This window comes from Pantherophis guttatus, chromosome 8, assembly GCF_059756535.1.
Source record: "Pantherophis guttatus breed Tessera chromosome 8, ASM5975653v1, whole genome shotgun sequence".
NCBI lineage: Eukaryota > Metazoa > Chordata > Lepidosauria > Squamata > Colubridae > Pantherophis > Pantherophis guttatus.
Window position 1 is genome coordinate 3,836,896 of NC_142070.1, and position 69,642 is coordinate 3,906,537.

Below are 69,642 nucleotides of genomic sequence, written 5' to 3' on the forward strand. Positions count from 1 at the left end.
CCACCCATGGGCGATGCAAGCCAGAAACTGCAATATTGTTTTCCAGACAAGAAAACCCTACAATTATCTCATTATTGGCTCGGAAAAGACACAAGCAATTCTCTCTGTTTTCTTTTCTCGCCCCTTTTCCCCCCCTGTGCTGCTAATGGAAGGTTTAGGAGTTCCCAAACTCACTGGTGCATCATTTAAAAATAAATAAAATTATACAATTCTGGGGACTCATTCAACTTCTTCAAAGTTACTCAAATCAGGCCTTGGGGTGGGGTGGGGATAAATGAGTTATAAATGAGATAAATAAATAAAAAACCTACGAAGAACGGTTGAAGGAGTTGGGTTTGGCTAATTTAGAGAAAAGAAGGACTGGGGAGGGGGCATAATATTAGTATTCCAGTATTTGAGGGGTTACCCCAAAGAAGAGGGGGTCAAATTATTCTCCAAAGCACCAGTGGGCAGGATAAGAAACAATGGATGGAAACTATCAAGGAGAGAAGCAACCTGGAATTTAAGGAGAAATTCCCTAACAGTGAGGACAATTAACCGGTGGAACAGCATGCCACCAGAAGTTGTGGGTGCTTCATCATTGGAGGTTTTTAAGAAGAGACTGGGCAACCAATTGTCTGAAATGGTGTAGGACAGTGAATGGCGAACTTTTTAGAGACCGAGTGCCCAAAACCCACTTATTTATCGCAAAGTGCCAACGCGGCAATTTAACCTGAATAATGAGGTTTTACTACCTAAAAATAATGAGCTCAGCTCCAGTGCGCATGTGTGCGCCGGCCAGCTGATTTTCCGGCCTTCCGGGCCCACCGGAAGTAAGGAAATGGGCTATTTCCGGCCTCTGGAGGGCCTCCGGGAGGGCGTGGGGGGGGAGACAGTTTTCACCCTCTCCAGGCTCCAAGAAAGCCTCTGGAACCTGGGGAGGGCACAAAATGGGCCTTCCAGGACCACCAGAAGTTGGGAAACGGGCCGTTTCTGGCCTCCAGAGGGCCTTGGGATGGCGGGGGAAGCCGTTTTCGCCCTCCCCAGGCTCCAAGAAAGGCTCTGGAGCCTGGGGAGGGTGAAAAACGGGCCTACCAGGCCCACCAGTAACCTTTTTGCCGTCGCGTGACAAAAGTGAGGGGACCGCGGGGGGGTCACACACGCATGCGTGGTGTGACGGGGCAGGGGGGCATTGAACTTTAGGTGTGGGCACGCGCGTGCATGACCCCCCCCACGCTCCCCCCACTTTAATTTTTTTTTTTTTAATTTGATTTATATGCCGCCCTTCTCCGGAGACTCAGGGTGGCTTACAATGCGCTAAGCAATAGCCTTCATACTTTTGTATATTTATACCAAGTCAGCTTATTGCCCCCACAAACTGGGTCCTCATTTCACCTACCTTAGAAAGGATGGAAGGCTGAGTCAAGCTTGAGCCTGGCGAGATTCGAACCTGCAGTAATTGCAGGCAGCTGGTCTTAATAACAGGGTGCTTTAGATCACTGTACTACCAAGGCTCTTTTGGCAGGCGATGGCAAAAACGTTAGCCATCCCTGACCTATATACCATAATTTAGCCCCCCCAAAAAATATGTGAGTTTCCTTTGAACATTTTGAAAGGGGTGGGGTCGTGAACCTAGAATTAGCAAAGCAAATAGCTCCAATTCAGCCGCCAGCATCCCTCCCTGCGGAAAGAGCCGCTGAGATTGGCATCAATAAAAGAAAAGCATTTTTTTTCTTTTTTTTTTCTTTCTTTTTTTAAATAAATCTTTTAATGGGTTTTTGGAAAGCCAATGCCTTTGGAGTGGGGAGGGGCTGGTTAAATATTGACTGTGGGTTTAGTGGAGTTTCGTGGAGTAAATCCTCCCCAGGTTCAGCCAAAGTAAACAAAAAGCATTCCGGAGAAAAGCAGTCATAAAAACTTTATTAAAGGTTTAATTGCGTTGGAATTAGGAAAAATCAGCCTTCCAGATAGCTTTGCTTAGAACAATCCGTCCATCCCGTCAGGGCCAAGTTGAACACCGAGGAGGAAATCAGATCTCGGATTTAGAGGATGCGGTTTATCCAGCCGAATTGGTGAAGATTTTAATCCAGTTCAAGCGAATTTTAAAAAAGCAAGCAAGAGGCTAGTCCTCTGCGAGTCTAGCGTATCATCTTCGAGCGCAGTGTTTTTCAAACTTCGAGCATTGCTTGCTGGAGAATTAAAGTCCACGCATGTTGGCGGGCGGGATTCTGGGAGTTGGAAGTCCACCCCATCTTTCAGTTGGCAAGGTTGAGAAGCACTATTATACGGTACAGGCGTTCCTCGATTTACAACAGTTCATTTAGTGACTGGTCAAAGTTATAACATCGCTGAAGAAAGCGACTCATGACCATTTTTTTTCACACTTAACGACCGTTGCAGCGTCCCTATGGCACGTGATTGAAATTCAGACACTTGGTAACTGGTTCATATTTACGACGGTCGCAGTGTCCTGGGGTCACGTGATCCCCCCTTTTTTTTGGGTGACCTTCTGAACAAGCATCACCGACGGGGAAGCCAGTTTCACTTAACGACGGTGTGATTAACTTAACAATCGCAGCGAATTCCTTAACCGCAGAAAGCAATGAAAGATTGTAAAATGGGGCCCCAACTCATGGAACTACCTGTCTTGCTTAGTAACGGAAATTTGGGGCTGAATTGTGGTCGAAAGTTGAGGATTACCTGCTCTGAAAGGAAAGTTTGGAGCTGACAGTTCACACCTGTTATTTCTGGTGCTGGTTTCTCTGGTGGTAGGAAAAAGTTATGGTGTTGGAAGAAAATTCTGACCCCAGTTCAAAGCCAGATGCTGGAAATAAAATGGAGGCAGGCTGCATTTTGGAAAGGAGGCCTCGGCTTATTTAGTAGCCAGAAACTTCAGTGACAGCAGCATGTTTCTGGGGTGGTCATAAGTTACTTTTTTCAGTGCCGTTGTAAATATACTTGTTGGAAGGAAAATCCATCTGGTTCAGGTCCAAGCCAGGAGAAAGGCACTGGAAATAAAATGGAGGCTGACTGGAAAGGAAGATTCTGTTTAGTGGTGAACGGAACCACCAACAGCATGTGGTTCTGGGGCAGCTGACCAAATAGAGTTGAGAGTGGGTCGGTTTTTTATACCTTCTTTGGGCTTTGTATTTGAGCTTCCTGTTCCTGTGCAAGAACATGTCCTTTAATAGTCTATTGGCTGTTGTCAGAGTCAGATTCCTATGGGGTCATGAGTGGCTCTTACAGCAGGGATGTCAAAGAGCCTTGGTAGTACAGGGGTTTAAGGCACCCTGTTATTAAGCTGGTTATTAAGACCAGCTGCCTGCAATTACTGCAGGTTCGAATCTCGCCAAGGCTCAAGGTTGACTCAGCCTTCCATCCTTTCTAAGGTAGGTAAATTGAGGACCCGGATTGTGGGGGCAATAAGCTGACTTTGTATAAATATACAAAAGGATGAAGGCTATTGCTGAGCACATTGTAAGCCGCCCTGAGTCTTCGGAGAAGGGCAGCATATAAATCAAATTAAAAAAAACTCGAGGCCCATGGGGCCACCCTGGAACCAGCGACAGACTGGCCCATGGTGCCTCTGCCAGCGAAAACGAGCTCCCAGTGAAAACGCGGCCCTCCCGACTCATTTTCACTGGCAGAGTGCTCGGGCCCCCACACGCACCCCCCAAATGAGTGGTGTTGAGCTGGGCCCCCCCACCCTGGCCACGCCCCCCCAGGTCAAACATAACCCTGATGCAGCCCTCAATGAAATCGAGTTTGACACCCCTACTCTATAGGCAAAAGAGGAAATGCAAATCCTAGGTGCTTGTCGGAGCTAATCCCCTCAATCCTTTTGGCTCGCCCAACTGCTTATCTGGAGTTTCCGTCTGACCCAATCTTTCCGAACGGATTACCAAATCTGCATTTCTAAAAGGTGGCCTCCTCAGTTTCTGCTTGGGGCAGGGAGACCCCCCCCCGGGGCTGGTTTCTGCCTCCCTTAAGATTTTTTTTCCCCATTTCTCCTTTAGGGGAAATATTTTATCTTCTGGGTGGGGGGCTTCCTTCATACCGAAAAGCATGCCCTCTTGTGTATGGCTGGATATTTGCCACCCAGATTCAGTATTTTTTTAAAAATATCCTTGTGTTGTGACCTAGGCTCAAGTAGTTATTACCAGACACAATCAGTCCTAAACAAACATGTTTTATTAGAACAGCTGAGAATTACTTCATTCTCAGCTTAGTCCGAATTAATTCCAAAACAAATCCTTCATAAACAGTCCTTCGGCCTTATCACCAACCTTTGTCTTCTTTGGCACCCTGCCAAAGGCTTTTCTTGGCAAAACCCAACAAAGTACAGAAGCAAGAGACACCGACAAGAAACAAATGTAGCAACGTTGCTTTCCTACAAAGATCCCAAGAGCCCTTGCTGCTCTTTTAAGCCTTCTGAGAGGAGCCAATCATCTCTTGGCCTTACTCCCAAGTCGTCCTTTTTGCTTTAGCTGCTCTTGCTTTCTGGCAGCTCTTCGCATGCATGCACTAGGAACAGGCTCCTCCTGTTCCTCTGCCTCTCTGCTGTCAGCCTCTGGAGGCTCCGGAGTCCACACATCACTCCCAGATGGCCCTGGCCCCATCTCTGCCTCCGACGCAGAGCCCTCGTCCGGGCCTTCCCCAGACTCCAGGACTGGTCCATTGTCCTCTCCAGCCTCCTCACTGTCTGACTCTGCTGCCAGCTCCGCAGGCTGCTGGCGGACCACAACAGCTTGAAGGATTTTTGTTGTTAGTTGCGAAGTCATGTCCAACCCATCACGACCCCATGGACAACGTTCCTCCAGGCCTTCCTGTCCTCTACCATCCCCTGGAGTCCATTGAAGCTCCCGCCGATTGCTTCCGTGACTCCATCCAGCCACCTCGTTCTCTGCCGTCCCCTTCTTCTTTTGCCCTCAATCTTTCCCAGCATTCGGCTCTTCTCCAGCGAGTCCTTCCTTCCTTCTCATTAAGTGGCCAAAGTATTTGAGTTTCATCTTCAGGATCTGGCCTTCTAAAGAGCAGTGAGGGTTTGCTGTGACCCAATTCCTGGGCTTTTCACAGCTAAACGAGAGGCAGCACACCGAATGAAGGGGTGTTTTTCTGATCTTTGCATCTCCATTGGCTGCTGAAATGTCTCCCTTCCGGGCAGTTTTCTCACCCTTTAGAAAGTGGGAGAAGTAACACCTCTCCGAATCGCCAGGTGTTACTGCTGTCCAGTTTTTAAAGCGGACGTAAATGTTTGTTGAAGGGCGGTCTCGCTTGGAATGGATTGTGGGTACATTGGGAGCCAAAATCCAAGCAACTTTGCTCAGCCACCTATGCAACACACATTAACTTTTTCCCTTCTGCCTTTGTTTTGCACAAGGCTTGTTGTTCTGTTCTTCTGTTTTGCACGTGATGAGGTTACCTAGTTTGATAAATGAATAATAAAATGTCTGCCAAGAAAACCACCAAGTTCAGAGAGCACCAAGGACCCCACAGTTCTCCTCCTCCTCCTCCTCCCTCTTCCCCCTCCCCCTTTTCCCCCTCCCCCTCCTCTCTGCAAATACCACTCCCTTCTAGCACTGGTGATGTTATCTACTTCGGTAACAAAACGTCTGCAAGAAAACCAACACACTCAGAGACAAGTATAGACTTCACAGACGTCCTTCTCTCCGCCAATCACCCTCCTTCTAACATTGATGATACTATCTAGTTGGGTAATGAAACGCCTGTGAGAAAATCATCAAGCTCAGAGAGCACAGAAGGACCCCACAATTTTCCTCCTCCTCCTCCTCCTCCTCCTCCTCCTCCTCCTCCTCCTCCTCCTCCTCCTCCTCCTCCTCCTCTCCCATTCCCTCCTAGCACTGGTGATGTTATTTAGTTGGGTCATGAAACATCTGCAAGAAAACCACCAAGCTAAGAGAGCACCAAGGACCGCACAGTTCTCCTCCTCCTCATTCTTCCCCTCCTTCTCCTGTTCTTCCTTCTCCTCTCTGCAAGCCCCACTCCCTCCTAGCACTGATGATGTTACCTAGTTGGGTCATAAAACGTCTGCAAAAAAAACCACACCAAGCTCAGAGAACACAAAGGATCTCATGAAGTCCTCCTCTTCTTTTCAACTCCTCTTCTCCACCTCCTATTCCCAAACCCCACTCCCTTCTAGCACTGATGACGTTACCTATTTGGATCATGAAACGTCTGCCAGAAAACCACCAAGCTCAGAGAGCACCAAGGACCCCACAGTCCTCCTCCCCCCCCCCTCCTCCTCCTCTTCCTCCTTTCTGCAAACCCCATCCCCTTGCAGCACTGATGATATTGCCTAGTTGGATAATGAAATGTGCAAGAAAAGAACGAAGCACAGAGAGCACCGAGGACTCCCTGAATTAAAGTTCCTTGATCAAACAATTCCCTAATTAACTAACTCCCTAATCAAGGAACTATCAAGGAGAAAATCAGACACACACACACACACAAACACAACACTGGCATGGCAAACAATTGCATATAACAGGGATCTCACCCCACTCTCTTCTAGCGCTGATTATGTATTTATTTATTTGTTTATTTGTTTGTTCGATTTATATGCCGCCCTTCTCCAGAGACTCAGGGCGGCTTACAATGCATTAAGCAATAGCCTTCATACTTTTCTATATATCTGCTTAGTAGGGCTTTCGCGCCCCCCCCCCCAAGCGGTGTTCTTTTTTATACAAAGTCAGCTTATTGCCCCCACAATCCGGGTCCTCATTTCACCTACCTCGGAAGGATGGAAGGCTGAGTCAACCTTGAGCCTGGTGAGATTCGAACTCGCAGTAATTGCAGGCAGCTGGCAGCTAAGTGCTACTTTAACAGCAGTTTAGTCCGCTGTGCCACCAAGGCTCTTTTTAATGTTATCTAGTTGGGTAATGAAACATCTACAAGGAAAGCACCATGCTCAGAGAGCACCAAAAAAAACCCACAATCCTCCTCCTCCTCCTCCTCCTCCTTTCCCACTCCCTTCTAGCACTGATGATGTTATTTAGTTGGGTCATGAAACATCTGCAAAAAAAACCCTACCAAGCTCAGAGAGCACCAAGAACCCCTCCCTCCCTCCTCCTCCTCCTTTTCCTCCTCCTCCTCCTCCTCTCCCCAAACCCAACTCTTTTCTAGCACGGATGATGCTCCCTAGCTGGATCATGAAATGGTCTGCAAGAAAACAACCAAGTTCTGAAAGCATCAAGCACCCCACAATTCAACCCCTGAGCTACAAATATATATATATTTATATATATATAAATTTGATTTATATGCCGCCCTTCTCCGGAGACTCAGGGCGGCTTACAGTGCGTTAAGCAATAGCCTTCATCCTTTTGTATATTTTATACAAAGTCAGCTTATTGCCCCCACAAACTGGGTCCTCAATTTACCTACCTTAGAAAGGATGGAAGGCTGAGTCAACCTTGAGCCTTGGAGAGATTCGATCTTACTTTAATTGCAGACAGCTGGTGTTAAATTACAGTGCTTCTGTCTGTTGAGCTAAACCAGGCTCCTCTGGTTTTGGAAGAGAAAATATTCTCTTCCAAAATGAGATTCATCCTTATTCCTAGTCTTAAATTTAAGAGCTCCCAGACGATTGTGCTACAGGTTCCATGTTTCTTTAATGCTCACTACTGCATAGGGGGGGAAAAAATAGCATTTTTCCCCCCCACTATGCTCTTTTTTTGGGGGGTGGGGCTGTTTTCTTCTCTTTCTTCCAGAGCCACTGACTTCCCACCTTTTGCCATGGCCAAATTAGAGACCCTCTCCATCCTGAGTGATGCCAGCTACCACAACCAGGAGACCTTCCATGCCTTCCACCCCAGAAGCTCCGAATCCACCTCGCAGAGCAGCGTGGGCAGCGGCGTCGCTCATGAAAAAGACTTTGGGGTGAAGAGCCTGGTGGTCACCAGGCCTCAGAACACCAACCAGCCGCTGGACGGGACGCGGAGTAGCTACTCTCTCTCCACGCGTCACGCCGGGGAGGAGAAGGTCTCCGGTTCCATCTACATCAACGGGGACTTGCGCAAGTGTGAGAAAGGAAAGAGCGATGTTGGTGGGAACGTGGCGGCCAACAACGAGAAGAACATGCCTCCGCCGCTGCCCCAGTACAGAGAAGCCAATAAACCACCAAAGATATTGCCAGTCTCTGGGAAACTGGACCAGGTGGGTGTCCATCTTCAGATGAGAATCGGAAGAGTTGGAAGGGACTTTGGAGGTCTTCTAGTCCAACCTTCAAGATGGTGGTTGGTTCTGTGCCAGTCAACAGAGAACCTAATAGGGGTGGCCCCTTTAGGACTTGTGGACTTCAACTCCCAGAGTTCCTGAGACAGCCATGCTGGCTGAGGAATTCTGGGAGTTGAAGTCCACAGGTCATAAAACGGCCATCATTCCTCATGCTGGCTGAGGAACTCTAAGCCGCCCTGAGTCTCCGGAGAAGGGCGGCATATAAATCACATTTTTAAAAAAGGGCCATCATTCCTCATGCTGGCTGAGGAATTCTGGGAATTGAAGTCCACAAGTCATAAAAGGGCCATCATTCCCCATGCTGGCTGAGGAATTCTGGGGGTTGAAGTCCACAAGTCATAAAAGGGCCATCATTCCTCATGCTGGCTGAGGAATTCTGGGAATTGAAGTCCACAAGTCATAAAAGGGCCATCATTCCCCATGCTGGCTGAGGAATTCTGGGGGTTGAAGTCCACAAGTCATAAAAGGGCCATCATTCCTCATGCTGGCTGAGGAATTCTGGGAATTGAAGTCCACAAGTCATAAAACGGCCATCATTCCCCATGCTGGCTGAGGAATTCTGGGGGTTGAAGTCCACAAGTCATAAAAGGGCCATCATTCCTCATGCTGGCTGAGGAATTCTGGGGGTTGAAGTCCACAAGTCATAAAAGGGCCATCATTCCCCATGCTGGCTGAGGAATTCTGGGGGTTGAAGTCCACAAATCATAAAAGGGCCATCATTCCTCATGCTGGCTGAGGAATTCTGGGGGTTGAAGTCCACAGGTCCTAAAGGGGCCACAATTCCCCACCCCTGACCTAAGATGTTGCTTTATTTATTAAATTTACTTGCTGCCCATCTTGTTTCCAAGTGGCTCTATGGGCGGCTTTAGGAAGAATGGTGCTTGTCTTCCATGCCTTTCCGGTTCAGGCCGTCCTTGATTTACGACCACAATTGAGCCTCACATTTCCGTTGCTCAACGAGGTACCTGTTAAGTGAGTTTTGCCCTGTTTTACGACCTTTCTTGCCACAGTTGTTCAACAAACTTATTGTTAAGTGAGCAACACATTTGTTAAGCGAATCTGGCTTCCCCATTGACTTTGTTTGTCAGAAGGTCGCAAAGGGGATCATGCAACCCCGGGGACATTGCAACCATCATAAATACGAGCCAGTTGCCAAGCGTCTGAATTTTGATCACGTGACCATGAGGATGCCACAGTGGTCGTAAGTGTGAAAAACGGTCATATGTCACTTTTTTTTCCAGTGCTGTTGTAACTTTGAACAGTCCCTAAATGAGAACTGTTTTAAGTCGAGGTCTATCTGGAAATGTAATAAATAAATTTAATAAACGTGATAGATAGATAGATAGATAGATAGATAGATAGATAGATAGATAGATAGATAGATAGATAGATGATGGATAGTTGATAGAGGTAGGGAGGTAGAGATAGATAGATGATAGATACTGGTACGTAGGTAGGTAGGTAGGTAGACAGGTACGTAGGTAGACAGGTAAGTAGGTAGGTAGGTAGGTAAATAGGTAAATAGATAAATAGGTAAATAGGTAGGTAAATAGATAGGTAAATAGATAGATAGATAGATAGATAGATAGATAGATAGATAGATAGATAGATAGATAGATAGATAGATAGATGGATGATGGATAGTTGATAGAGGTAGGGAGGTAGAGATAGATAGATGATAGATACTGGTAGGTAGGTAGGTAGGTAGACAGGTACGTAGGTAGACAGGTAGGTAAATAGGTAGGTAGGTAAATAGGTAAATAGATAGGTAGGTAAATAGGTAAAGAGATAGGTAGGTAGGTAGATAGATAGGTAGGTAGGTAGGTAAATAGATGAATAGGTAGGTAGGTAGGTGAATAGATTGGTAAATAGATAGATAGATAGGTAAATAGATAAATAAATTGAACTGTTTTACTTGATGTCTTCTTCTTCTTTTCCCTTTCAGAATACTGAGCCCTTAGTTAGACCTTCAGCCTTTAAACCAGTTGTTCCTAAAAACTTCCATTCCATGCAAAACCTGTGTCCACCGCAGAACAATGGCGTTGCCACCGAGAACCGCAAGACGTTAAACCACACGCACAGCAATAGTCCTGCGCCGGTCAAAAGCAGCCTGGAGAAGGCCAGCCTTAACAGGACTACCAACCCAGGAGTTGGTCTCTCCGATTCTGGCCGCAACTCTTTAACCAGCTTGCCCACGTACGGCACGGGCTACAGCCAGCACGTGGGACCCATGAGCGCGTCCACCAGTCACATCAACCGCATCGGGACCACCTACGGCGAGAAGAACGTTGTGGGATACAACGGGATATCTACCTCAGACAGCGGCCGGTCTTCCACGAAGAGCACCTCTTCCTTCAGCCGACTCAACCATCTCAACGAAACGATGCCTTTCCACTCGCCTTCCACGGACGACATCATCCAAGACTTGGAGAACCGCCTGTGGGAGAAGGAACAGGAAGTCCTCCAGATGAGGAGGAACCTGGACAAGAGCGAGGCGGCCATCTACCAAGTCTTTGAGGAGAAACAAAAGATTTGGGAACGGGAGATGGACGAGCTGAGGCAGAACTACGCCAACAAGCTCCAGCAGGTCTCCAAGAAAGCCCAGCGAGCTCAACAAACTCTCCAGCTCCAGATCTTTAAGCTCCAGCAGGAGAAGAAGAAGCTCCAGGATGACGTCGCTCAGCTCCTTCAACAGCGAGAAGAGCTGGAGAAGAAATTTGTGGCTTTCAAAAAAGAACAGGCTGACTTTCTTCCCAAGATTGAAGAGACCAAATGGGAGGTGAGAGTCAACCAGGGTCAACACCGTGCAGTGGCCTCCTAAGTGTGGCTGGTTTTGAGAAAGAAGAGTCTTCTTTTACTCCTTCCTCTTCTAACTACGGGTAGTCCTCAACTTACGACCATCCATTCGGCCACCCTGAGGCACCATGTGCTCCGGTGGTGAAATTCAAATTTTTTTATTACCGGTTCTGTGGGCGTGGTGTGGTGTGGCTTGGTGGGCGTGGCAGGGGAAGGATACTGCAAAATCTCCACTCCCAATCCACTCCAGGGGAAGGATACTACAAAATCCCCATTTCCTCCCCACTCCTGGGGAAAGGATACTGCAAAATCCCCATTTCCTCCCCACTCCAGGAGAAGGATACTGCAAAATCCCCATTTCCTCCCCACTCCTGGGGAAAGGATACTGCAAAATCACCATTCCTTCCCCACTCCAGGAGAAGGATACTGCAAAATCCCCATTCCCACCCCACTCCAGGGGAAGGATATTGCAAAATCCCCATTCCCACTCCACTCCAGGGGAAGGATACTGCAAAATCCCCACTCCTGGGGGAAGGATACTGCAAACCCTAACCCTAACCCTTCCTCCCACCTCTTTCCTTTCCCTTCCTTTCTTTTCCTTCCCTTCCCTTCCCTTTCCTTTCCTTCCTCCCACCTCTTTCCTTTCCATTCCTTTCCTTCCTCCCACCTACCTCCTTTCCTTTCCTTTTTCCTTCCTTTCTCCCACCTCCTTCCCTTCCCTTCCCTTCTTCCCTTCCTTTCCTTTCCTTCCCTTCCTTCCTCTTTCCTTTCCTTTCTTTTCCTTTCCTTCTTTCCTTTCCTTTCCTTCTGTTCCTTCCTCTTTCCTTTCCTTTTTTCCTTTCCTTCCCTTCCCTTCCCTTCTTCCCTTCCTTTCCTTCCGTTCCTTCCTCTTTCCTTTCCTTTCCTTTCCTTCTTTCCTTTCCTTCTTTCCTTTCCTTCCGTTCCTTCCTCTTTCCTTTCCTTTTTTCCTTCCCTTCCCTTCCCTTCCTTCCTCTTCCCTTTCTTTTCCTTTCCTTTCCTCCTTTCCTTTCCTTTCCTTTCCTTCTTCCCTTCCCTTCCCTTCCATTCCTTCCTCTTTCTTTTCCTTTCCTTCTTTCCTTTCCTTCTTTCCTTTCCTTCCGTTCCTTCCTCTTTCCTTTACTTTTTTCCTTCCCTTCCCTTCCCTTCATTCCTCTTCCCTTTCTTTTCCTTTCCTTTCCTCCTTTCCTTTCCTTTCCTTTCCTTTCCTTTCCTTTCCTTTCCTTTCCTTTCCTTTCCTTTCCTTTCCTTTCCTTTCCTTTCCTTCTTCCCTTCCCTTCCCTTCCTTTCCTTCCTCTTCCCTTTCTTTTCCTTTTTTCCTTTACTTTCCTTTTTTCCTTTCCTTTCCTTCTTTCCTTTTCTTTCCTTCTTTCCTTCCCTTTCCTTCCCCTTCTTTCCCTTTCTTTCCCCTTTCCTTTTTCCTCTTGAAAAAGCACCTTTGGGACAGTCTATCAGGTGATTGTAGGACTTCAAAAGGGCTCAGTTTTATTCCCTGTGCAGCTCTTGAGACAACATCGGGTCCTGCCCAGCAACTGACTTCGTTTAAGACGTGATCTCATGAGAATCTCTCTCTCTCTCATCCAGGTGTGCCAAAAGGCAGGTGAGATCTCCCTGCTGAAGCAACAGCTGAAGGATTCTCAAGCGGACGTGTCCCAGAAGCTGAACGAGATCGTTGGGCTGCGTACCCAACTCAAAGAAGGCAAGAGCTTCCTCCGAGAGAAAGAAGAGCAGTTCATGACTCTGAAGGACTCCTACAGCACCAAAAGCGTCAGCCTGGACTTCTGTGAGAATGAGCTGCAGCTCAAGATGGCAGAGGTCCAGATGCTGAGGGAGAAGCTCAGCCAGTGTGAGCTGGAAGTCTCCAACTTGAAGCAGACCTTGGCTCACCTGGGAGGACACCCCAATCACGTCGTTTCGGAACTCCCGGAGAAGCTCACGGCGAGGGACCCCTTGGCCTGCGAGAGCGACGAGGCCAAGATGAAACGGCAGAGCGAGGAGAACCTCAACGCCTTGAGGAGAGAAGTGGAGAGGCTCCAGGCGGAGTTGAAAGCGGAGCGCCAGTTACGGGAGCAGCAGATTTTGGACTTCGAGGAGGAACGTTGCACGTGGCAAGACGAGAAAGAGAAAGTCATCAAGTATCAGAAGCAACTGCAGTTGAACTATGTGGAGATGTATCAGAAGAACCAACTCCTGGAGCACAAGGTGAACGAGATGGCCAACAAGGCCAACAGCCTCTCTCACGCCGCGGATGAAAAGAAAACGTGGACTCCATCCAGACTGGAAAGGATAGAGTCCACAGAAATCTAAGGAAAAGAAAACCGAGGCATTTTGGAGGACAATGTTTTTTCCTAATTATGGTGCCTGTAATTCAGCTGGAGATCTTCCCAAGTAGAATATGTGACGTAACCAGCAGCCTAAATCTTTGCACTTGGCCCCTCAGATATACTTCGGTGCTCTACAAATTACTTTTATGGGGTGGGGAGGTTGGGGGGGGGGGAAGCCACTGGTGTACTTTTGTGTTCCAGGGATGGTTTGACATCAGGAGGTCTTGTGTGTTGTCCTGTGGGCTTTTAGTTGCTGCTCTTTCTGTTCTGACTCCAATGTGCTACAATCTCGGCTCCCTTCTCGAATTCTTCACATGGCACGCTTGGCTCTGTGGGGTCCTTGGGGGCTCTCTGAGCTTGGTCGTTTCCTTGCAGATGTTTCATGACCCAGCTAGGTAACATCATCGATGTTTTGTAGGATAAACAGGCAGGAGACCAGCAGAGTGTCTCCAACAGAAGATGAAAACTCCTACATATGGACATAGATTTAACTATAGTTTCAGCTGGGAAAGGGTGATCGTCTTAGATCCATGATGGCGAACCTATGGCACGCGTGTCCGAAGTGGCACGCGGAGCCATGTCGCCTGGCACACACGGCATCACCCGTTCCTCTTCTGGGTTTCTGGCGCACATGCACGCACGATGATCACGCCTTCGTGCGCGTAGCAGGGCCGGAAACTGTTCTGCCCCAGCTGGAAACTGTTCTGCCCCAGCTACGGATCCCAAAGAACACAGCACGCACAAACTCTGAACAAAACTTAGTTTACTCAAATAACGCAGTTTTAGCAAATGCCAGCTCTTAATAAGCATTCTTAACAGCCTGCCAGAATTCCACAGATAAGATAGTTAGAGTCTTACTGGAGTTGGCAGAAAGCTCAGAAGCAAAGTTGCAGAGATATCCCAACTCAATGATTAGCGAACTAAAGTTGTTTCCTGCAGCTTGTTACAAGCTGTGTGCTTTCTTAAATAGGCTAAGGGAGTGGCCAATTAGCCCCAAGCCTTACTCTTGAGGAGACCTCCTCCTGAGGAACCACTCCTGCCTTTTGGCAGCTCTGCGCGCCCGTGCACTGAGAAGAGGCTCCTCCTCTTCATCCTCTTCACTTAAAGGAGCCTCTGGAGGTTCTGAAGGCCCTGACTGAATCCCTGTCTCTGGCACCACATCTTCTCCAGCCTCCTCACTGTCCGACTCAAGCGCCAGCTGCACAGGCTGCTGGCACAGCACCACACCAGCCTCCTCGTCGTCGGGATCAGCAACAATCCGTGCAGGCCGCTGGCGGGCCACAACAGAAACTGGAAAAGCTGATCTTCTGTTTTTCTGCGTGATCATGAGCGCCGGCCACTTTATCGTCGCACACGCATGTGTGCCAGAAACCCAAAAGAATAGCTGGCCGGGGCAACTGGAAGTTTATTTTCAGGTGCACGTATGGCCCTGGCCAGCTCCTCATCTGAATTGCGACCCAGATGAGCATGCAGTGCCGAAAAGGTTCGCCATTACTGTCCTAGACCAAGTGAAGTCCATAAATGCTAGAGAATTCCTGGAAGCTGGGCACTCCGACAAATCAGCCATCAACAGACACATAGGGGTAAACAACACTTACACGCCATTCAAAAGAGACAATCAAAAAGCCCCAAAGGAAACAAAAAACACTTCCTCACCAGCAATCATCACCCAGATAAGGCAGAGATTAAAACTGAGATTAATACTAGACCAGTCCTCAAGAGGCTTGGTGTATGTACCCCAATCAAGGAACTACCAACTCAAGCGAACAATAAACAACAGCCTAACGAAGGAACTACCTGGCATAACCTCCCACCAGCACCAACTTGTATATAAACAGAGAGCAAACCCCACTCCTTTCTAGCACTGATGATGTTACCTAGCTGGGTCATGAAACGTCTGCAAGAAAAGCCCCGAGCTCAGAGAGCACCAAGGACTCCTCAATTCAACCCGGAGCTACAAATATTCTCTTCTATGAGAATAGAAGTTCTGAAGTCAGGGCAGGTGGGATTTTTCTGACCCACCTGCTCTTTTGCTCTATCCCTCGGTGAAACTCTCTTTTAACTTCCATCACTCCAGGAGAAGACGGTGTGTGTCTCGCCCAAAGAATGCCACGTTTCTCTGAGAAAAACGACCATTCCCAAGCTTCATTGAGAGGAACCCCTACCTACCTGTTGAGCAGTTTAAAAGTAGTCTTCAATTATAGGATTCCTTTTTTTAAAAGCCTGTCAGAAATTAAGGGACATCATTTGAAATCCTTTCAGAGTGATCTTAGGTTCGGAAGCAACCCTGATCCACCATCCATGGATGGTTGTGACTGGGTCCTTCTGGCACTGTTATATAACTGTGGGGTACGGTGAGGTCCTTTAGACCAGGGGTCTCCAACCTTGGCAACTTTAAGCCTGGAGGACTTCAACTCCCAGAATTCCCCAGCCAGCTGGCTGGGGAATTCTGGGAGTTGAAGTCCTCCAGGCTTAAAGTTGCCAAGGTTGGAGATTCCTGCTCTAGACTAAAGATTGGAGCTAGTGAATTCAGGGAGTATCTTCGTATCCTCCTGGTTGTAGCTCTTTGTCCAATCCAGCTCTGTCCCACATCATGTTCCTGATTTGCCGATGGAAAGATCTTCATTGCAGGCGAAGGTTGTGGATCCAGAATCGGCGTTTCTGCGTTCCACTTACAAGACGAGTTGGTCTTTTTAAGATTCTCTACAGGTAGTCCTCGTCTTAGAGACCGCAGCCGAGCCCAAAATTTCTATCGCTAAGACAGTTGTCAAGCGAGTTTTAACCCCCTCCAACGACTTTTTCTTGCCACAGTGGTTAAGTGGAACGCTGCCGTTGTTAAGTTAGCAACACGGTGGTTAAGTGAATCTGGCTTTCCCCGTTGACGTTGCTCGTCAGGTCGCAAAAGGGGATCATGTGACCCCCACCCCACACCCCAGGACACCGCAACCGTCATAAGTACAAACCAGATGTCAAACATCCGAACGTAAATCACCATGCCATAAGCATGAAAATCGGTCGTTAAGTCCCTTTTTTTCAGTGCCATTGTAAACTTTGAACGGTCACTGAAATAACTCTTGTAAGTCGAGGACTGCCAGTGCTTCGTTCCTGTTTTCAATTTCTTGGGATCCACCAAGAATGGAACGGAGCTATGGAAGGAAGAGAATGGGATGAGCAAGGAGAAAGGATAAAATGAAGTTCTACATAGAATTCAACTACTGAGGTGGGACAAATTTTGGCCTAATTGAGGGCCGGTTGCAGGGGTGAAATCCAGCAGGTTCTGACAGGTTCTGGCGAACTGGTAGCGGAAATTTTGAGTAGTTTGGAGAACCGGCAAACACCACCTCTGGCTGGCCCCAGAGTGGGGTGGGAATGGAGATTTTGCAGTGTTCTTCCCCTGCCATGCCCACCAAGCCACACCACACCCACCAAGCCACACCCACAGAACCGGTATTAAAAAAATTTGGATTTCACCACCGGCCGGTTGATAGATGTTCTCGGAGTCACGATTCCAATATTGCTGACAGATTGAAGAACCAGATGGAAACTAGTCGTCGCGTAGATTTTGATGAGATTTCCCTGGTTGAGTTGGAATGAGAGAAGGTGACTTTCTAGAGCAGGGGTGTCAAACTCAGGGCCCAGGGGCCAGATTTGGCCCAGGTGGCTGCCCTGAAAACAGTGAAGGACCGGCCTGCAGTGCCTCTGCCAGGGAAAACGGAGCTCAGGAGGGCCGCGTACAGCCCTCCCGAGCTCCGTTTTTGCTGGCAGAGGGTTTCAGGAGGCCGTGGCAGCCAAAAACGGAGTTCAGGAGTCAGAGGTAGGCTTCTCATACTGTTACAACCGGTTTGTGAGCGTGCGTCCCCTGCGCATGTGCGCGACGTCACAAAACTTGGCAATTGGTCGCGCGCGCCATCCCCAAATGCATGCGGTGTCAAAAACACAGCGATATAGGACGGGATTGCACCCGGGCGGGGGTGGGCCCACCGCCTAACCACAGGTCGTCACTACCGATTTGCCTGAACCGGCTGAATCCCACCACTGTCGGGAGCCCATTTTCACTGGCGGAGCACTACCTGTGCCCCCAACACGAGTGACGTCGAGCCGGCCATGCTCACCCCAGCCCCCGGAGGTCAAACAACCTTGATGCGGCCCTCAATGAAATCGAGTCTGACATCCCTGTTCTAGAGAAAGCTGGCTTTATCACGTTTTCTCTTATTTCTGTACCGGTAGTCCTCGACGTATGACCACAATGGAGCCTAAAACTTCCATTGCTAAGCGAGGCCGTTGTTAAGGTGAGTTTTGCCCTGTTTTTATGGCCTTTGGCGCCACAGCCGTTCAGCGAATCATTGCAGTCGTTAAGCGAATCTGCCCCCCCCCCTCCCGACTTTCCTTGTCAGAAACCGGCTGGGAAGGAAGGCTGCAAATAATGATCATGCTGGTTGCCAGGCGGCCAAATTTTGATTGCGTGACCTCAGGGATTGCTGCGACGGTCAGAGGCATGAAAAACAGGTTTTTTCAGTACCGTTGTAACTTCGAACGCTCACTAAGCCGATGGTTGTAAGTCGAGGAGTACCTGTAATCACTGCCTTGCATCTGAAGCCAGTTGGATTTGCTAGGACTTAAAAACTGCTACGCTCAGACTTTTAGTGTTATAGGGCAGGAAGGAAGTTTCTCTCCTTTATCCCACAGAAAAATGATTTTTAACCTACAACCCCCCTGCAAAATCGCCGTCTCTTGTTCCCAAGATGTCCTCTCTTCTTCCTTTCATTTCCTTTCCTTTCCTCTCTCCTCTTCTTCCTCTTTTCTTCTCTTCCCTTCTCTCTTCATTCCTCTTCCCTCCTCTCTCCTCTTTTTCCTCTTCTTCTCCCCTCTTCTCTCCTCTCAACTCCTTTCCTCTTCCTCCTCTCTTTTTCCTCTCCTGTCCTCTCTTCTTCCTTTCCTTTCCTCTCCTCTGTTCTCTTTCCTCTCCCTCCTCTCCTCTCTTCTTCCTTTCCTCTGTTCTCTTTCCTCTCCCTCTCCCTCTCCTCTCTTCTTCCTCTTCCCTTCCCTACTCTCTTCATTCCTCTTCCTCCCCTCTTCTTCCTCTCCCCTCTTCTTTCCTCTCCCTCCTCTCCTCTCTTCTTCCTTTTATCTCCACTCTTCTCTTTCCTCTTCCTCACTCCTCTCATCTTCCTCTTCCTCCTTTCTTCTCTTCTTCCTCTCCCTCTTTCCTCACTTTCCTCTTCCTCCTTTTTCCTCTCCTGTCCTCTCTTCTTCCTTTCCTTTCCTCTCCTCTCCCTCTCCCTCCTCTCCTCTTCTTCCTTTCCTGTTCTCTTTCCTCTCCCTCTCCTCTTTTTCCTCTTCCCTTCCCTACTCTCTTCATTCCTCTTCCTCCCCTCTTCTTCCTCTCCCCTCTTCTTTCCTCTCCCTCCTCTCCTGTCTTCTTCCTTTTATCTCCACTCTTCTCTCTTTCCTCTTCCTCACTCCTCTCATCTTCCTCTTCCTCCTTTCTTCTCTTCTTCCTCTCCCTCTTTCCTCACTTCTCTTTCCTCTCCAGGGCCAGATTTAGATGAAAAGAGGCCCTAGGCTATTCCACTTATGAGGCCCTTTCACCTATAGTGAAAGTGTAATTTTAATTTTGCTAACAATTTGAATGTAGGCCCCTCTTGATCTTGAGGCCCTAGGCTGAAGCCTAGTTAGCCTATAGGAAAATCCGGTCCTGTTCCTCTCCCTCCTCTCTTCTTCCTCTCTCCTCTCTTCACATTTCCTTTCTTTCATTTTCTTTTTTCTTTTCTTTGGTTTTTTTTTTCTTTTTTCGTGTTGACTCAAAAGACCCCCGTCAGGTCTTTTCGTAAACTGTGACTTGTCTTACCTGTGGGAAGACATTTATCAAGATTTTTTTTTTTTTTTTAAAAAGGCACTTTTTTTTTTGGTACCTTGCCTGGTAAGGGAAAACAAAGAATATATATATATATATATATGAACCTACCTATCCGAGACCAAGGCAAACCGATGGAATAGATTGCCGGTAAGTGGAAATGAATATAGATGGAAACGCAGAAGAGAAGGATTTACTGATTAATGCTGCTAAAATTCTACAGAAGCAAAGTTACTTAGATGTAAATACTCTCTGTATCTGTTTATGTGATGATTAAAGCAAAAAGACATGTACAAAGAGAGGGTGGAAAAAAAAAATTCTGTGATTAACTATGTTGTGCAATAAGAGCAGAAAAGCTCAGAACAAAAAGTTTCCAATTATAAAAGGACATCTTGCCAAATTCTCAATTTTGAGGTTCATAGTCAATCTGGATTACAAGAAGTTGTCTCCTTTTCTGTTTTAAGTTTTGTCTCAAGGGTTCATAACCTTGTTGGGCTTTGGTAGATTGAATCAGAATAGAGGTGGAAGGGACCTTGGAGGTCTTCTAGTCCAGCCCCCTGCTCAGGCAGGAGACCTATACCCATTTCACACCAGCGGCTGTCCTACTTTCTTCTTCAAAACTTCCACAACTTCTGGTGGCCAGCTGTTCCACTGGCTAACTGTCCTCACTGTTAGGAAGTTTCTCCTTACTCGGTGAAGGTGAATCTGGCTCCCCCCCCCACCCTTGACTTTGCTTGTCAGAAGGTCGCAAAAAGGGATCACATGACCTCAGGACCCTGCAACCGTCATAAACACGAGTCAGTGGCCAAGCATCTGAATTTTGACCATGGGGATGCTACCGTGGTCGTAAGTGCGAAAAGCAGTCATTGACCTTCACTTATTTTTTCAGGGCCGTTGCAACTTCAGTCACTAAGTGAACCAAGGACCACCTGTAGATTGGAAGCAAAATTGCCTTGATGGATGTTCTTTTATATCCTTATTTAAAACCCCTCCATCCGTTTTTCTGCTCTTACTGCGAATTTTTAAGTCAGGCGTCCCGAATCAAAACTGTTAATCCTTTTGCCACATACTCGATACTCGACTGTTGATTTTTATTATTATTTTTTTGGTTTGGAACTATCTTTGAGGAGAGTTCGTTCTTCTCCAAAGCGAAGGAAGAAAAAAAAAAAAAGAGAGAGAATTAAAAACGCTAAAAAAATAAAAAAAAATTCTCTTATCTAGTTTTTTGCATTCCAACCTTGTTTGAGTGACTTTGCCTTTCTGATTAAGTCATGGTCTCTTTGTATAACAAAGACAGCCACTTAACCTCTTCTGTTTTCGATTTTAATTTTCTTTTGACCTCAGAGTGTTCTCTCAGATAATATATTTAAAAATTATCTCACGAAGCCGACACACTTTCTTTCCAACTTTTTCTGTTTCGGAGCTGTCCCAACTTCAGCAGCTTCAATGGCTGCCTCTTCGCTGCCGGAAAAAGGGGCTTCTCCTGGATCAACCAGGGACTTTGCGATGTGCCTGGAATCAGCAGGATGTGTCCTCCACTATCACCATCTCTACAGGACGGTGAGGTCCAAAACGGACCATCCAGTGGCGAAGATATCGATGGCGATCTTGGAGCTTCAAGATCGCCCGCCGTACCATCACGACGCCGGCTCTGCCCCCCATCTAAGACAGCAATTTTTAAACAGTTGCTTAAACCTATCGCCAGGGGGTGGTATAAACTTATTTTTCCTATTGGTTCGCAAATACGAGTGCGCGCGCATCCACACAAGAGCACCAGGGGTGAAATCCAGCAGGTTCTGACAGGTTCCGGAGAACCGGTAGCGGAAATTTTGAGTAGTTCGGAGAACCGGCAAATACCACCTCTAGCTGGTCGCACAGTGGGGTGGGAATGGAGATTTTGCAATATCCTTCCCCCAGGAGTGGGGAGGGAATGGGGATTTTGCAGTATCCTTCCCCTGCCACGTTCACTAAGCCACGCCCACAGAACCAGTAGTAAAAAAAAATTGGATTTCACCACTGATTGGCACGTCCTGTGCATGTGCTTTGCTCGCTCGCACACCTTCCACACATGTGTCCAGCCGCAAAAACGTGGCTAAATAGGATGGCATGCTGCCGGGGCAGGAGGACGGGCCTACTAGTGATTTCCGCTACCAGTTCGGGCGAACTGGTCTGAACCATCTCAATACCATCTCTGCCTATGGCACACAATTTCATCACACGTCTGCATTCTAAAGACGAAAACAGCTATTGCCTTCCAAGGTTGGGGGGTTTTTTTGTTTTATAATTTAAATATAGATCTATATCAATATATATTTACAAAATATAAATATATATTTATGTCTTTTTCTATCGAGGCACCTGGTCTACCCCAGCATGTGGGAGGGAGCATACTGCATCCTCCCACATGCTGGGGTAGATCAGGTACCTCGATAGAAAAACACTTAATCTCTCCCCTGACTCAAGCTTGATGAAGGGAGGAGAACTTGTGGCTCAGAGGTTAATACAACTGCCTAACATTCAGGCAGCCCAAGTTCGAATCCAAGTAAGGGTATGGCTAGCTGATGAGAGCTAAATAGCTTGAAATAGCTTTATCAGCAAAATATAAATTTGATATATATTTATATATACTTACACAAAGCTATATAGAAGTATTGTGTATATATATTTGTAACAGATATAAATATATTCAGTCTATATATACGGATATTATATATGAATTGATCTGTCTTAATCGCCACCTGGCTCTGAAAAGTTTTATTCCAGGAAGGGGAAAAAAATGGAGCGAGACTTCCCTTCCCTTTAAAAAGGTAAAAGAGATGGCAACCTTTATATTCATAAAAATCAGAATACAGATATGGTGAGGTCTAGTCCCACTTTTGGCATGAAAGCCAGCTGGGTGACTGGGCCAGCGGTGAAATCCCCCCCCCCGGTTCTATCCGGCTCGCCGAACTGGTAGCGCCGGTGGCAGGGAGGCTCCGCCTACCCGCCGGGACTTCATTACGTCCCTTTTTTTACCATGTCCGCATGCGCAGAAGAGGCGCGCGCGGTAGCAAAGGTAAGTGGATTTCACCGCTGCTTAGAGCCAATCGCCAGGAGCAGGTGAGTTCTAATCCCGCCATCGCAATGAAAGCCAACGAATGACTTTGGGCCAGTCCTTCTCTCTCAGCCCTAAGGAAGGAAGCAATGGCAAACCACTTCTGAAACACCTTGAATAGAGCCATAGAATAAGAGTTAGTCCAGCTCCCAGCTCAAACAGGAGCTCCCGTACCATTTCAGGCCAACGGTGGTCCAATCCCTTCTGGAAAACCTCCAGTGATGAAGCCCCCACAACTTCTGAAGGGAAGCCATTCCACGGATTAATGGTTCCATCCGGAAATTTCTCCCTTATTTCTAAGTTGGGTCTCTCCTTGATTAGTTTTCATTTTCAAAAACTAAAACATTTCTTTTCAAAAAGAGCCTTGGTGGCACAGCAGACTAAAGTGCTGTTAAATAGCACCAGCTGCCTGCAATTACTGCGAGTTCAAATCTCACCAGGCTCAAGGTTGACTCAGCCTTCCATCCTTTCAAGGTAAGTAAAATGAGGACCCGGCTTGTGGGGGCAATAAGCTGACTTTGTATAAAAAAGAAGTTGGAGTGGCGAGAATGGGTACATCCCAACGACTCTCGGCCTAACTCGAGGTAGTCCTCGACTTACGACAGTTCCTTTAGTGACCGTTTGCGAAGTTACAACGGCACTGGAAAAAGGGACTTATGACCACTCTCCACACTTAACAATCTTTGTGGCATTCCCAGGATCGTGCGGTCAAAATTCAGACCCTTGGCAACTGACTCATACTTGTGACCGTTGCTGTGTCCCTGGGCCAGGTGATCCCCTTTTGCGACCTTCGGATAAGCAAAGTCCACAGGGGGGGGGCAATTCACTTAACAACCGTGGCGATTCGTTGAACAGTTGTGGCGAGAAGGGTCGTTAAAGGGGGCAAAACTCACTCAACAAATGTCTCGCTTAACAACATAAAATTTTGGGCTCAGTTGTGGTCGTAAGCCGAGGACTACCTATCCTTTTTTTATTCTGACCAATGAAGTTGTTTGGACGAGCAACAAAACGTCTCAGATTAACAAGTTTTGGTCCAGTTGCCATGATTCAACCTTTCAGATATTTTCATCCATTGTGTTGTGGCCTCTCGGCCGCCGGCCTCTCCTACAGCCGAATCAGAGGAGGAGGAGGAGGAGGAGGTGTGGGAGTCGGGGTCAGCATCAAGGCAACCTGAGAGCTCCAAGGTGGGGAGGAGGGATTGGAGGTGGCAGAGAGAGAGAGAGAGAGGGAGGGAGGGAGGGAGGGAGGGAGAGAGAGAGACAGAGACAGAGAGAGAGACAGACAGACAGAGACAGAGACAGAGATAGAGATAGAGACGGAGCCTGAGCCGTCCGTCAGCCGTCAGATGGAGAGTCAACAGCCCCCAGGTCTGGAGGTGGCTGATGAGGAGGAGGAGGAACAGCTGGGTCCAGTGCCTGATGCACAGAAGGCAAGAGGAGAGGAGAGCAGTGGAAATCTATGGGCTGGTCCTTGGGACGGAAGAGCCACTGCTGCTAGCAAAGCCCCACCTTAGCTCTGGGGATAAAAGGCAGGGGGTGGTGATGAATCGATGTGGCAGACAACTATTCGTCTCCCTGCCAGACGGACTTGTTAGCCTGCGGTGAGAGAGAAAGTTTTTGCGGGGGCTGCTGGCGCTCCTAATAAAGGAATCATTGCTTCAACTACGGAGGGATTGTCGTGTTTGGGGAGATGAGTCAGAACATATTACTTCTTGTCCTGCCTTCAGGTGCTTTGGAGAATAGGTGGATCCCCCTCTTCTTTGGGCAGCCCCTCAAATAATACGGCTATCATGTCACCCCCCCCCCCCAGTCCTCCTTTTCATCAAACTAGACATACCCAGTTCCAGCAACCGTTCTTGATATGTTTTAGCCTCAAATCCCCAGTGGCATACTTTAGAGGGCTAAAGGGCTAAAATTAGGTAGTGGGCTACAGGGAGACCCTCTTCCACTACCCTGCCACACCCGGAGCATCCATTGGGCAATGGATCTTGAAGGGAGCCTCAGCTGAAACCCAGCAATTGGGGAAGCTTTACCTATCGAATGTCCGCCTGCAACAAAGCCTTGGGCAGGGGCAGAGGGGAGGACTGCAGGAAGACCCTCTCCCCAGATCATCAATGAGGCAAGAGAGAGAGAGAGATCTTGGAGGGAGTCTCAGCTATAACTCCAGCAGTTGGAGGAGCTTTACCAGGTGAACATCTGCCTGCTGCAAAGCTTTGTGGGCAGCGTCAGAAAGGGAGGTTCCAAGATCTGCCACCACCCTGCCACCATCAATGGAGCAAGGAGGCAATTTGGATCAATTTGGAGGGAGGCTGAACTCCAGCAATGGGGGAAGCCTTACCTGGTGAACGTCTGCCTGCCGCAAAGCCTTGGGCAGGGCCAGAGGGGGAGACACATCCCCCCCCTTCAGCTGGTCCAAACGGGGGGGGGGGAACCCTGCTTAGGGAGATTTGGAGAGTGGAGTGCAAGGGGCAATTAAAGGACCTGTTCTGTCCCAGCTACGGACCCCCAAAAACGCAACACACACAAAGTCCATTCAAACCTTAGTTTACTAAATAAACCAGTTTTTTACAACAACGGCTGTTAATTAACTGCATTAACAGCCGCCGATAATTCAAAGAATAATAACTGAAAGCTTACTATGGTTGGCAGAATGCCCAGAAGCAATTTGCAGGAAGCTGATAAAACAAGACAAGGTATGTGAACGAAGTTGTTCCCTGCAAATTGCTTCAGTCAGCCTTCCTCCTTAAATAGGCTAGGGGAGTGGCCAATTAGCCCCAAGCTTTACTCTCGAGGAGACCTCCTCCTGAGTAGCCACTCCTGCCTTTTAACAGCTCTGCGCGCTCGTGCATCGAGAAGAGGCTCCTCCTCTTCATCCTCTTCACTTAAGGGAGCTTCTGGAGGTTCTGAAGGCCCTGGCTGAATCTCTGCCTCTGGCACCGCATCTTCTCCAGCCTCCTCACTGTCTGACTTGAGTGCTAGCTGCACAGGCTGCTGGCGCAGCACCACACCAGCCTCCTCGCTGTCTGAATCAGCTCCTAGCTGCACAGGCCGCTGACGGGCCACAACAGGACCCCTTCGGACAGTGATGGCAAACCTTCAACAGGACCCCTTCGGTCAGTAATGGCAAAGTTGGCCTGGAAACATCGCACGCATGCGCGCACTCAAGGCTGCACTCCGGAAAAGCTGAACTTCCGGGTTCTGGCACGCACGCACACCCGACAATCAGCTGGCCGGCACGCATGCGCACACCGGTTTTCAGCACTGCCCCACGTGCAAAGGACAGCTGATCGTCGCGTACACATGCGCACCAAAAACCCAGAAGATAAAACAGGCAAGGCCGCTCGTGCGCGGCCACATGGCTTCACGTGCCACTTTGGGCACGCGTGCCACAGGTTCGCCATCACAGCCATAGGACGTCCCTCTCACAGGTAATGGGACCTCACAGATAATAAATATTTATATATGCAGGACTTTCAGTCGGTTATTCAAACCCAGAGAGCAAGCACAGCATTAATAAGAACAGATGAGTAATAAGACTCTTCACTGCACTTATTCCGGGAACAAGTCACAGACCAATTAAGGCCTTTGCTAAAACAGCAGATTTAATTAATGAGCCTGTCATCCATTTCCACGTTATTTTAGTCATGCCTCTTACTAGAGGCTTTTTTTTTTTTTTTTGAATCTCATTTTTACTGGACAACCTGCTACTTGTAAACTCCTTTTAAACAGAGTGATTTTTTTTTTTACATTCGTAAATTATTGAACTAAAGGTCAACGGCGGTGAGACTTTCCTAGGCGCCAAGATAGCTTTCAGCTAAGTAGATTGTAATTCGAGTTATTTTTTTTTAAAAAAAACTAGGGTGGTATTTACTAAAAGAATTTTGTTAGGCATCCCAATGTAAAACCTGGATTGTAAACGTGGAATGTTTGTTCTGGAGAACACTGGGGGGAAAAAAAGTGATTTATTTGGGTTATTTATTAGCCTGGTCTTCCTCGGTCAGCCTCTCTGCTGATAAAAACAGAAAACAGATTCTGGAGAACCGGTAGCGGAAATTTTGAGTAGTTCAGAGAACTGGCAAATATCACCTCTGGCTGGCCCCAGAGTGGGGTGGGAATGGAGATTTTGCAGTATCCTTCCCGCAGGGGTGGGGAGGGAATGGGGATTTTGCAGTATCCTTCCCCTGGAGTGGAGTGGGAATGGAGATTTTGCAGTATCCTTCCCCCAGGAGTGGGGAGGGAATGGGGATTTTGCAGTATCCATCTCCCAGGAGTGGTGGGAATGGAGATTTTGCAGTATCCTTCCCCCAGGAGTGGGGAGGGAATGGGGATTTTGCAGTATTCTTCCCCCAGGAGTGGGGATTTTGCAGTATCCTTCCCCCAGGGCTGGAGAGGGAATGGGGATTTTGCAGTATCCTTCCCCTGGAGTGGAGTGGGAATGGGGATTTTGCAGTATCCTTCTCCCAGGAGTGGTGGGAATTGAGATTTTGCAGTATCCTTCCCCCAGGAGTGGGGTGGGAATGGGGATTTTGCAGTATTCTTCCCCCAGGGGTGGGGAGGGAATGGGGATTTTGCAGTATCCTTCCTCTGGAGTGGGGTGGGAATGGAGATTTTGCAGGATCCTTCCCCCAGGGGTGGGGAGGGAATGTGGATCTTGCAGTATCCTTCCCCCAGGAGTAGGGATTTTGCAGTATCCTTCCCCCAGGGTGGGGAGGGAATGGGGGTTTTGCAGTATCCTTCCTCTGGAGTGGGGTGGGAATGGAGATTTTGCAGTATCCTTCCGCTAGGAGTGGGGACGGAATGGGGATTTTGCACTATCCTTCCCCCAGGGGTGGGGAGGGAATGGGGATTTTGCAGTATCCTTCCCCTGCCACGCCCACCAAGCATAGAACCAGTAGTAAAAAAATTTGAATACTGCTTCGAACGGTCACTAAGGGAATTGTTGTAAGTTGAGGAGTACCCATATACTAAAGGCAGGGACGTTCTGGTGAAAATATATGTCAACAGCAAGACACATAATTATATTTGTACTGGGTAAAGGTTGGCCTGATGACCAATAATTTAGGATTTTAACTTGCAGGTGATGCCGAAATATTCAAAATGGTAAGAATCCATTGCAATTATAAAGGAACTCTCCAAATTTCTTTGTAACTGTAAGGAAGAATAACGAAAACCCAGTGAATAAAAAATCCTGAAACGACAAAACCGCATGAAAGTTAAGAAGGAAAACAGCCCTGAAGAGATGCACATCACGTGTTCTCAGATCTCTCAACATTTGAACCAATTTTAAGACCTTTGGACACTTTTTAAGAAGGGTGGACTTAGAAATGGGGAAAAAACCCAAAAAATTTGGGGGAAAGAACAGTTTTTTGGGAGGGCTCAATTGTGGTCGTACGTTGAAGACTCCCTGCATTGGAATTTAGCATTATGCAAGCACAAGCATAGAGAACAAAGCCAGACTAGAGTTTTGGACTTTTAAGAGGGCCGATTTCAATAAATTTAGAGAGAGTTTGGGAAGGATTCCATGGATGAGAAGAATCCCGAAGAGCAAAACAAGCCAAGAAGCTTTGGGAAACTTTGAAAGGTGAGATTATAAAAGCCCAGTCTAGCACAACGTAGCTTTAAAACATGGAAAGTGAATGGAGCGTTACGTCTTAGATAAACTCTCGAGTGATTCTGGATCTGCACGATGGCATCGGAAACTTAAATCAGATTTAATCAGAAGTAAATGCCACTGAATTCCAAAGGGGTCTAGGCTAGGATTTCACTTGTTGTTATTTCTATAGCCACAAACTTAACAATACTTAAAAAAGATTAGATCGGATAGCGTGACTATCTTCTGAACAAACACGTCTAGGATTATTAGGCTCTAAACCGATTTAATTCTTGCCCGTGAGGAAAACTAGTTGTACGCCTACCTCCTCGCTAGAATTCCCGTTTGAAAATATTTGATTTTATCAAAAGCTGCAGGGAAGTTGTAGTCCTCGCTTTATAACAGTTCATTTAGCGACTGTTCAAAGTTACGACGGCACTGAAAAAAATTGACTTATGACTGTTTCTCACAGTTATGACCGTTTCTCGCAGTTTCTCACAGTTATGACCGTTGCAGCATCCCCACGATCACATGATTGTACATTTGGACGTTTGGCAACTGGTTCATATTTATGACGGTCGCAGTGCCCCGGGGTCACGCGATCCCCTTTTTCCGACCTTCCGACCAGCCAAGTCGACGGGGAAGTCAGGTTCACTTAACAACCGTGTTATGACTTTAACTGCAGCAATTCACTTAACAACTATGGCAAGAAAAGTCGTAAAATGGGGCAAAACTCACGTAACAAATTTCTCCCTTAGCGATATAAATTTTGAGCTCAATTGTGGGTCGTAAGTCGAGGACTCCCTGTAACCTTTTGTGGAAAATCCGGCTGAAAGAAATCTGAGCCTCATTTTGAGAACGGACTTGAATTCAACCGAATATTTTAATATTTTAAAAGACAGCACTGTTGTTTCCTGATTTTACAGGGACTTCTTGATTTATAACTATTCATTTAGTGATTGTTTATGATTACCAAAGACACCGGAAAAAGTTACTTATATGGCTGTTTTTCACACTTACGACGGTTGTTGCATCCCCGTGGTCAAGTGATCAAATTTTGGATGTTTGGCAATTGACTCGTATTTGTGACGGATGCAGTGCCCTGGGGGGTGTCATGTGATCATGTTTTATGGCCTTCTGACAAGAAAAGTCAATGGGGGGGATGCCGATTTCCGAATCGGAATGTAGAGCTGGAAGGGGCCTCGGAGGTCTTCTAGTCCAGCCCCCTGTTCATCAAGCAGAAGATCCTCTACCGTTTCAGACTTTTCTTTTCTTAAAAGCCTCCAGTGATGGAGCAGCCACAACTTCTGGTGGCAAGCCGTTCCACTGGCTAATTGTCCTCACTGTTTGGGAAGTTCCTCCATAAATCCAGGTTGTTGAAATTTCACACATAACAGGTTTTTGTTTTTGTTTTAATTTGATTTATATGCCGCCCTTCTCCGGAGACTGAGGGTGTCTTACAATGCATTAAGCAATAACCTTCATCCTTTTGTATATTTATACCAAGTCAGCTTATTGCCCCCACAAACTGGGTCCTCATTTCACCTACCTTAGAAAGGATTGAAGGCTGAGTCAACCTTGAGCCTGGTGAGCCTATCTTCTATCATCTATCTATCTATCTTATCTATCTATCTATCTATCTATCTCTTTTTAAAAAATTTTTTGATTTATATGCCGCCCTTCTCCAGAGACTCAGGGCGGCTTACAATGCGTTAAGCAATAGCCTTCATACTTTTGTATATTTATACAAAGTCAGCTTATTGCCCCCACAACTGGGTCCTCAATTTACCTACCTTAGAAAGGATGGAAGGCTGAGTCAACCTTGAGCCTTGGAGAGATTCGAACCAGCAGTAATTGCAGGCAGCTGGTCTTAATAACAGGGTGCTTTAGACCACTGTACTACCAAGGCTCTTTCGTGTTGAAAAACGGTCCTACATCACTTTTTTTCCCCAGTGCCATTGTAACTTCGAGCGGTCACTAAACGAACGGTTGTAAGTCTAGGACTACCTGTAGCTGCCCCATCGTCCCTTCTGATCCCCCCCCCTCTGGCCAGCAGACGCACTGCCTGAAGCTGAAGCGTGCACATGTTGCACGTGAGAATGCTCCAAAGGAAATAACAGAAATAATAAGGGACACCTGTAGGTCATCTAGTCCAATCCCGCAGCCCCTCCAAGCAGGAGACTTGGCAAAGCAGGTTTTGCAATGGGGAATGGGGCTTATAGGCAGAGGCCCATCCAAGGGCACCTAGCAAATCCCATCCTATCTACGATGCGCCTTATTTCTCCCCGCAAAATAATTTCCTCCTAATTATGAATATTAACGAGCCGCTTGGGGAAAATTGGGGGACTCCACGACTGCAGAGCAAGCTCCCGAGCGCCCCCTGGCGCCTGCGCAATGGCGTCGCCGGCTCCACTACTTTTTTTTCCTTCCCGGGTATGCGCGCGCAGCAGAAGAGGCCCCGCCTCTTTTCCCTTCCGGCGCCTTCGGCTCTCTCTCTCTTTTTTTTTTTTCCCCACACGGCGCCTGCGCGAGATTCTCTCTTTCGGCGAGGTTAACTCCGGCCGTTAAGGGGGCTCTTCGCCGGAAGTGCGTGACGCCACCTGACCGGAAGTGGTCCTGAGGTGGGAGAAAGAGGAGCCTCGCCGAGCGGCCGTGACAGAAAAAGAAAGGAAAGGGAACGGTTAGGCCGCGGTGAGTATGGGACGGGGAAGAAGGGGCGGCCCGTGTTTTCAAGCCGAGAGGGGTGAAGGGACGAAGCGGACCGATTCTGCCCCCCCCCCCGCTCACGTCCCTCACAGAGGGCGAAAGGTTGACGCATTCTCGGGGGAAGGGCTGGCGCGCGAAGCCCCGCCCCTTGCGCGTCTTACGTCACAGCCCCGGCTTGCGTAACCCCGCCCCCGGGCAGGGTAAGCTTGGTGGTCTGGAGGGCGCTGCGTTGGAGAAGGCTGTGACGTCATTGCCAGGGAATTGCGCAATCGGCCGGTAGGATCGAGTAGGGGGGTTCCTGGGGGGGGGATCCCTTCCTCCTGCCCCCCCCATAAATGGACTCTGGGCGGGGGGGGTCTCCTGTCTCCCCTCCCCTTTTCTCAGGTGCACCTGCTGTCATCTCAAGAGTTTGCTGGAGCCTGATTGGAAATAGTGGTGGGTGGAGCCTCTTTGGAAAGGGGGAGGGGCAAGGGGAGGGGCTTTGGTATCCAGCCTGGGTAAGTGCCAAGGTTTTTTTTGCCCTCTGCCCACCTTAAAAAAACCTGACTAGGTGGCTCAGTGGCTAAGACCCTGAGCTTGTCGATCAGAAAAGTCAGCAGTTCGGCGGTTCGAGTCCCTAGTAGTGGTCTCCTGGGTTGGACTAGATGACCTCCAAGGTCCCTTCCAACTCTGTTACTGTTAAGCTACCTAGATAGCCACAGGTGGACATCCCAGGGGTTCCTGAGTTCCCAGCTATAGGTAGTCCTCGACTTACAACCACAATTGACCCCAGCATTTCTTTCTTTCTTTTTTTTTTTTTTGGACAAGTTTTATTGGTTTTTCCAATAAGATTGGAGACCCCCTGCCTTAGATCTATATTTAGATCTATATCAGGGATGTCCAGCCTTGGTACCTTTTAAAGACTTGTGGACTTCAACTCCCAGAATTCCCCAGCGACCCATGCTGAAAATTGAAGTCCACAGGTCTTTAAAAATTGCCAAGGTTAAACACACTGGATTTATATCTTGCAAGTCCGGTGAGATTCTGGCAAATGAGTGATCAACCATCAAGAAATCTTGTCTGATCCATTTTTAGAGCTGTTCCGATTGTATACTCCGTAGGTTGCAAATCTCTTTCTCCAAGTAACAAGCGATTTAATTGCTTAAATGGTTATCCGTTGCTCAAGGAAAGCCAGCAAATACTCTAGGAATTTATAGCCTTGGTGGCGCAGCAGACTAAAGCACTGTTAAGTAGCACCAGCTGCCTGCAATTACTGCGAGTTCAAATCTCACCAGGCTCAAGGTTGACTCAGCCTTCCATCCTTCCGAGGTAGGTAAAATGAGGACCCGGATTGTGGGGGCAATAAGCTGACTTTGTATAAAAAGAACACCGCTTGGGGGGGGGGGCAAAAGCCCTACTAAGCAGGTATATACAAAAGTATGAAGGCTATTGCTTAACACATTGTAAGCTGCCCTGAGTCTCCGGAGAAGGGCGGCATATAAATCAATTTTTTTTTTAAAAAAAATTACTACTGATTCTTCTCAGCACTAGGTGGCAGTAACGGATTGTAGTCTCCCTCCCTTTAATCCAGTGTTTCTCAACCTTGGTAGCTTGAAGATGGGTGGACTTCAACTCCCAGAATCCCCCAGCCAGCAGCGCTGGCTAGGGGATTCTGGGAGTTGAAGTCCACCCATCTTCAAGCTTCCAAGTTTGAGAAACACTGCTTTAATCCAAAGCAGTGTTGGATGCCCAAACAGGATTGGATGCCCAAACAGGGCATCCCTGTGCAATTTCATGAATCTTCTTGCCTGTTTTGTGGCTTTTTTGTTTCTATTCCCCCCCCTCCCCGCAAGGGATTGATTTCAGGGATAGAAGCAGATGGAAAAGACGAAGGACGAAGGAATCTCTTATCCTTCGCGTCATTTGACAGATCGCACAGTGGCTTCGTTTGCTGTCTTGAAATCTTAGAAACAAAATGTCTGCTCGAAAAATCTTACCACCAGCTGTAAACAAAGCCCTGCCTTTATATTATGCTTCATTTGAACGCATGGATGGGACATTAAAAAAAATAAATAAAAATGAAATGAACCAAAGAATAGAACCAAAGACACATTTTCTGACGGCCAGAACAATTAATCAGGGGAAGGACTGGCCTCCAGAAGTTACGATTGCTCCATCCCTGGAGTTTTTTAAGAAGAGATTGGACAATCATTGGCCTGGAATGGTATAGGGTCTCCTTGCTTGGGTAAGGGGGTTGGACTAGAAGACCTCCAAGTTCCCTTCCACCTCTGTCATTTTGTTAAGGCTTAGGCTTCTCTGAGACCTGATAACACCTAATAACACTTAAAAGGCTGCACAGGAAATGGGGAGGGGGGAGCAATTTATTTTCCATAGCACCTGAAAGCAGGACAAGAAATAATGGATAGAAGACCTCTAAGGTCTCTCTCAGCGGTGTTATCACGAACGATATAACTCAGTATTACAATATGCATTATGTAGACCAAAGGTTTGTTTTTCCCCGCTACAACAACCCTGTGAGGTGGGTTGGAGTGTGAGAGAATGGGATTAGCCCAAAGTCACCCAACTGGCTTTCATGCCTAAGGTGGGACTAGAACTCCCAGTCTCCCGGTGATTGGTCCAAAGTCACCCAGCCAGCTTTCGTGCCTAAGGTGGGACTAGAATTCCCAGTCTCCCGGTGATTGGCCCAAAGTCATCCAGCCAGCTTTCGTGCCTAAGGCGGGACTAGAACTCACCATCACCTGGTGATTGGCCCAAAGTCATCCAGCCAGCTTTCGTGCCTAAGGCGGGACTAGAACTCCCGGTGATTGGCCCAAAGTCATCCAGCCAGCTTTCGTGCCTAAGGCGGGACTAGAACTCCCAGTCTCCCGGTGATTGGTCCAAAGTCACCCAGCCAGCTTTCGTGCCTAAGGTGGGACTAGAATTCCCAGTCTCCCGGTGATTGGCCCAAAGTCATCCAGCCAGCTTTCGTGCCTAAGGCAGGACTAGAACGGTCACTAAACAAACTGTTGCAAATCAAGGATTTGCAACTCTACTGCTCTATAAGTAATTCAAGGCGGGGAATCATGCCTAATGCTCCCTCCTCCTGTTTTCCCCACAATAACTCCGTGAGGTGGGCTGGACTTGAGAGCAAATGACTGACCCAAAGTTGCCCAGGTGGCTTTCATGCCGAAGGCGGGACTAGAACTCACCCTCTCCTGGTGATTGGCCCAAAGTCACCCAGTCAGCTTTCATGCCTAAAGCAGGATTAGAACTCACCATTTCCTGGTGATTTCCCTAAAGACACCCAGCTGGCTTTCATGCCTAAGGTGGGACTAGAACTCACTGTCTGTTGGTCATTGGCCCAAAATCACGTAGCCTACTTTTATGCTTAAGGTGGGACCAGAACTCACGATAAATATCCTGATTTCCAATCCAGCGCTGTAGCCATTACTCCATTGTTCCACAACCCCAGCAACTGTGTGGCCTTCAACCCCCAGAGTTTCCGTTGGTCAGGTTGGAGGCATCGGTGCTTCCTAACCTTTAGGAGTGTAGAAAATGGAATTTTCCCAGTTTTGATTGAACCAGCCAAGAAAGCGACCTGCATTATTCAGTATTCTTATTGTAGCGGAAATAGACTCTTAGGTGTCATGCCATCCCTTAGTGCAGTGGTAGGCAAACTTGGCTCTTTCACACCCTGTGGACTTCAACTCCCAGAATTCCTAAGACAGCCAAGCCAAGCTGTTTTAGGAATTCTGGGAGTTGAAGTCCACAGGGTGTGAAAGAGCCAAGTTTGCCTACCACTGCCTTAGTGTGACAGTTGGGTAATGTTCATTTGCAGCAAAATCATAATATCCATCCAGGACATCGAGGAAAGGGCACAGAATTGATTGAAAAAGAAACCTTGATGGGATAACATGCGAGGAAAGTTTTTGGTGGAGAGACTGAAAGGATGGATGGATGGGTGGGTGGGTGGGTGAGTGAGTGAGTGGTGGACGGGTGGATGGAATGTGTACTCAAGGGTTAATATCCATGTGTGTTTTTACATAGTTGTGAGAGGGAGAAGAACAGATGTTTGAATGGATTCTGTATTTTTGTAAATAGAAGGATGGTATATGGGTCAGTAATAAAGAAAGTTGAGGGTGGAAAATTTTCTAGTCCTGAAATAATTGACTTCATTTCTGGGTGCATTCATTCATTCATTCATTCATTCATTTCATTCATTCATTTCATTCATTCCTTATTTTTACAAATATCTCAAGGCGGTGAATGTATCCAAACACAACTTCCTCTTCCTATTTTCTCCATAACGACTTAGAATAACTTTATTGTTACTTTGAAGATACCCTAATTGGCATACATTAAAATATAATGTATGTATGTGTGTGTGTGTGTGTATATATATATATGTAAAAAGTTAAAATCTCGAGTGTTTTCCCGCGTCATTAAAAGTCTGTTAGTTGAAATACTTAAAATCCTCCAAAATCCCAACAAAACACTTTGTAAGGTCTTTTGAAACTCTGGCTAAAATCCTAACCAACACTTTAAAAGTTTTCTCTTTGGCAACGTTTCGACAAGCTCTCTAACTTGTCATCATCGGGCCCCTACTTTCAGTTTAGAAGCTGTGGTTAGGATTTTAGCCGGAGTTTCAAAAGACCTTACAAAGTGTTTTGTTGGGATTTTGGAGGATTTTAAGATGGGATTTTAGCCAGGATTTTAAGTATTTCAATTAACAGACTTTTAATGACGCGGGAAAACACCCGAGATTTTAACTTTTTACATACACACACCCGCGAAAACTTGAGAAGACACACACACACACACATATATACATATACATATATATACATATACATATGTGTGTGTGTGTGTGTGTGTATATATATATATATATATATATATATATATATATATATATATATATATATATATATATACATATATAATATTTATATATATATATAGATTACATGTATATTAAAATAAACTTGAGAATTGCATACAGCTCTCAAAGGGTCACCACCTCCAATAAACAATCCTGTGAGGTTGGTTGGGCTGAGAGAGAGTCAAAGTCACCCAGCCGCCTTTCATTCCTAAACTGGGACTAGGTGTCAAGACTGACCCGAATTCTATCACCCCCTGCAATTCTTCTCGTAGTTTGACAACAGAAACGGAAGGGGTAGAATTATTGGTGGTTTTGGGAGAGGCTGAGGGAGCCAAGTGGGTCGACTGAGCCTAATAAAGTTCCTACATTTCAAGGTCATGAGAACTTTTCAACGGCACAGACTGTTTCCCAAAACACACACAATGCGTTGGGATTGGTGGATGATGGACAGTGGGTGGCCTTAAAGGGGAAAAGGGGGGAAATTTCCCATGCTGCTTTTGGTGGGAACCTTTAGAATTGGCTTTGCTTCTTCTGTGCCTGTATGGATCTATTAGTAAAGTTATTCTCTTGTCACAGGAGTTTTTTTTCTTTGCATATGCCATTGGGACGGTTGACACTAGAATCACCCTTGCCTGCTTTCTAGCCCGGTGATTTAGCTACTAAATGTATGTAAAAGAAGAGCGTGAAAAGCCAAGTAGAGTTGTATCTAGCTACTCTGTTAGTTTTCTTTGGCTGTAAGAGTGCGATGGATTTTTTGACGTTTTGGGTATATGTAGCCTTTCAAAATATCTCTTGATAACAACAGAAGAAAGTGGAAGCCACTTATTCTTCATCTGCCCTTTTTTCAGTACCTGGCCCGGTAATTGTGACCATGTCTACGAGGATAATATGCCGAAGATTTTCAGGGCGATCTTGTAAGACACCTGCATTTCCCAAGATGGAGACCACGAAGAGCTTCCTCCACGAAGAAGAGAGCCAAAACATCCATAGAAGAGGCAGAGACCACGAATTTGCCGTTGTGCTCAAAGCTTGGAAGCCGCCAGGGTACCAATTACGTTATTATCCCTCCATTTCCCAGGAATCCAGGTGTCTCCTTCCCAAGGGTGCCCTCAAAGGTTTGAGAGAAGGAGCGCTTCAGTACGTTTGCTCCAGAACTAGCATTAGATGCATCCAGAACACACCCAGTGTTCTCTGTCTCCCAAGGCTTTCAAAGGCAAAGAACGTTTTTCTAGATTTGAGAAACAGCAAAGCTTTCTGCACGCAGGCTTCCCTGAGTGACTCGTGGCTGCTGTCCTCCGTAAGGAATGAGAAGGATGAGGTCCATCTAAAATCTCCCGGCAGTAAGGAAGTGGCTAGACAATTCCAGAAGCAAAGGCCCGGGTACCAATCTCTGTGTTACAATCCAGAGGAATGCCGCCAGCCCCTTTCTGCTGAAGAGTATCATTTCATCCTCCAGAACGTCTCCGTGTTGAAAGAGTACATGAAACCCAAGGATATCGTGAACTCTTTCTTCCGGCTGAGCCATTTGCCGGCTGACAAACACCAGGAATTCAAATCCAGCCCCAGATTCGCGGTGCTGTGTCAGGGTGTTGTTAAGAACGTCCACCTGTTCGGGAACGTGGAGCTGATCTTGCTTTTGAAGGCCTTTGTCACCTTAGGCATCCCGCCCGTCCATTATATGTTGAAGGTCGTAGAAGCCGAATTCGTCCGACGGGTTGAGGACCTGAGCTTGGATCAGCAGCTGCTGGTAGCCGATCTGTGGCGTTGTTTGAACTGCAAGGTCCCTCAATATCTGGACGCAATGTTGAATGACGTCAGCGTGAATTGGAAGAATCCATCTGTGACTCAGTTGGTACAGCTGGTCTACATCGTCGGCGAAGGCCGGAAGGCCCCTGAAGAGTTAGTGAAGAAGTTGGAGACCTCGGTCCTGAAACATTTGCATGCCCTCAGTCTGGAGGAAGTCGGGGTCATCTGCTTAGGCTTCTTCAAGTCGCAAAGTAATATGTCCGAACCCCTCTTGAGACAAATCGGAGACAAAATTTGTGGCTCCCTGGGAGACATGAGCAATTTTGCCATCGTGAACGTGGTCAAAATGTTCCGTGGGGTTCACCTGGACCACCTGGACTTTCTAAAGGAGCTGGGGCAGGTTATTCCTCCCAGAATCTCCACTCTCAGCATCCCGGGGGTCATGCACATCGCATTCGCGTGCTCCTCGTTGCATTATTGTGACGAAGGCATCCTGAACGCCATCGCGGCTGCCGTCCCCTCCAAGGCGGCGATGTGCCGTACCAAAGACATCGCGAAATTGTTGTGGTCTTTTGGAACCTTGAACTACCAACCTCCCAACGGAGAAGAGTTTTACTCCAGTCTGTTGGAACAGCTGGAATCGAGGTTGTTTGAATACAATAAATTCCCTGAGCATCTGATCACTTCCTTAATCGGGTTGGCCTTTGTGGAGCGTTTCCCTTACGATTTGCTCGACTACGCTTTGAGTCCCGAGTTTATCGAGTTAAGCAGCATCTGTACACATGATCTCTGGAAAGATTTTTTCACCCTCGATGGGACGGTGGGAATCGAGTGCCCGGGCTACACCGGCAGCCGTCTGACCGCCCAAAGCAAGCAAGGGATGGCGGAAAAAATGCGGAATTATTTCTTGAAGCAGGAATTCGACGTGGCTTGGTCCCTCCTGGAGGACGTGCTGGGCGGCCCCCAGTTTGTCAAGCTGCACGCGGTCTTGCCTCACGTCAGGTCTGTGGATTTAGAAATCCGTTTAGACGCCAACCGAAAGCCGTTGCCGTTTAATTCAGAAGACACGACGGCGGGGCGCTTGGAATTGAAAAAAAATGGCGCCTTCCTCACCGATAACATCATTAATCGGCTTTTGAAAGGGAAATCGCTCAGCCAGCCCGGGAAAAGCGAGAAAGACCAGCGTATTCAGGAAAGGGCAGAATTTCGCGGACTGCCTATTTGGAAAAAAGTGGAATTTTCCGATGCCGGATCAGGTTTGGAGACTTCAGCCGATGCAAAAGCTGAAGAACGACCCTCTCCGATAAACCAGGAGCAGCAGGAATGTGTGAAGTTAGCCCTTCAGGTCACCAACCGAAACCAGTACAGGTATCACTCAAGAGAGCTGCTGGGACTCCACGCCATGAAAAGGAGGCAGCTCCGCCAAATTGGATATATACCAGTAGAACTGCCTTTTTGGGAGTGGTTTCCGTTACTCAAATGTAACCGGGAGGAACAGCGGAAGTATTTGTACCAGAAAGTGTTCGAAAGGTAGCCAAAACATTCCATAGAACCAGATTAAAAATCCCCGTGGCAATGACTTCGAGATTTTAGCTTTTGAGATGACATAGATCAGGGGTGTCTAACTCGCGGTGTCATGGGGGCATCACGTGACTTTTTCCCTCTTCGCTAAACTGGGCGGGGCCAGTACGTGACGCATCCGGCCCGCGGGCCATGAGTTTGACACCTCTGACATAGATGGAAGCCCATCTTCTGAACAACTTGTATTTCCAAGCTGCTTAATTTCCGATTTCATGTCCCTTTGCAAGGGTCATAGATAATATTTGAGGAGGGGGTAAAGGATTTCACTGTCATCTTTAAGAAAATAAAACGTAACTTCTAATGCAGTTTCATTTGACTTACGCTTCATAACGTCACACCCAAAGGAGCAGCCGTCGTAACTTGAAAAAACCAAGGAAAGCAAAGCTCTGCGAATATTCATTATAGATATATATAGATATATATATACTCCCTTTATTTCTTTATTAGCAAAATATAAATTTGGTATAAAATGGTTTGTCGTCAATGCGACTGCTTGAGGGCTTCTGGATTGGAGCTGAAAGGCAAAAGGGATGCAGTATGCTCCCTCCCACACGGTGGGGTAGACCAGGTGTCTCAATAGAAAAACAATCTCTCCCCTGGCTCAAGATGATGAAGGGAAGAGAACTTGTGGCTCAGAGGTTAATACAACTGCCTAACATGCAGGCAGCCCAAGTTCGAATCCAAGTAAGGGTATGGCTAGCTGATGAGAGCTAAATAGCTTAAAAAAAATCTATACTAGTCTCCCTTTATTTCTTTTATCAGCGAAATATAAATTTTATATAAATATATAGGCCAGCAATCGGTTTGCCACCGAGCGAGCACATCTCACATTAAATTTCTCACATACCACTTGACAGTCTGAGAAATGGGAATTAAAATTTGCCTGAATTTGGAGAGCTGTGAGAAGAATTGTAAAATGCTTTGTGTGTGTGTACACGTGTGAGTGAGAAAGAGTTGGGATATGTGCGTGGATTAATCGGAGTAGATGATCCCTTGCTGATTGATCTTGGAAGCTAAGTAGGACCAGGCCTTGTAATTATTTGCATGGGAGATCACTAAGAAATCCTTGGGAGTTGGGTTAGACTGGGAAGTCAGGAAATAGCGCAGAGGAAAGCATTGGGAAATCACTTCTGTATTGCACAGCAAATAAATAAATAAAACTTACACTGAAGATGACTTTGAAATCACCACAAAGTGAATTTCACCACTTTGATATAAATTTGCATGTGGACAGGTAGTTTATTTATTTATTTATTTTATTTCAAATTTATATACTGCACCTTCTCCCAAGGGACTCAGGGCGGTGTACAGCCAGATAAAAACATACAATACAAACATTAAGAACAATTAAAAATACATATATTAATTTGGCCCCAGTTTAAAATGACAAACCTATTAAAAATTAAAAATTTAAAAATATGTTAAGCCAGCCCGGCTTGATGAAAAAAGAAACTTTTTTCTCGGCTTATTTTAGTTCTCGGCTTAGGGGTGCAATTGAGCCCCAAATGTCTCTTTAGTTCTAGGTTGCTTCTCTCCTTGCTTTGTTTCCATCCGTTGCTTCTTGTCCTGCCTTCAGGCGCTTTGGAGAATAGGTTGACCTCCCCCTCCTCTTTATGGCAGCCCCTCAAATATTGGATCCCTGCTATCAGGTCTCCCCCTAGTCCTCTTCACAAGACTAGACATACCCAATTTCTGCAACCGTCCTTCCTATGTTTTAGCCTCCATTAATCTTTGTTGTTGGACGTAGTGGCTCAGTGGCTAAGACGCTGAGCTTGTCGCTCGAAAGGTCGGCAATTAATCGGTTCAAATCCCTAGTGCCGCGTTAACGGGGTGAGCTCCCGTGACTTGTCCCAGCTTCTGCCAACCTAGCAGTTCGAAAGCATGTAAAAAATGCAAGTAGAGAAATAGGGACCACCTTTGGTGGGAAGGTGACAGCGTTCCGTGCGCCTTTGGCGTTGAGTCATGCCGGCCACATGACCACGGAGACGTCTTCGGACAGCGCTGGCTCTTCGGCTTTGAAACGGAGATGAGCACCGCCCCCTAGAGTCGGGAACGACTAGCACGTATGTGCAAGAGGAACCTTTACCATTACCTTTAAATCTTCGATGATTTATCTTTCAATACCTTAAATTTATTGTTTATTTCTTTCTCCCATTTATGAGTAGAATCCAAATTAGCTTTACAGACAGAAGGCAATAGCACATATACCGCTTCACAAGTGTTTTACAGCCCTCTCTAAGCAGTTTACAGAGTCAGCCTATTGCCCCCAACAATCTGGGTCTTCCATTTTACCGACCTCGGAAGGACGAAAGGCTGAGTCAACTTCGAGCCGGTCAGGATCAAACTTCTGTCAGTGGGCAGAATCGGCCTGCAATACTGCATTCTAACCACTGCGCCACCACGGCTCAATACAATCCTATTGTATTTTGAGAGTGATATCAACAGATACCCGAATTCTGTAAATTGTAACACAGGTAGTCCTCAACTTACAACAGTTCATTTAGTGACTCTTCAAAGTGGCGACGGCACTGTGAAAAAAATGATGTATGACCATTTTTCACACAGCCGTTGCAGTATCCCCATGGTCATGGGATCAAAATTCAGACGCTTGACAACGGACTCATATTTATGATTTATGATTGCAGTGAATCTGGGGGTCATGTGATCCCCTTTTGTGACCTTTGGATAAGCAACATCAAAGATTCACTTAACAACCGTTAAGTGTTCCTAACTTAACAACTGCAGTGATTCGCTTAACACCCGTGACAAGAAAGGTTGTAAAATGGGGCAAAACTCACTTAATGACTGTCTCGCTTAGCAACCGAAATGTTGGGCTCAATTGTCGTAAGTCGAGGACTACCAGTACTGGGCTACAAATTGACAGTGAATTACAGCTTTCTCCTGTTAAACCAGAATATAAACCATATTGCTGTTCTACCTCAGCAAGCTGCCGTCGCGACAATGCAGGGTTTTTTTTTTTTCAGACTAGCCATGATATCAAAACAATTTATATTTGTTGCCAGGTGCCGCCAGACCTTTAATATCGTGAGATTGTCCTAATAGAAGAATACAATGAATTGAAGCTCAAATTGAAGATTGAAAGGAACCAGGTACCTTCGACACACCCAAACCTTAAATTGGGAAACTCAATTCATTTGTAAAATCTTGACGCACCAGGAAAGAGACACAAGCGGACTTCATGAACAAAAAAGTTGCTAGAAACCTATTATTTCCTAGACCAGGGGGTCTGCAACCTTAAGCACTCAAAGAGCCATTTGGACCCATTTCCCACAGAAAAGAAAACACCGGGAGCCACAAAACCTGGCTGGGCGTGGCCAACTTGATGTCACTCACTTCCACCCAGTCACATGACACACACCCCTAGCCACGCCTACCCAGCTAGTCATTAGGACAGAGAACCAGTTGTTAAAAAACACCAGGAACCACAAAATCCTTTTGACATCTCTCTCTCTCCCCTCCCTCCCCCCTCTCTCCCCCTCTCCCCCCCTCTCTCTCCCCCTCCCCCCTCTCTCCCCTCCTCTGAATCTCTCTATGTCTCTGCTCTGGCCGTTTCTCCATCCCCTGCCGTTGCCCTTACCTTCTCAGGCCAGGCAAGGAGTGACTGGGAGGGTGAGGGGCGGGGCCAGCCAGTGGTGGGATCGCCTGACAGGGAGCCACACAGGAGGGCCCAAAGAGCCGCATGTGGCTCCGGAGCCGCAGGTTGCTGACCCCCAGTGGTGGGTTCCTCCCGGTTCGGTCCGGTTCGGCCGAGCTGGTAGCGGTGACGATATGATGTCACCGAACCGGTTCTCCCCTCCCCGCCCTCCCACCCCCCCACGTTATTCTTACCTTTTATTTGGTCCCACCCCCAATCTATTGCTGCCTCCTGAGTCCCAGCTGATGACTAGAGGGAAAAAAACTGTTTAAACTCTTGCCGTGGGGCTTCAAAGGGCCGTCCTACAGCTGATCAGTGTTAAAAGCAAACAAATGAGTCGGGTCGTAATTGCGAGGACTGGTCGTAAGTGCGAGGACTTTCTAGAAATGACTGACCAGCTAGCCATGCCCACCTAGTCACATGATGTCCAAGCCACACCCACAAAATAAGCCACGCCCACAGTAAAATAGTTTAGAACCCACCTCTGCTGACCCCTGTCCTAGACCTAGAACAGACCTTCAGTGTGAATCGTATTAAAGGCTTTTTCAGCATTGTCTCAACCATGGCAGTTTGAAGATGTGTGGACTTCAACTCCCAGAATTCTGGGAGTTGAAGTCCACAAGTCTTAAAAGTTGCCCGTTTGTAGACCTCGGCTGTACTGGCTGGGAAATTCTGGGAGTTGAAGTCCACACATCTTCAAACTGCCAAGATTGAGAAACAGCGTTCTACTATGTTACCATATCCAAAACATCACAAATGGACCATTTCCGGCCTCCGGGGGGAGGGGGGGAAGGGGAGACCATTTTCACCCTCCCCAGGCTCCAGGAAAGTCTCAGGAGCCTGTGGAGGGTGAAAAACAGGCCTACCGGAAGTCCAGAAATGAGCCATTTCTAGCCTTTGGGGAGGCTGTTTTTGCCCTCCCCAGACTCCAGGAAAGCCTCTGGAGCCTGGGGAGGGCGAAAAACAGACCTACCAGAAGTCTGGAAATGGGCTGTTTCTGGCCTCCGGAGGCTTTGAGGACGCTTGCTAGGCCCAAAACGGGGTGGGGGTGGGTCATAAGCGCAGGCACGGAGGGGGGGAAGCAGCTCGGGGAGGTGCGTAGGGGGCCATTGCATTGTAGCTGTGTGCACACGAGTGATGCGATAGTACGCGCACATACACGCTTTCAGCACCTGAGGAGAAAAAGGTTTGCCATCACTGTGATATATCAAGTGGTATTTATAGAAGTGGCCTTATAGTTTTCCAACTTCTAGGCCAGGGGTGCTCAGCCTTGGTCACTTTTAAGACCCGTGGACTTCAACTCCCAGAATTCCCCTAGCCAGCTAGGATCACCTGAGAAAAACAACATTCTCTGCACAGCATCCAGTTAAACCAAGGGTGGGGAACTATGGCCATTTTATGACTTGTGGACTTCAACTCCCAGAATTCCTGAGCCAACATGGGGGAATTCTGGAAGGATTCAGAATTCTGGGAGTTGAAGTCCACAATTCATAAAGGGTCCATAAGACACCTCTTGAGTTAAAACCCTAGAATTTGTTTCCTGCAAGGACCGATGGCCATCACTTCCATGTTTAGAACGAAGAATTCATGTCAACAAGTCATTGTGATTGTGTAGAAGGGGGCAGGTCTCTTAGCAGCAGGAAGGGAAAGGAAGAACTGGTGCCCCCAGCATCCTTTGGGGCACCCCAAGATTGTGCACTTGGTGGTGACGCAAACAGCCCTGGACTAGCCAGGCCTTCAGTGTGACCCATCACAAGTCTTGTATTTTTTTGTCATCTGCCATTTACCACTCTGCTGTGATTTAAAAAAACATGTGTTTTCATCGTAGAGCCAGATTAAAATTCGGGAAGCCAATTTCCGTCTACATCCATAAATATGGTGATTAATCTCTGCCTTCCACAGTTCAAACCCAGAATTCACTGCAACAAGGTAAAAAAAAACAAAAGTACAACACAACACAATTGCACAATACAGGTAGTCCTCAACGTACGACCGCCATTGAGCCCAACATTTCTGTCGCTAAGCGAGACAGTTGTGGAGCGGATTAAGTGAACCGATGACCTTCCTGGCCGCAGTTGTGAAGCGAGCCATTGCAATTGTGAAGTGAGCAACACGGTCGTTGTTAAGGAATTCACAGAGTAGCCCTTGAATAGCAAGGGTGTGCACATGAAAGCGATTGAGAGTAGGTACGAATAAAACACAGTCAACACACAGATACACTGAGTTGTGTTTACTTTCAGGAAATAGTAAGGCACAGTCCAATAAACAGTCCAGGTCATACACATATAAAGCAGGAGATAGCAAAACGACAGTCCAGGGATAATCCAATAACAAAGTCTTCTTACCAGTCGTCATAGTCATTCACAATAAACAGTTCTTCCGGATTTGCAAACAGTAGCATACAGAGATATCAGAGAGCAAGAACAGCAAAGAGAAACAAACCATGTTTCTAGCTCCCTCTTAAGGAGATTGGCTACAGAGCTAACCAATCAGGACACAGTATGATGCAATACAGCAGTCTTATAGTTATATTGATGATTTATATATTGCCAACCCAACAAGTTAGATAATAATCATTTCCTAACAGTCATTATGTGAATCCGGCTTCCCCCTTGACTTGGCTCGTCGAGAAGGTCGCCAAAGGGGATCACATGGCCCCAACGGTCATAAGTATGAACCTGTTGCCAGGTGTCTGAATTTTGATCAGGTGACCTTGGGGATGTTGCAATGGTCGTAAGTGTGAAAAGCAGTCCTAAGCCCCTTGCTCCAGTGCTGTTGTAGCTTTGAACGGTTACAAGTCAATGATCGCCTGTATAACACAGCAAACAGACAAAAAATGCTGCAGTGCTGTATCAGCGGACGAAACCGTTGTAGAGATCAGCGGTAGTTCGCGTTCCCTGCTGCTGTATGCATATCCTTTCTCAGAAATGGAAATAAGGGCACCTGCAGAGCGACAGCCGGCAAACAGATGGTTTAGAAACGGGTGTCAAACTCGGGCCAGATCTGAGCCATGATGTGGTCGGATCTGGCCGGTGGGGCCGTTCTGGAAAATGTAAGGGGATGGCCCGCGAAGAGGATACATGCCAGCAGTTTGGGGAGTGGTGTCAAGCTGGCCACAGCCACCCAGCTGGCCACAGCCACCCAGTTGGCCACACCCACCCAGTCAGCCACGCCCAGTCAGCCACGGCCGACCAGCCCCCCGAGGTCAACCACAGCACTGATGCGATCCTCAATGAAATTGAGTTTGACATCCCTGGTTTAGAACATAAAACGTAGAATCCCAGGGCTCAAAGGGACCTCGGAGGTCTTCTATTCCAACCCCTAGCTCAAGACAGGAAAACCTATTATCCTGTTTCCCCCAAAATAAGACATCCCTGATAATAAGCCTAATCGGGCTTTTGAGCGCATGGCAATAAGGCCAAGTGCTTATTTCAGGGTTCAAAAAAATATAAGACAGGGTCTTATTTTTGGGGAAACACAGTATATACTATCCTGGAAACACGGTTGTCTGGTCTACAGGTAGGCCTCGACCCACTTCGTTTTAGCGACCGTTTGAAGTTACAACGGCACTGTAAAAAGTAACTTAATGACGGTTGCAAGCATCCCCGCGGTCACCTGATTGAAATTTAGATGCTCGGCAACTGATTCGTGTTTATGACGGTCGCAGTGTCCCGGGGGTTAAAGAAAGAGTGTAAAATGGGGCAAAATTCACCTGTCTCGCTTAGCAACAGAAATGTTGGGCTCAATTGTGGCCGTAAGATGAGGACTGCCTGTATTTCCCCATCACTGACCATTATCATCCTGAATTGTAGATTTCCGCCGACGGCTACGAAGTGGAAAACCTCGTCTCCGAAGACCCCGTCAAGAGACACCGTGGCTTCCGCTGCGAATACTTCATCAAGCCGCCAGTGCACGTGACGATTTCCTTCCCCTTCAACGTGGAAATCTGCCGGATTAATATCGATACTTCTTCCGGGTCTTGCCACAACATCACCGGCTTGGATATTTATACCGCTACCTCATCCAATAAGGCCTGTTGGAACAGCCCCGAGCCCCTCTTCTCCGCTCCGTCTAGCCAGCATCCCGCGTTGGACAAAGAGACCTTCACGCTGGTGGGCAAAGCCGTCTTAAAGAATCAAAGCAAAGTGACCTTTGGCCATCGTGGCTTCCGGCCCAGACCTCCCTTCCATCACCAAACAGACCCTCTCCTCTCTTTTCCCGGCTCCGCCTCTTTGGACTTATGGAATAAAGGCCCGACTTCCTTAAACAGCGTCTCGCACCTGAAAATCTGCATCACTTACGTGGCCGGCAGCGGCCTGCCTTCCATTAAGAGAGTCGAGGTCTGGGGCCAACCGGCCAAGTCCTGCTCTCACGAAGTGGTGGATGATGTCCTCCAGGTCGCCACTAAACCTTCGTTGGACGCCTCGGAAGGTCAGCTCCCCGCCCTTCCTCTGCCGATGGAGAGCGACGTCATGCCCTTCGGACACTCCGACCACCAGGAACGGAAGCTGGTTGAGGTTCTCCAGGACATTCCCGAAGAATTCCTGGATCCCATCACCCTGGAGATCATGACTCTGCCCATGTTGCTGCCCTCCGGGAAAGTGATCGACCAAGGAACCCTGGAGAAGTGCAACCGCAGCGAGGCGACTTGGGGCCGGGTGCCCAGCGATCCTTTCACGGGGGTGGCGTTCAGCCCGCATTCGCAGCCCCTTCCCCACCCGTCCCTCAAGGCGAGAATCGACCACTTCCTCCTCCAGCATAACATCCCCGGCGTGAATCTGCTGGGCAGGAGTCGGGCCTCGGGGACGGTCGTCGCTTCGTCCCTCGCCATGTCTTCGCTCAAACGGAAAATCGACCTGGTGGATCAGAACCAGGAGGGCGGCTCGGAATCCGGCCACTTTCCGAGTGTGGACTTTGCCGTGGCGTCCAGCTTGGGGTTCCACGCGAAGAGGGTGAAAATGGAGTGGGATTTGAATTCGTCCCAGATGGATTGCTCCTCAGGTATCCTGAGCCTTCCGGTTTCTAAACTTGAGGGGGGGTTCATCCCGCGCGGATGTTTCGCTGTGTATCTGTTTAATATTCTGAATCGCTTTAGCTGCGATTCAGAAGTTTGCGAGTCTTCTGTAAATCGTTTGTTTGTTTGTCTGTCTCCCACCTTTATTATTATTATAAATAATGCAGCGAACATGTCCAATACACCTTCCTCCTCAAAAACCCTGTGTGGTAGGTTGGGCTGAGAGAGACAGAGATAGAGACAGGGAGTGATTGGTCCAAAGTAACGTAGCCGGCTTTCATGACTATGGAAGGACTAGAATTCACATCTCCTAATGATTGGCCCAAAGTCATCTGGTCACCTTTCAAGCCTAAGGTGGGGCTAGAACTCACTGTCTCCTGGTGATTGGCCCAAAGTCACCCAGCTGGCTTTCATGCCTAAGGCAGGGCTAGAACTCACCATCACCTGGTGATTGGCCCAAAGTCACCCAGCTGGCTTTCATGCCTAAGGCAGGGCTAGAACTCACCGTCACTTGGTGATTGGCCCAAAGTCACCCAGTCTTCTTTCATGCTTAAGGTGGAACTAGAATTCACAGTCTCCTGGTGATTGGCCCAAAGTCACCCAGCTGGCTTTCATGCCTAAGGCAGGACTAGAACTCACCGTCACCTGGTGATTGGCCCAAAGTCACCCAGCTGGCTTTCATGCTTAAGGCAGGACTAGAACTCACCGTCACCTGGTGATTGGCTCAAAATCAATTTTGTTATTTGCTATTTTTCTCCTGATTGTTGTGTACTACTCTTGAGTTGCTTTTGGTGAGATAGGTAGCTATATATATATATATACATACACATTTGATAGACAAATAAGCACATTTGTGTAGCTTGATTTGCCAGGGAGGGTGGCATTTGACTCTTCCATGAAGCCTCTCCCTAGATCTTTCTCCTTCTCTTCACAGAAGCGTCGACCCATGAACAGAGACTGTCCGAAAGCTTGGACAGCGCCTTGAACTCTGCACTTAGCACGATGCCATTCGCCGCGAGTTTGGCTAAAGGCGGACAACACATGCACAGCAGCAGCAGCAGCTCCAGCGATTTCTGTGGGGCAGGCGGTGCTCACGGTAAAGCTGGGAAAAAATCGACCAACTCATCCACCTCTCCCTTCTTTTCGGGGACTGATCCCCTGCCTGCCAGGCTCCTTGGGAATTTGAGTCCATAAGAGGAAAAAAAAAAGCTAAGATAATAGCTTTCTTTTCTATACTTGTTGAATTTTTATTTATGTATTTATCAAATTTTGCGACCACCCTTCTCTTTCCCAGAGAGACTCAGGATCGTGTCCAAATAAAATATGAAAACCTGAAAATGGCCTATAAAATTTTAAAAGGCAAGGAGGGATTAAAGTTAATATTTAAAGTTAATTAAAGTCCCGCCTTAGGTGGTAAAAGCTGGCTGGATGATTTTGAGCCAATCACCAGGTGACGGTGAGTTCTAGTCCTGCCTTTGGCATCAAAGTTCGGCTGAGTGACTTTGGCCAATCACCAGGCGATGGTGAATTCTAGTCCCCCCTTAGGCATGAAAGCTGGCTGGGTGACTTTGGGCCAATCGGCAGGCGATGGTGAGTTCTAATCCCCCTTTAGGCATGAAAGCTGGCTGGGTGACTTTGGGCCAATCGGCAGGCGATGGTGAGTTCTAATCCCCCTTTAGGCATGAAAGCTGGCTGGGTGACTTTGGGCCAATCGCCAGGCGATGGTGAGTTCTAATCCCCCTTTAGGCATGAAAGCTGGCTGGGTGATTTTGGGCCAATCAACCAGGAGACGGAATTCTAGTCCTGCCTTAGGCATCAAAGACAGCTGGATGACTTTGGGCCAGTCACTCTCTCTCAGCCCAACCCGCCTCGCAGGGCTGTTGTGAGGGAAATGGGAGGAGGAAGGTGTGTTGGATACATTCACCACCTTGAGTCATTTCTAAACATAATAAAGTGGGGTGGGGTGGGGTGCATGGGTGGGATTCAACCGGTTCCGACCAGTTCGGGCGAACCGAATGTTAATTTTAATCTGGTTCGCCGAACCGGTAGTTGCAAGGACTGGCTGGCCCCTCCCCTTCCAGGAGTCTCCATGTGGCCCGTTTTGGATGCCAGGTAAGTGCAGGGCCCGCGTGGAGGCTCTGGGAGGACGAAAAACAGGCCTTCCGGAAGTCCAAAAACAGGCCCATTTCTGGCCTCTCGAGGGCCTCCGGAGCCTGGGGGAGAGGCCGTTTTTGCCCTCCTGGAGGCTCGAGAAAAGCCTCCAGAGTCTGGGGAGGGTGAAAACGCCCCGCCCACCGTGGTGCAGGAGGCCGAGTAGGCCACGCCCATCCAGTAACCGGGCAGAGAACCAGTTGCTAAAATTTCTGAATCCCACCCCTGGATACAAATAAAATAAACGTAGATCTGATTAGTTACGTCAATATATTTCTCCGGTTGAGCATAGCTGTCTCCACTCCGGCCACCCAAAAAATGACCGTCGAGTCGAGGCGGCGCCTCCAGAGTCACATTTTTTTCACTTTTTGTGTATTTTTTTTCCCCCTTTTTTCCGCAGAGCACAACAGGAGCATCGGCCCCCAAGGATGTTCTACCTGTTCCCGAGCCTTTTCTTCCTACTTCAAAACCGAGGCCGTGTACCAGCTCCCGTGCCGGCATCTGGTGTGTCGCGCATGCTTGGCCGACCAGCAGAAATCCCTCTCCATCCTGTGTATGAATTGCAAAAGGTTGTTTGCCACCCACGACATTTCGAGGGTCCATTTTTGAGAAGGGAGAGAACGGGGGACGCGCTGCTGGGGAGATGGGAGATGTAGCCCCCGGGCAAGCTTCACCGCGGCAGCCAAGAGGCAGGACTGGTTCCTCTCTTTCCCTCACCCCACTCCACTGCCACCGCTGAGTCGCACAACGACAACACATGCTGTACTAAAAAAAAACGAAGGAACTGATGAGGTTGTACAGGCTTAGAAGGACAGTAGCGTTTTAGAGCTGGAGGAATCAAAAGGATAATAAAGCCATATGCTTCTCTATTTCTTTTCTCTCTTTCTCCGAAAAATGTTCATTTATACATAAAAACGCCGCATCTGTGTAACTTACCGTATTTTTCGGAGTATAAGATGCACCTACCTTTTTTGGTGAGGAAAAGAAGAAAAAGAAATCTCCCTCTGCCTCTGAGCAAAATTTTGCCTCCTTGCAGCAAACAGCCTGCTTTACTTTCATTTTCGTTTTCAGCAGAGCTTGATTAGCACAAGGGGAAGAAAAAAAAAATCTGTTCCAGCAATTTATCACTTTGCGGCAAGCAGCAGAGCCCTGCGCAAAACAGCTGGGAGCAAATCAGCTGAGAGTCGGGAGGCCGATCCGATCAACTTGTGCTAATTAGGCTGTGCTGAAACTGAAAGGAGCTGTTTCTTCTTGCTGTTTGCTTGCAAGGAGGTAAACTGCTGCGAGGCAGAGGCCAAAGGGTGGGGGCTCGTGGGTGGGCGGGGCTACATTCAGTGTATAAGACGCACCTAAATTTTCACCCCCTTTTATGGGGGGGGAAAGGTGCGTCTTATACTCCAAAAAATACGGTAAGTTCTGTTCTTTGGCCATGTTTCAAACTGCCCGTGTTCGCAAAAGGGAGGAATTAGCAGTTCACTTTTCAAAGGATCTATTCAAATCAGAATGGAGCTGGAAGGGATCTTGGAGGTCTTCTAGTCTAACCTCCTGCTCAAGCAGGAGACCCTACACCATTTGAGACAAGTGGCTGTCCAGTCTCTTCTTAAAAACCTCCAATGGTGAAGGAGGACCCACAACTTCTGGTGGCAAGCTGTTCCACTGGTTAATTATCCTCCCTGTTAGGAAGTTTCTCCTGAATTCCAAGATGCTTCTCTCCTTGGTTAGTTTCCATCCGTTGCTTCTTGTCCTGCCTTCTGGGGCACTGGAGAATAGGTGGACTCCCCTCTTCTTTGGGGCAGCCCCTCAAATACTGGAATACTGCTATCATGTCCCCCACAATCCTTCTTTTCTCTAGACTAGTCAAACCCAAATTCTGCAACTGTTCTTCATAGGTTTCTGTCTCCGGGCCTTTTAATCCTCTTAGTTGCTCTTCTCTGCATTTTTTCCAAAGTCTCAACCTCTTTTTTTTGTAGTGTGGTGACCAAAACTGGATGCAGTACTCCAAGTGTGGCCTTACTAAGGCTTTACAAAGGAGTCCTAACGCTTCATGTGATTTTGATTCAATGCCTCTGTTTATACAACCCAGGATCGTATTAGCTTTTTTGGCTGCTTGCCGCACACGGCTGGCTCATATTTAAGTATGAAGGGCCTGGTGGCTCAGCAGACTGATAGCATTGTGATTAACATCCAGCTGCCTGCAATTACTGTAAGTTCGAATCTCACCAAGGCTCAAGGTCGACTCAGCCTTCCATCCTTTCTAAGGTAGGTAAATTGAGGACCCAGTTTGTGGGGGCAATAAGCTGACTTTGTATAAATATACAAAAGAATGAAGGCTATTGCTTAACGCATTGTAAGCCGCCCTGAGTCTCCGGAGAAGGGCGGCATATAAATCTAATTTTAAAAAAAAAGTGATTGGCTATTAGCACTCCAAGGTCCCTCTCACAGTGACTGTTTTTGAAGGTTGTTTTTTTTTGGATGTTCAATGAGAGGTTTTGTGTTTTTTGCTTTACTTAAAAAAGAATTTAAGTCAGGAAAACATCGGCTCGAAGTAATCTGTTTTATGATCATCTACATGATCCCTCTCTGGATTTTCCGTTTGTTTCACTAGATGTGCAAAAAAAGAAAAAAATAGACCTCTTTGGCAAGTTCTTAACAAGGATGCAGTCATATCCGCGGCAGGCTCCCTACCACCACCACCCCAAAAAAAAAAAATTTAAAAAAAAATTGTTTGGTAAGATTCGAACCCTGAACACCTAAAGAAACAAAGAAATTAGGCAGCTGTCCTGAAGCCTTCCAGAAAACAGAAATGAGAGCAGTTTGAACAGTTTCGGCGGCCATTTTAATTCATCGTGCAATCGGTTAAAAGGAGAACCAAAAAAGTTGTGTTTTATACACACCTGTTTGGTGTGTAAATCTTGATCTATTGTGCAGCTAGGGGTACAGTGGTCAAGGCATCTGACAAATGACCTTTTAAGCCTTAATTATAATAATAATAAATATTACTGTTCGAAATCACAGGGGACTTAACCAGCAGTTGCATTGCTGTCGTTTGTGAAAGCTGGCGCAACATTAAAAAAATATAAGACGAAGTCCGCACATCTTAAAATTGGAAAACATGGTCTAGACGAGTTCCCAATCTTGGCAACTTTAAGACTTGTGGACTTCAACTCCCAGAATTCCCTGGTCAGTATGTGACACACACATACACACACACACATACACACAAATAACTACATTTTGAGTGTTTGGCATCCAGCCTGCATTTACCACGTCGTAGCGAACAATCGGTTCGCTTAACAACCGCAGCATTTAATTACCAACCCTCGCAAAAAGGCATGAAATTGGGCACAGTTTATGTGGCGATCCACTTTATGACCAGCACGACTTATGTCTGAAATTGTGGATTCAATTACAGTTGTAGGTCGAGGACTAAGAGACCTGTTCATAGGGTAAGCCTTAAGCCATGCAGCTTCTCCAAAGATGGGGTATTAGCCACTAGTATATAAAAATAAGAGCAACTACCCTCCCTCCGAACACTGATGATGTTACCTAGTTGGGTAATGAAATGTCTATAAAAAGCACTAAGCTCAGAGATCACCGAGGACCCCATAGTTGTCCTCTCCGCAAATCCCACTCCATTCTAGCACTGATGGTATTACCAAATTGGGTAATGAAACGTTTGCAAGAAAACAACTAAGCTCAGGAAATATCAAGGATTCCACAATCTTTCTTCTTCCTCCTCCTTGCAAACACCACTCCCTTCTAGCACTGATGATGTTACCTAGTTCAGGAATGAAACGTTTGCAAGAAAACAAGCTCAAGGAGTACCAAGGACCCCACAATCCTTTACTGCTACTACTACTATTACTCTCTTCTCCTCCTCTTCCTCCTCCCCTCTTCTTCTTTCTTCTCCTCCTCCTTTCTTCTTCTCTTCCTCCTCCTTTCTTCTCCTCTCTTCTTCTTCTCCTCCTTCTTCTCCTCCTCCTTCTCCTCCTCCTCCTCCTCCTCCTTCTTCCCCTTCTCCTCTTCCTCCTCCTCCTTCTTTCTCCCTTCTTCTCCTCTTCCTCCTCCTCCTCCTTTCTCCTTCTCTTCCTCCTCCTTTCCTCCTCCTCTTCTTCTTCTTCTTCTTCTTCTTCTTCTTCTTCTTCTTCTTCTTCTTCTTCTTCTTCTTCTTCTTCTTCTTCTTCTTCTTCTTCTTCTTCTTCTTCTTCTTCTTCTTCTTCTTCTTCTCCTCCTCCTCCTCCTCCTCCTCCTCCTCCTCCTCCTCCCTCCACAAACCCCACTCCTTTCTACCACTGATGATGTTACCTAGTTCAGGAATGAAACGTTTGCAAGAAAACAAGCTCAAGGAGTACCAAGGACCCCACAATCCTTTACTGCTACTACTACTATTACTCTCTTCTCCTCCTCCTCCCTTCTTCTTCTTTCTTCTCCTCCTCCTTTCTTCTTCTTTCTTCTTCTCTTCCTCCTCCTTTCTTCTCCTCTCTTCTTCTTCTCCTTCTCCTCCTTCTCCTCCTCCTCCTCCTCCTCCTCCTCCTTCTTCTTCTTTCTTCTCCTCCTCCTTTCTTCTTCTTTCTTCTTCTCTTCCTCCTCCTTTCTTCTCCTCTCTTCTTCTTCTCCTTCTTCTTCTCCTCCTCCTTCTCCTCCTCCTCCTCCTCCTCCTCCTTCTTCCCCTTCTCCTCTTCCTCCTCCTCCTTCTTTCTCCCTTCTTCTCCTCTTCCTCCTCCTCCTCCTTTCTCCTTCTCTTCCTCCTCCTCCTTTCCTCCTCCTCCTCCTCCTCTTCTTCTTCTTCTTCTTCTTCTTCTTCTTCTTCTTCTTCTTCTTCTTCTTCTTCTTCTTCTTCTTCTTCTCCTCCTCCTCCTCCTCCTCCTCCTCCTCCTCCTCCTCCTCCTCCTCCTCCTCCTCCCTCCACAAACCCCACTCCTTTCTACCACTGATGATGTTACCTAGTTGGGTCATAAAACGTCTGCAAAAAAAAAAAAACCCCAACAACCCAACCAAGCTCAAAGAGCAACAAGGACCCCACAGGTGGGAGCATTTTCTGCCTAAGCCATATCTGATTTTTTTAAAAAAAATATTATATTTGTACGTTGCCAAATAATACTTAGAACCTGTAGGCCTATGTCGGGCTACTTCAAAAAAAAAAAAATGCTGTAACTCTCATCATACCCTTTAAAGATGTTAGCCCTTTCACCTTTTTTTCTCTTGTGCTGAATTAATTTTGCCTCCGGCACCCCCTGAGTTTGTTGCGTTGACTTGATTTTCTGAATCGCTTTTAGGCTGTTGTGTATAGGTTGCATGCAAATTTCCCTTCCCTTGAAAAACATTTTCATTAACCTTTGTCGACTTTTATAAAAAAAAAAGTGTCATTGCATTTTAATTTTTTAGGGCCGCATTATCATTCAAGGCACCGTTTCATGAGGCCGGATAATTGCCGCTAATGTCATTTTACGATACAGTAATCGAGTCTGGCCTAATCTCCTAATGTGGTCATTCCGTCTAGAAAATGACACTTGAGAAAAATAATGAACTCCTCTCTTTCTGTGTCATCGTTTTACGACTGGCAGAGTTGAGTCAGTTTGAGAACCTGCGGAGAATATTTTAGACCAGGGGTCTCCAATCTTGGCCACTTTAAGACTTGTGGACTTCAACTCCCCAAATTCCTTAGCCAACAAAGTCTTTAACTCCCAGAATTCTGGGAGTTGAAGTCCACAAGTCTTAAAGTTGCCAAGATTGGAGACCCCTGTTACTGAGGAATTCTGGGAGTTGAAGTCCACAAGTCTTATAGTGGCCAAGATTGGAGACCCCTGTTGCTGAGGAATTCTGGGAGTTGAAGTCCACAAGTCTTAAAGTTGCCAAGATTGGAGACTCCTGTTACTGAGGAATTCTGGGAGTTGAAGTCCACAAGTCTTATAGTGGCCAAGATTGGAGACCCCTGTTGCTGAGGAATTCTGGGAGTTGAAGTCCACAAGTCTTATAGTGGCCAAGATTGGAGACCCCTGTTGCTGAGGAATTCTGGGAGTTGAAGTCCACAAGTCTTATAGTGGCCAAGATTGGAGACCCCTGTTGCTGAGGAATTCTGGGAGTTGAAGTCCACAAGTCTTAAGGTTGCCAAGATTGGAGACCCCTGTTGCTGAGGAATTCTGGGAGTTGAAGTCCACAAGTCTTAAAGTGGCCAAGATTGGAGACCCCTGTTGCTGAGGAATTCTGGGAGTTGAAGTCCACAAGTCTTAAGGTTGCCAAGATTGGAGACCCCTGTTGCTGAGGAGTTCTGGGAGTTGAAGTCCACAAGTCTTAAAGTTGCCAAGATTGGAGACCCCTGTTGCTGAGGAATTCTGGGAGTTGAAGTCCACAAGTCTTATAGTGGCCAAGATTGGAGATCCCTGTTGCTGAGGAATTCTGGGAGTTGAAGTCCACAAGTCTTATAGTGGCCAAGATTGGAGACCCCTGTTGCTGAGGAATTCTGGGAGTTGAAGTCCACAAGTCTTATAGTGGCCAAGATTGGAGACCCCTGTTGCTGAGGAATTCTGGGAGTTGAAGTCCACAAGTCTTAAAGTTGCCAAGATTGGAGACCTCTGTTGCTGAGGAATTCTGGGAGTTGAAGTCCACAAGTCTTAAGGTTGCCAAGATTGGAGACCCCTGTTGCTGAGGAATTCTGGGAGTTGAAGTCCACAAGTCTTAAAGTTGCCAAGATTGGAGATCCCTGTTGCTGAGGAATTCTGGGAGTTGAAGTCCACAAGTCTTATAGTGGCCAAGATTGGAGACCCCTGTTGCTGAGGAATTCTGGGAGTTGAAGTCCACAAGTCTTATAGTGGCTAAGATTGGAGACCCCTGTTGCTGAGGAATTCTGGGAGTTGAAGTCCACAAGTCTTAAAAGTTGCCAAGATTGGGGGTGGGGGTGGGGGTGGAGGGTTATTGTTTTATTATTTATTTTTCTTTCTGTTATTTTTTATTTCCTTTATAAGGTGTTTTTAGATCTTTCTAAGCCGCCTGGAGTTGAGTCGCCATGTGGGAGGAGGCGGCAATTTAAAATTTCTAAATAAATTTCTAAATAAATAAATACTGCCAGGGCAACTTATAGGACATAGAAGAAATAAAAATAATTTTAAAAATTAAAATAATAAAATAATAACCCCCACCCCCACCCCTCCATCCCAATTTTGAGCCTTACTTGCCTACTTAGTCGTATGCTGATTTTGTTATTTTTGCAAGTAGCTCAAAGCAGGACACATATCTAACACTCCTTCCTATTCCTATTTTTCCACAAAAACAACTTTGTGACGTGGGCTGGACTTGAGAGCAAGTGACTGACCCAAAGTCACCCAGCCGGCTTTCATGTCTAAGACGGAACTAGAATTCACCGTCTCCTGGGGATTGGCCCAAAGTCACCCAGCCGGCTTTCATGTCTAAGACGGAACTAGAATTCACCGTCTCCTGGTGATTGGCCCAAAGTCACCCAGCCGGCTTTCATATCTAAGACGGAACTAGAATTCACCGTCTCCTGGTGATTGGCCCAAAGTCACCCAGCCGGCTTTCGTGCCTAAGGTGGAACAAGAATTCACCGTCTCCTGGGGATTGGCCCAAAGTCACAGAGACAGCTTTCATGCCTAAATTGTTAAGTGAAGCACTGCAGTTATTAAGTTAGGAATACACTCTCCCAGTAAATCTGGCTTTCCCATTGAGTTTGCTTGTGCGAAGTTTGCAAAAGTCACAAACACAATCCCGGAGCACTTGCAACCGTCATAAATATGAGTCATTTACCAAGCGTCTGAATTTTGATCGCATGACCAGGGGGGTATGCTGCAATGGTCATAAGTGTGAAAAACATGTCATTTTTTTCCCCACTGCCATTGTAACTGTAAACGGTCACTAAACGGTTGTAAATCAAGGACCATCTAATTTTGCTTTTCTCTTTTGAATGTCACATTTCCACCTGGGTGGTTCCTTCAATACGGCTGTTTGTCCGTATTATCTGTTTTATCTGAGCATCTTCTCATCTTTGGCCCCAAATGGCATAAAGTACAGCTTAGCTACAATTCAAAGCTTAAATGTCCATGAACGTTTTGTTATTACTGTTTCTGACTTTTTGGATATGGTGTTAACTTAGCACCTGGAATACCGCAATCAATTTTGGTCACCGTACTACAAAAAAGATGTTGAGACTTTGGGGGAAAAAAAGGTTCAGAGACGAGCAACTAAGAGGATCAAAGGCCTAGAGACCAAAACATAATGAAGAACATCTGCAGGATTTGGGCTTGGCTGGTCTAAAGGAAAGAAGAATTAGGAAGTGACATGATAGCAGTATTCCCGTATTCGAGGGGCTGCCACAAAAGAAGAGGGGGTCAAATTATTCTCCAAAGCACCAGAGGGCAGGACAAGAGACAATAGTTGGAAACTAACCAAGGAGAGAAGCAACCTGGAATTAAGGAGAAACTTCCTAACAGTGAGGACAATTAACCAGTGGAACAGCTTGCCACCAGAAATCATGGGCGCTCCATCACGGGAGGTTTTTAATGGACAGCCATTTGTCTGAATGGGGCTGGACTAGACGACCTCCAAGGTCCCTTCCAGCTCATTCTATTCTAGCATTACCTGCCGAATGGACACACAGAAATGTAATTTTCTGTGCTAAAAAGGGTTGGAAAAGAATGGCTTTTTTTTTCCTGTCCCCTTTTTACCATACACCTTCTCCTCTTTCCTTTTTCCTCCCTTATTTTCCCCTGTATTTTAATTATTATTATTTTTTTTGGTAGCTTATATTTCGATAAAATCTGTAGTTACTTTGGATCAGCTTCCAGAAATCTTAAGACTCGGCCATGCTGGTCGGGGAATTCTGGGTGATAAAATCAGCACCGGCTGGTTCTCTCCTCCTAAGTTGTCCTCTTCAGATTTGCTCCTCTCCGTTTCTTGTTTGCTATTTTTCCGCGAATTAATTCAGCCCTCGCAGCCACCTGGGAGAATTGCTTCTCCTAAAAGGAAGAGAAAGGCTGTGGCGTCGACCATCCCTCCGAGGGCGAGCTTGTTGACGTGTTTTGTCCTTTGCCAGATTCCTTTCTGCATATTCATGGCACAGTCTCGGGTCATTCCCTGCTGGCATCCGGCCTGCCACGTCTCTCCACGGGGGACCCTGCACTGCAGGGAGGGTTTTGCTCCGTCGAAGAGAACCAGGGGTGGGGGGGTTCGATAGCCTGCAGGAGTTAAGTACAAGAAGACAACCCAACGTGAATGCAACCCTAAGCCAACTCTGTTATTTTCCCAGACTCTAAAGTTAGGAAAAGTTCCCTGGCCATCAAGGTCTGCTGATCAGCAACGGAGTCCATCTTTGAAGCATCCCTGATAAATGGTACCCAACCGTCATTGTAACCATGGTTACAGAAATTGGGTCTGTTCCGTCTAGTGAAGAGAAGGACTAGGGGAGATGGGACAGCAGAGTTCCAATATTTGAGGAGTTGCCACAAAGAAGGGGAGGAGGGGGATCAATTTATTTTCCAAAGAACTGGAAGGCAGGACAAGACACGACGGATGGAATTTAATCCAGGAGAGAAGCATCTTAGAATTAAGGAGAAACTTCAGTGAGAATCATTAACCCAGTGGAACAGCTTGCCACTAGAAGTTGTGGCTTTTCCATCACTGGAGATTTTTAAGAAGAGACTAGACGGTCAACCATCTGAAATAGTATAGGTTCTTCTGCTTGAGCAGAGGGCTGGACTAGAAGACCTCCGAGGTCCCTCCCAGCTCATTCATTCATTCGCCTCCAAAGTCCGTTCCAACTCTGTTATTCTGTTCTTTTGCGGCTTGGCATTTGTAGCAGAAGAAATCTAGCAGAGCTCATGGGATTGTGAAAGGCAGGATATCAGCTAGGAGTGGAGCTAATGCAGGGACATAGAAGTGAAGGTATTAGGGTTTCCTGCCAGAGCAGAGGGATAGTAGAGTGCTAGAAAGGAAAGGGGTTTGTGGAGAGGAGGAGGAGGAGGAGGAAGAGGAAGAGGAGAATGTTGACAATGACTATGGGTCCTTGGTACCCTCTGACTTGGCTCTTTTCTTGCAGATGTTTCATGACCCTACTAGGTAACATCATCAGTGTTAGAAGGGGTTAGCAGGGGGTGAAGAGACCACATTTCTGAATATCCTCCTTGGCAGAGAAACGTTCCCCGCAAGCCGAAAGCAAGCCCCAGCATCCTATCACCAGTCCTGAATCCTTGTTGCTCAAAGTGGCCCCTTTATCCTGCAAGGTGGAATCCAACAGGCCTTCAGAGAACCAGGTTTAAATCTCTACAGCTGGGAAGAAGTGAAGCTGGACCAGAGGTGGGTCTCAGCAGGTTCTGACCAGTTCTGGAGAACCGGTAGCGGAAATTTTGAGTAGTTCGGAGAACCGGTAGTAAAAATTTCTGACTGGCCCCACCCCAATCTATTCTCTGCCTCCCGAGTCCCAGCTGATCAGGAGGGAATGGGGATTTTGCAGTATCCTTCCCTTGGAGTGGGGAGGGAATGGGGATTTTACAGTATCCTTCCCCTGGAGTGTGGAGGGAATGGAGATTTTATATATATGTATATATATTAAGAATTGTCCTAAAGATGCGAGTTCCAGGTGTAGTTATAGAAGAAGCTTAGCACAAGTTTTAAAATAATTTTTTTTTAAACTTTTAAACGTTCCAGAGATCGTGATGTCTATCGCTTATTTTATGTGTGTGTATATATATATATGTTTTTCTTCTAGCCAGGTTTTCCCTACGTAACCAAGGTTTTTTGTAGCTCCAGCTCAGTAGAATCACATCTACTCGGTTCTGGGCTTTTTTCTTTTCTAACAGCTAGCAAGCTCTAACTGCTAGGTGGGAGACCTAAATAGATCCATTTCTAGCTCGTTTGCTTTCATCAGTAGGCCACACCCATATCTTATGTATCCTCCCTGTAAAGGTACAGTATCAATTTTCTTACTTCTTCGTAGGGTTTATTTACATGGTATTACCTAATTATCTTAACTTTAAAAGGTACTTCTCATAGGAGTTCTTACTTATATCATATTCCATTTTCTTCCTACTGCCTGTAGTACAACTCGTTTCAATATACCCATTTAATTAATCATCTGATTGACCTTTAGCTCCCTTACACTTCACTTCGATTTTCTTTTCTCTAACCACTCATACCACATATCCCACACGCTATAGTAGTCAGTTTCCTCTCTTTCATTGATTTCTAACGTCAGTTTGTTCATTTCAGCGCATTCCATTATCTTCCCAATTACATGCTCTTTGGGTGGTAACTTTTTCTCTTTCCAGTGTTGAGCGAAGGAGATTCTTGCTGCTGTTATTATATGTACGATAAGGTACTTCTTCTTTCTTGCCATTTCTGTCTTCAAGATTCCCAGGAGAAATATTTTTGGTTCTAATTCAATGGTATCTCCTATTATTTCCGAGAACCATTTGCATATCATCCTCCAAAATTCTTTGGCTTGTGGACAGGTCGGGAATGGAGATTTTACAATATCTTTCCCCTGCCACGCCCACCAAGCCATGCCACGCCCACCAAGCCACACCCACAGAACCGGTAGTAAAAAAATTTGAAACCCACCACGGAGCTGGACTCTTCTGGGTCACCGTGTTTTTCCAGACTCAAAAGTAGGAGGGAAAAAAGGGGGAAAGTTTTCCTCCAAAGCCCCTTTTGGAAGTCCCTTGTCCTACCCAGATGGGAATGGGCGCAGGGGAATTTTGGGGGCTGCAGCCAAAGAGTCCCACGCGCCTCCTGACGCTGAATCAGAGGAATTTCCATCTGTAGCTTGGCAGGAGATCTCGGCAGCTCTTTGGCTGGAGTCAAGTGTGGAGGATGGTTTGAAATATTGCCAGGATCCCCCCTTCTCCCGCCCCTGGGCCTTCTCCCTATCTTTTTGTCCTGGCCGCAAAAGAGGGGCTGGAGATGTCACTGATTGTGTTCGCACAATTGCTCAGTTTGACCTGTTTTGTGTTTGCAAGGTGTATTGAATCGGGAGTTCACCAAAGAGCTTAAAAGGAGGGGAGGGGAGGGGAGGGGAGAGGAGAGGAGAGGAAAAATAGAAAGAATAGAAAATAGAATAGAAAACAGGAATGGAATGGAATGGAAGAAAGAAGAGAAGAGAAAAAATAGAGAAAATAGAATAGAAAACGAGAGGAGAGGAGAGGAGAGGAGAGGAGAGGAGAGAAAATAGGATAGGATAGGATGAACTGGACTGATCTGGACTAGACTAGACTAGACTAGACTAGACTAGACTAGACTAGACTAGAATAGAATAGAATAGAATACGAATGGAATGGAATGGAATGGAATGGGAGAGGAGAGGAGAGGAGAGGAGAGGAGAGGAGAGGAGAGGAGAGGAGAGGAGAGGAGAGGAGAGGGAAGATAGAATCAGATGGGATGGACTGGACTGGACTGGACTGGACTGGATTAGACTAGACTAGACTAGACTAGAAAACGAATGGAATGGGAGAGGAGAGGAGAGGAGAGGAGAGAAGATAGAAGTGGATGGGATGGGATGGGATGGAATGGACTGGACTGGACTGGACTAGATTAGACTAGGAGAGAAGGGGAGGGCAGAGGAGAGGAATAGAAAAGAAGAGAAAATAGAATAGAAAACAAGAATGGAATGGAATAGAATTGGGGAGAGGAGAGGGAAGGGGAGAGGAGAGGAGAGAAGAGAAGACCCTAACCCTATTAGAATCTTAAAAAGCATTAAGATGTTGCATAACGAGAGATAAGAAAAGAACCTCCAAGGGAAACGTGCCCTTATATTTCTGAAATAGGATCAACAAACAACAAATAAATAAAGGTGGGAGTTAGATGGAGTTAGCTTTAAGTCAAAGGAGCTTTTCAGAACATAAAACTTATGCCGAACTTTTATTGTTTCCAGAGGAAGGACCGTGCCAGCTGTTCCTTCCAAGAGTGGCATCTGCTTTTCCAAGTGGCGGAGGATTTTGATGCCTTTCGCAGTCAACCTAGCGATGTTTACGAAGGTTGAGCCGTAAAACACAACATCCCTCCCAGGGGGGAGGGAAAAAAAAAAGATTTTGGACAGAGAAAAAAATCATCCTGATTTTATTCTCGCTGCCGCCAGCCAACGTCGTCCCCGCAGGCCATCCGACTCACAATTTTGATGATGCCCTGATTAAAAAAATAATGGGCTGCCAATAAAGAGGCAGCTTTGGGAGAAATGAACAGCTCTCGGCACTGAATGGCTCAATTACGGGTGTCGGTCGGAGGCTGGCTTTCGGGTGGGAGGTCTGCGGAGGGAGGGGGAAAGAGAGCCCCCCCACCCACCCACCCGTAACAATGTTGGGAGCACAGTGTTACAGGACTCCAAACAAATTGATGGGAACAATATAAATACGCAGGGGATGCAGCCAGGAGTCAGATACAAAGAGCCAGAAGACAAGACAGCAAGTGTGCCCATTTGCCAACCTTCCTAAGATGCCTGCCGGGATCCTTTCCGTGTTTCTCTTCGGCCTTCTCACCTTGTCTTCAGCCTGCTACATCCAGAACTGCCCCCGAGGAGGAAAGAGGTCCATACCTGATGCAGAAGTCCGACAGGTAAGGCAAAACTTCCCATTTACCCTTCCAGCCTTCTCCCTTAAGGAAGAATTCCATAGTCTTCTCTTCCTTCTCATTGTCCTTTCCTTGTCTGTAGGTTACCAAACCTTTAATTTCCATCAGGGTGGTAGCTCCATCACCTGTGGCCTGAATGATAAACCCCACCCCCACCTTATGCAAAGGTGATAGAGCAATAATAGACTTGGAAGGGACCTCAAGAGGTCTTCTAGTCCAGCCCACTGCTCAAACAGGGGGATCCTGTACGATTCCAGAGAAACGGCTGTTCAACCAGGCACGCCTTCAAACCTATAGAAGACCTAAATTGTATCATTTAATCCCAAAGGGGTTTTTCCAAAAAAAGGGAAGTGGACTTTCTTGTTTTTGTTGTTGTTGTTTTTTTTCTTTGAAAGCGTTTGGCTTCTCATCCAGGAAGCTTCTTCTTCAGTTCTGCAACTGCCTTTTGTGGTTTTGCCAAGAAAGAACGGAGGTGAAGAAGCTTCTTGGTTGAGAATAACAGAGTCGGAAGGGACAAGCAGAAGGCGCAGAATCTCACAGGGCTGGAAGGGATCTCCAAAGTCTTCTAGTCCAACCCACAGGAGACCTTATATAGAATAGAATAACAGAGTTGGAAGGGACCTGGGAGGTCTTCTAGTCCAACCCCCTGCTTAGACAGGAAACCCTACACCACTTCAGACAAATGGTTATCCAACATCTTCTTAAAAATTTCCAGTGTTGGAGCATTCACAACTTCTAGGAGCCTGGATAGCTCAACAGACTAAAAGCCTGTTATTAACATTCAGCTGCCTGCAATTACTGCAGGTTCGAATCTTACCAGGCTCAAGGTTGACTCAGCCTTCCATCCTTTCTAAGGTAGGTGAAATGAGGACCCAGTTTGTGGGGGCAATAAGCTGACTTTGTATAAATATACAAAAGGATGAAGGCTATTGCTTAACGCATTGTAAGCAGCCCTGAGTCTCCGGAGAAGGGCGGCATATAAATCTAATTAAAAAAAAAAGTTGTCCCACTGATTAATTAATAATAATAATAATAATTTTATTTCTATACCGCCCTTCTCCCGAAGGACTCAGGGCGGTGTACAGCCTATTTAAAAACACAAGACAAAACAACGATTAAAATTTAAAATGATTAAATAGATTTGGCTCAATTAAAACCCCAGAAATTTAAAATACCCCAATTTAAAATTATTATGTTGATAGATATCTAACTAATATCAATTCAGATACAAATAAAAAATTGAAATGAGAATAATTAGAAAACTGGGGCTGCTCGAATACCCCTTTAGATTGAACTGAAAAGGGAAACAACAGGAGAGAGGGGAAGGAGTAGAGAGAGAGGAAAGGAGAAGAGAGGAGAGGAGAAAGAAGAAAGGGAAAAGGAAGAAAAGGGAGGGGATAGAGGAGCAGAGGAGAAGGTTAGAAGGGGGGAAGATGAGAGGAATGGGGGAAGAGAAGGGGAAGTAGGAAAGAGAAGGAGAGGAAGAACGAAGGAAGTAGGAGGAGAAACAGGAAGGAAGAGAAGGGGAGGAGAAGAAGAAAGGTTGGAGTAAAGGTAAAGGGTAAAAGAGCAGCCTGAAAAAGTAAAAATGAAAAATGAAAGTTAAAAGAAAAGATGAATGAAAAATGATGGAAATGACTGTACATGTAAATGTGTTTATGAGAAATAAAAATAAAAACTTTAAATTAAAAAAAATAATATCATTTCAGACAAAGGGTTGTCCAAGAAGGGAAGGGTTTTCAAGAAAAAAAAACTAAGAAAATCCAATTGGTATTTGAAAAGTACCTTTGGGCCAACCATGAACCTGGATGGTTGAGAGTCTCCATATATTTGTAAAGATGAGGAAGGATCTGGAGGCTATGTCATTTGACGAACGGTTGAGGGAACTAGGTAAGTCTAGCCTACGGAAGAGAAGAATTAGGGGTGGGAACGACATGAAAACTATCTTCCAGTACTTGAGGAGCTGTCACGAAGAAGAGGGGATTGTTCTGTCCCCAACCACATGCACACACACCAACAGACGTTCAAGAGTTAAAGACCAAACCAGCCGGCAAAATCCTCTTCCTTATGATAACGGAACTTGACAACAACCTAGTGGCTGCCTGCCAAGAGTTTATTATTTATGAAGAGGAGAGATAACTTCTCCCCACTTCTGGTACATCAAAAGAAACAGCTGAATAATTACGGAGTCAATCAAGTCCAGAGATAATCCAGCAAAGTCTATAACAAAAGTCCGGCAATGCAGAATGGCGTGGAAGCTTTCAGCTTTGTTTGTCACAAGGTTTGACTGGCCATCACGCTCCCTTTTATATCCTGTGGGGTGTGGTCCAGTGACTCAGCCTAATCTCGGGCACGCCTTTTCTTCTGTTGCGCGCGCTTATCTCTGCGACGCTGGCGTGGATCCAGCCAAGACTCATTACCCTCATCACTGTCCACCTGTGGCTGCGTGGACGTGCTTGGCCCCGGCCCTATCTCTTGCCCTTCGGCGGACACCAAAGGCATTGCCAGAGAGGAGGGTCCTGGAGAGGGAGGCCTTGCCAACTCCTCTCCTTCACTCTCGGAGTCCTCTCCTGCCGATGACACAGGTTCAGATAACGGAGCCACAACAGGGATGGACTTGTTCTCCAAAGAACCAGAGGGGAGGGCAAGAAGCAATGGGTGGAAGCTTGCGAAGGGGAGATCCAACCTGGAACTGAGGAGGAATTTTCTGACAGTGAGAACAAAATCAGGGAAATGGTTTGCTGGGTGCTCCACCTCTGGAGGTTCTCAAGAAGGGATTGGACAAGCCATTTGACTGGGAGGGTGTAAGGTCTGTTACCTTTAGCCAGAGGGTTGGACTAGAAGACCTCGGAGATCCCTCCCAATCCTAGGAGATTCTGTGCCTTCAGCTTATTAAATCTCAGAGCATTTGCAGAATGACAAGATTATTGTGAGCACAGGAAAAGAGAGGGTGGGGGGGAACCAAAGACTCCTGTAAATGGATTTGCAGATTGTCAGATTATTTTGTTCAGTGAAAGGGGTCAGGAATACTAAATCAAGCTATAAGAGTTAGCTGAAGTAAGAAAAGAGAGCTTAGAAGTCAAATCATTCATGGACAAATCCATGGGGTAGTTGTTTTTTTCTTTTTTTCCTAATTGTACCGTAATGGTTTACCGTTGCTTTGTTCTGGGATGCTTTGTTTTGGATTATCCAATCTAGCCCTGGGATTTCCTTGTGGTCTCCCATCCAAGCTTTAAATCTCTTTTGAATTGAACTCGGTTCCTGGGGATTACTTGTTGGCAACAATGTGGAAACCATGCTGTTTCCTTCTAGGATTTTTTAAAAAAACTTTTCCCATGCTACGTGATGGCCCTGGGATTTCCTTGTGGCCTCTCATCCAAGTCTTAACCAGGTTCAACCTTGTTCAGCTTTTAGAGACCAGGTTAATTCCATTTGGGGGAGGGGAGCATCTGGATTAGCAATGGTAAAATAACACCCCAGGTTAACTAGCATGATCCAATCAGCAGGCTAGACTTACAACTGTTTCCAGGCAGAAAGAGAGTGGCTGGCTCAGTTTTCATGTATAAGGTGGGGCTAGAACTCAGTTTCCTGGTGATCAGTCCGAAGTCACCCAGTGGGTTTTCATAGCTAAGGCAAAACCTTCGAAGGATGCTTTGCTCTCCCAATAACCTGCAATTTTTTTCATTTTACTACCTTTGCTTACTCTGCGGTGTGCCTCTATGGCAGACTTACTCCTGGGTGTAAGTGTGTGCCTAGCATTTGAGAGTCACAAACAGCTTTCGAAAGAGTCTTGAAAAATTGCACAGGAGATGGGTCGTCTGAGCTGGCCCATTTAGCGAACCTCCAGGTTGAGCTGCAGTCTACCTTAATGTTTTGGGATTTTGCAATAGGGAGGAGCTACGACAGTTTAGCATGAACCTATTTATTTATTTATTTATTGGTTCGATTTATATTCCGCCCTTCTACGGAGACTCAGGGCGGCTTACAATGTGTTAAGCAATAGCCTTCATATTTTTGTATATACCTGCTTAGTAGGGCTTTTGCCCCCCCCCCCAAGCGGTGTTCTTTTTTTATACAAAGTCAGCTTATTGCCCCCACAATCCGGGTCCTCATTTTACCTACCTCAAAAGGATGGAAGGCTGAGTCAACCTTGAGCCTGGTGAGATTCGAACTTGCAGTAATTGCAGGCAGCTGGTGCCTGCAATTTAACAGCACTTAGTCAGCTGCGCCACCAAAGGCTCTTTGCCTCCAGATAAAGTTTTTTTTTTCCCCCGGTGAGACCGGTCTATCAGGGCAACCTGATCTACCCAAATACGGGACGAAAGCTGAACCAAATACTGGTTCAGCTTTCGCCTTTCGGCCCCAATCCAGGAGCCTTCGCAACAAACAATTTTTGTGCTGAATTTATATTTACTGACAAAGAACTAAAGGGAGACTAGCATAGATCCATTTCAAGCTATTTAGCTCTCGTCAGCTAGCCATATTCGAACCTCCGCTACTTGGCTCAGTGACTAAGACGCTGAGTTTGTCGATCGAAAGGTCGGCAGTTCAGCGGTTCGAATCCCTGGTGCCACATAACGGGGTGAGCTCCCGTGACTTGTCCCAGCTTCTGCCAACCTAGCAGTTCAAAAGCAGGTAAAAAATGCAAGTAGAAAAACAGGGACCATCCTTGGTGGGAAGGTAACAGCGCTCCGTGTGCCTTTGGCATTGAGTCATGCCGGCCACATGACCACGGAGACGTCTTCGGACAGCACTGGCTCTTCGGCTTTGAAACAGAGATGAGCACCGCCCCCTAGAGACTGGAACGACTAGCACATATGTGCGAGGGGAACCTTTACCTTTACCTTAGTATAGATCCATTTCAAGCTATTTAGCTCTCGTCAGCTAGCCATATTCGAACCCATGCTACTTACATGTTAGGTAAATGTATTAACCTCTAAGCCACGGGCTCTCCTCACTTTGTCAGCCTTACCAGGGGGGAGATTAAGTGTTTTTTTTTTCTCAGTGATACCTCCAGATGTTAATCGTCTCCTTTTCATTTCTCTTTTAGTGTATCCCCTGCGGCCCTGGCAACAGAGGGAACTGCTTCGGGCCCAACATTTGTTGCGGAGAAGAGATGGGCTGCTATTTTGGGACTTCGGAGACTCTGCGTTGCCTGGAAGAGAATTTTCTCCCTTCTCCCTGCGAGGCTGGTGGGAAACCCTGCGGTGCAGGCGGGCGATGCGCGGCCCCTGGCATTTGCTGCAATGATGGTATTTACAGGAAGGGGGAACCAGAGGCGGGGAAGGGAAAATGGAGAGAAAAAGAAAGATCAGACGCGATGTAAAAAATTTAATCGCATTCATCCTCAACCAAATGTTATGCTGATCACGGCTGTGAATTATTATTTTTTTTCTGAAGACCTAAAGCAGTGATGGCAAACCTTTTTAGGACCGAGTGCCCAAACCGGAATGTGCGTGCAAGTGCGTGCATGTGCGTGCATGTACATGCACTGGAGCACCGGAAACCTGAAAACTAGCTGACCAGCACACGCATAGCTGTTTTTGGGCATTTTCAGATCGGCTTCTGGACTGTTTTCGGCCAATTTTAGGGCCAAAAACAGCCTGAAAATGGCCCAAAAAACGACCTGAAAATGGCTCAAAAAACAGCCTGAAAATGCCCCAAAATCGGCCTGAAAATGGCTCAAAAAACAGCCTGAAAATGGCTCAAAAAACAGCCTGAAAATGCCCCAAAATCGGCCTGAAAATGGCTCAAAAAACAGCCTGAAAATGGCTCAAAAAACAGCCTGAAAATGGCTCAATCAATGGGATTTCACCACTGCCCTATTCCATTCCAGACAAATGGTTGTCCGATCTCTTCTTAAAAACCTCCAGTGATGAAGCACCCACAACTTCTGGTGGCAAGTCGTTCCACTGGTTAATTGTCCTCACTGTTAGGGAATTTCTCCTTAAATTCCAGGTTGCTTCTCTCCTTGATGAGTTTCCATCCATTGCTTCTTATCCTGCCTTCGGGTGCTTTGTAGAATAAGTTGACCCCCTTTTCTCCATGGGTTGGGCACCATCCTAACTCCACCCTGAGTGAGTTGCTGCTACAACTCCACAAACGACAGCTAGTTGGCCGTCTTCCTTACCTGTCTGGGACTGACCCACGAGGCATCGCGGTCAGTGCCAAAACTCAACGGGTTCTTCTCCTTTGCATCTTTTTACAGAGAGTTGCGTTTCCGATGCTGCCTGTGGAAATGAGAATGGCGAGAGAGGACGGACATCTCCGGAAAGGAATTTGACCGGGCTGGACGGCTCAACCGGAGATCTCCTTCTGCGACTGATGCACCTGGCGAACAAGCAACAACAAGGAAAACCACAAAATTATTAAAGTGTCGGAGAGCCGGCGTTCCGTGGGCGTCATGGCCTTAGAACCCAAAGCAGTCCTGAGTGATTCAAAGCCTATAACCG

At 46.9% G+C, this 69,642-nt stretch overlaps 4 protein-coding genes across 11 annotated transcripts in view; all 4 read left to right on the forward strand.

Annotated features, from left to right (window-relative positions):
- LZTS3 (leucine zipper tumor suppressor family member 3) overlaps positions 1 to 13,367 on the forward strand; it is a 39,778-nt gene extending 26,411 nt beyond the window's left edge. For 2 of the 5 annotated variants that reach the window (XM_034405115.3, XM_087874813.1), the window contains 3 exons: positions 7,710 to 8,154; positions 10,181 to 11,014; positions 12,634 to 13,367. In XM_034405115.3, the coding sequence (XP_034261006.3) occupies positions 7,735 to 8,154; positions 10,181 to 11,014; positions 12,634 to 13,356 (1,977 nt within the window). In that variant the 5' untranslated portion in view covers positions 7,710 to 7,734 and the 3' untranslated portion in view covers positions 13,357 to 13,367. Of the gene's footprint in view, positions 1 to 7,268; positions 8,155 to 10,180; positions 11,015 to 12,633 lie in introns of those variants that run through there. The other 3 variants (XM_087874815.1, XM_087874812.1, XM_087874814.1) reach the window with 3 other exon arrangements.
- A 16,959-nt stretch (positions 13,368 to 30,326) lies between these two features.
- On the forward strand, positions 30,327 to 50,493 carry UBOX5 (U-box domain containing 5). Of its 4 annotated transcripts, none has more exons than XM_034405128.2 (6): positions 30,327 to 30,601; positions 41,828 to 41,914; positions 44,288 to 44,388; positions 46,272 to 47,460; positions 48,408 to 48,569; positions 50,025 to 50,493. In XM_034405128.2, the coding sequence occupies exons 3-6, from the start codon at positions 44,335 to 44,337 to the stop codon at positions 50,231 to 50,233; spliced, it is 1,614 nt and encodes a 537-aa protein (XP_034261019.1). In that variant the 5' UTR covers positions 30,327 to 30,601; positions 41,828 to 41,914; positions 44,288 to 44,334; the 3' UTR covers positions 50,234 to 50,493. The 4 variants fall into 4 exon arrangements, with proteins under 4 accessions (XP_034261019.1, XP_034261020.1, XP_034261021.1 ...); XM_034405129.2 differs by having other exon boundaries at positions 30,479 to 30,601; positions 48,411 to 48,569; XM_034405130.2 differs by lacking the exon at positions 48,408 to 48,569 and having other exon boundaries at positions 30,479 to 30,601.
- On the forward strand, positions 30,409 to 39,105 carry FASTKD5 (FASTK mitochondrial RNA regulator 5). The gene is made up of 2 exons (XM_034405127.2): positions 30,409 to 30,601; positions 36,326 to 39,105. Exon 2 carries the CDS (start codon positions 36,349 to 36,351, stop codon positions 38,755 to 38,757), a length of 2,409 nt encoding a protein of 802 aa, XP_034261018.2. The 5' UTR covers positions 30,409 to 30,601; positions 36,326 to 36,348; the 3' UTR covers positions 38,758 to 39,105.
- Positions 50,494 to 62,951: 12,458 nt separating the features above from the next.
- Positions 62,952 to 69,642, forward strand: part of LOC132710581 (vasotocin-neurophysin VT-like) — a 6,762-nt gene continuing 71 nt past the window's right edge. The window contains exons 1-3 of the mRNA XM_060687195.2: positions 62,952 to 63,175; positions 68,241 to 68,442; positions 69,399 to 69,642. The exon at positions 69,399 to 69,642 is cut by the window's right edge and continues 71 nt beyond it. Coding sequence (XP_060543178.2) covers positions 63,056 to 63,175; positions 68,241 to 68,442; positions 69,399 to 69,562 — 486 coding nt within the window. The 5' untranslated portion in view covers positions 62,952 to 63,055 and the 3' untranslated portion in view covers positions 69,563 to 69,642. The remainder of the gene's footprint in view (positions 63,176 to 68,240; positions 68,443 to 69,398) is intronic.

Coding starts and splice junctions, on each gene's coding strand:
- FASTKD5 (XM_034405127.2), top strand. CDS start 36,349: ATGTCTACGAGGATAATATGCCGAAGATTTTCAGGGCGATCTTGTAAG.
- UBOX5 (XM_034405128.2), top strand. CDS start 44,335: ATGGTGATTAATCTCTGCCTTCCACAGTTCAAACCCAGAATTCACTGC. Junction 44,389..46,271: donor CCAGAATTCACTGCAACAAG/GTAAAAAAAAAC, acceptor CCTGAATTGTAG/ATTTCCGCCGACGGCTACGA. Junction 47,461..48,407: donor CCAGATGGATTGCTCCTCAG/GTATCCTGAGCC, acceptor TTCTCTTCACAG/AAGCGTCGACCCATGAACAG.